The sequence below is a fragment of the Falco cherrug genome, chromosome 15 (genome assembly GCF_023634085.1).
Source record: "Falco cherrug isolate bFalChe1 chromosome 15, bFalChe1.pri, whole genome shotgun sequence".
Classification (NCBI taxonomy): Eukaryota; Metazoa; Chordata; class Aves; order Falconiformes; family Falconidae; genus Falco; species Falco cherrug.
This window is the reverse complement of record NC_073711.1, coordinates 9734877-9806758: the sequence shown is the minus strand read 5'-3', so window position 1 is coordinate 9806758 and position 71882 is coordinate 9734877. Positions and strand designations below refer to the sequence as shown.

The 71882-nt window shown below is 40.7% G+C and overlaps 3 protein-coding genes across 8 annotated transcripts in view; 1 reads left to right on the top strand and 2 right to left on the bottom strand.

Annotated features, from left to right (window-relative positions):
• Positions 1-21874, bottom strand: part of IDS (iduronate 2-sulfatase) — a 22116-nt gene extending 242 nt beyond the window's left edge. The window contains exons 1-10 of one of the 6 annotated variants that reach the window (XM_055727609.1): positions 14615-14767; positions 13978-14114; positions 12742-12919; positions 11734-11822; positions 10278-10478; positions 9494-9664; positions 8708-8834; positions 7026-7199; positions 5998-6328; positions 5253-5677 (exon numbers count right to left, since the gene is read on the bottom strand). In XM_055727609.1, the coding sequence (XP_055583584.1) occupies positions 5608-5677; positions 5998-6328; positions 7026-7199; positions 8708-8834; positions 9494-9664; positions 10278-10478; positions 11734-11822; positions 12742-12919; positions 13978-14114; positions 14615-14723 (1587 nt within the window). In that variant the 5' untranslated portion in view covers positions 14724-14767 and the 3' untranslated portion in view covers positions 5253-5607. Of the gene's footprint in view, positions 1-5252; positions 5678-5701; positions 6329-7025; positions 7200-8707; positions 8835-9493; positions 9665-10277; positions 10479-11733; positions 11823-12741; positions 12920-13801; positions 13854-13977; positions 14595-14614; positions 14769-21741 lie in introns of those variants that run through there. The other 5 variants (XM_055727610.1, XM_055727608.1, XM_055727607.1 and 2 more) reach the window with 5 other exon arrangements.
• Positions 21875-36393: 14519 nt separating this feature from the next.
• TMEM185A (transmembrane protein 185A) lies at positions 36394-48117 on the top strand. Its single transcript, XM_055727423.1, has 7 exons — positions 36394-36626; positions 39485-39661; positions 40530-40737; positions 43356-43439; positions 44076-44252; positions 44604-44727; positions 46381-48117. Exons 1-7 carry the CDS (start codon positions 36589-36591, stop codon positions 46623-46625), a joined length of 1053 nt encoding a protein of 350 aa, XP_055583398.1. The 5' UTR covers positions 36394-36588; the 3' UTR covers positions 46626-48117.
• A 2627-nt stretch (positions 48118-50744) lies between these two features.
• Positions 50745-53419, bottom strand: EOLA2 (endothelium and lymphocyte associated ASCH domain 2). Its single transcript, XM_055727424.1, has 3 exons — positions 53258-53419; positions 52613-52896; positions 50745-51209 (listed from the first exon to the last, which is right to left on the bottom strand). Exons 2-3 carry the CDS (start codon positions 52863-52865, stop codon positions 50992-50994), a joined length of 471 nt encoding a protein of 156 aa, XP_055583399.1. The 5' UTR covers positions 52866-52896; positions 53258-53419; the 3' UTR covers positions 50745-50991.
• Positions 53420-71882: the final 18463 nt, after the last annotated feature.

Here is a 71882-nt window from a genome sequence, read left to right as displayed (position 1 = left end):
AAAAAGCTGCTGTTCCATTTTTCAGAGAATTACTACAAGCCTTTTCCAGTTGCGCACTTGTCCTTTATGTTAGCGTCTCCTTGACTACTTTGTGTCATCTGTAGACCACATTGGGAAAACTTTGGAAAAGCCAAAACAGCTGTGGGTTAAAAGCACCAGGTAAGAAATCAATGTCATTTTAGATCCGTGTCTGCTCACAATTCTTGCCTGAAATTAAGTAAAAATTTCAGCTCACTAGACTGGAGTCCCCCTTACCTGTAAAAGGTAAATCTTAATCTTCCCCAGCTGCCCCCTCTCTCCTTTCGTCTTGAGCCCTGGGGCACCGACACCACTCTCTTCCCACAGCACTGCCAACAGAAACGACATAAACCCAACTCCAGCCTTCAGCGCTGTGCTAACATGAATAATTATTTGTGGAGCTAGATTAGAATTGTCATTTTTAATACCATGAAAAGATGCATGAATTAGGATTTTTTCCATCACTTTCTTTTGCCAATATTTTGAAGTTTTCTTGCAAGATAAAAATGACAAAAATATTCTGCTTTAAAAACTTGAATTAACACTTGTGAAATGAGCCATTTCCTTTTGACAAAGGTGAACACTTTCATTCTGAGGTCAAAATTTTTTGGTTTGACTTTATTATTTTCACAAAGTAATTGCATTCTCATTCATTATAATACCCTTTTATATTGTGTCAAAATTACACAATATAATAGAAATTGAAATAAAATTGAAGCAAAGGTCCCTGATCTTATCAAAGCAAAACTTTTCAATAAAACTGTCACCAAGGCAATATCTCAACATAAGACAGTTTGATTTAATCAAACAAACATTTTCCTGACAAAAAAATGACGGCAGTCAGATGATATTCAGCCAGCTCTTAAAACCTCCAGAAAAGATGCATAACCAAGACTTTGTTCATACCTCTTGCAGCCCAACACAGCCCTGAAGCATGACCACACTCTGCTGTCATTTGTATCTAACTTTACCAAGCAGCTTCAGAGGGCTGTCTGAGAGGAATCCAGTCCAGATATCTGCTAAACATTTAGTGCAGGCTGGCCACGGAGCACGTTCAAACAGTTCGGAATATGTAACCTACAGGTAACTGCTCTTCAGTTACACAGAAAGGCGTAAACTGGGAATTTTCAGCACAGGTGTATAACATCCTGGAAATTAAAGGCTTTGATTCTACTGTGGCATCGGGACCAAACAAAAAGAGCAAGGGTTTTGAATACATGGATAATGCCAAATTGAGTACACTCAGGACAAAAACCACAACACAGTTCAGAGGTAGATTTTCAAAAATGTTTCAGAGAGAAATTCAAAGAAATTTTGCAGTCAACCACAATGTGTACAAAGCTTACAGATTTTATACCTAAAACACAGAAATAAATTAGAGCAGAAACAGGAAGATGTGAGTACCCCTAGATGTCTGCAGTGCCTAAAACCAGATATAAAATATTTCCCTTTCCAGTCTTTCTCTCTAGATTTCTGTTCTTTATCTTCTTGCTGGATCCTAATCTTTCAGCTCATGACTTTATATCCGATTTCACTGTTCATTACATATTACTGTTCCTTTCCTCTCTGCTGCTTCAATCTATTATCCCAGCTCCACGTCCGAGTGCACCTACAGAAATATCACAAACTTTGCCATTTCCTCTTGCTTACTCAAAGCTCCATTATAGTTGGGCCCTTCACACACTGTGTGATAAAAATGTTGTTCTACTATTCAGCATTGAGCCAAGTGTTAAACAGAGGGCAATAGGCTCTTTCTGCTGCTTCATATGGTGGATCTTGACATTGGTAGGCTATCTTCTTTCATAAGCAGAACGCCCACAGACTTTAAAAGGTCTGTATGTGTAGGCAGAGTCGTCAAGATCCACCCGTGCAGATCTGAAGATAATTTTCATTAGCTAGGAAGTCAAATACAGAGGCATACAAAGTTTTGACACCGAGTCATCTTAACTTGGCTGGCAGTTTCTGATGCGAAGAGCAAGAAGGTCTACAGCCTACAAAATTGTAAAGTGCTGGAAAACCTAGTTACCAAGAGGGTAATTTAATTCTTTATGTAGCATTTCACATTTGAATGCTAAGTATCCACTGGGGGGGGGGGGGGGGGGGGGGGGGGAGGGGGGAAGGGAAAAAAAAAAACCAACCCAAAATCATTCCACCTTCAAAGAAGGGTCTCAGCTGCAACCACCACACACTTCCCAAATACAGTCAGTGATTCTCTCTATCCTAAAGGTCTGAAACATAAGCTGAGCACAGTGCCCTGCAAAACCTGCGTGTTGACCACGGCACTATGGCCATTTTGCCAATGGTGATATTGCTGCCTATCAGAGCAAGCACACACTAGCACAGGGAATCCCATCCTTCATGCTGTGGAACACTCGTTCCAGCAGGGGACTCCACTTGACCAATACAACACAGCAGCAAGTCACTAATACATAGTCAACATGCAGCAGTGATTAATTAGGTAACATCTGACCAACAGCCGGGACGCTCAGCTGCCTTTGCCTCTCACCACACAAAAACATTTGCAACTCACACAGCCAGCTATTAATTCAAAATGTACCCCATTTCCCCCAGCAAGCACAGAGCACAGGCCAAAGGGGGGATTCCAATCTGTTGCACAGCACAGTATGGAGCTACAGCATTTCCATATACTCCAGCATGCACAGCATGCCTGAAATTAGACCCAAATCTTTCCTTTGCAAACAGCATGCCGTAAACAGTCAAGTGCTACAAAGTACACCCAAATACACAGCAGTCTCAATTTTTTAAAAGATTCCCATTGTTTCTGCTTTGTACATAGCATATTTTTTACCTTGCTTTAAAAACTTTGATTTTGGGCTGTTGTACATCTACACACTAGAAACACTGTCATGAGTTATGATTGACTGATGTACAGCTGTTTAGGGACCAAAAATTTAATTCCATTGCTTAATCACTCCTGTACATTAGCTTATTAACAAAGGCCTGTTTATTGAGTCTGCTTTGTGCCAAGTGCTTACAACGGCTACTCTGGGGTCCCCAGTGTAACCTCTCCATACATGTACCACAGGTAACAATTCCTGCTGATGCAGCATCATGCTGTTCTTCCAGCTGTTCAGGTGCCATCCTGAGAAATAGGGTCAGCACTGGCATCTCATTTATTTCCTGATGCTTGGCTTGCATCCTCTTCCCTCTAGAGAGAGCGCTGTTCACAAGAGCACTTTACTTTTATTGCTCCTGTTAAGCTCTTTTGCTCTTCGGTGGAGTTTGCTCAGCCTAGCAAAGCCCACAGCTCAGGCTCTCCAGAAGCAGCAGCATTTTGGCTGGTTTGAAAAAAAATGGGCCTTCTCCCTTTGCCTCTGCTGGTTTTGCACTTTGCTCAGCCAATTCCCTAACAAAACTCACTCACATAGCACTTGCAAGAGCAAAGCTTTTTTTACTGCTATGACTCACTCGTCCTCAAAACCATTAAGCCTCAGCGCAGCAGTAGCAGAAGGAAACGGCTCAGTAAGTGGACAGCAGTCCTGCTCAGCGACTTGTGCAATTATTCAAGAATGTCCTTGCCTTGAGCACGTGGATACCAGTCTTGATTCACTAGTTGTCAGAGACAATTCTGTTTCATGTCTCCCCAAAAGATTACTGGATTTTGATTAAGAAAGGTCAAGGACAGCTTTTCTCTTCCAATATAAAGAGAATGACTTGAGAGAAAAAATACTCATCACCTAGCATGAGGACTTTTATCTCCACTTGAAAAATTAAATCGCCTGAAGTGATGGGAGGCTTAGGGCGGGCTATGTACAGGAATTTTTTCGTGCAAATAAATCCCTAAATAATTTACCTACGTGCCATAATTTTAAGTACCCCTGAAAAAAAGTCTGTTTTACAGTTGTTTTAGCAGAGGACAACACGCAAAGCTCAGGTAGCCAAGTCTAAGATAATAGCCATTTGCCTGATCAATTTTAGATGTACATTGTGTTACTGACCTAGCATACCAGAGATTTAGATTAATCCTTAACACTTGAATACATTCCCCAAAATAACTTTCCCCAATAGCTGATTTTCCTTTAAAGGAAAGCGTGTCAGAGATACAATTAGCTCCAGCTGCAGACTTCCAATCTCTGCCTGGCACCAGCCTCAATAAAACACACCTTCAACCAGTGTGAAATTGGTGTAGCTACGTTGAATCTGCTACATGCAACCGCAGTATTTCACACTAGCTGAAGATCTAAGTATACATGCCTAAGTGTGGTAAAAATATGTTTTCATCAGGAATAATAATGCTGCAGAACACACAGCATCTTGGGCTGACTAAAACAAATGACAAGTTCCTAAGAAATATATTCTTCTAATTGAGTTTAAGGCACTAAATAACCACTGTCTTCTAACAGAGACTCAGATTCATGGCGGGTATCTCTACATTAATTAGGAATAAGACTGTCACATGGATTTTAATGAAATAAAGTTATGTCTCTGGTTTCTCTAGGATATTAAAGTCAATTCATCCGAGGAAGACAAGTAACGGCTGGATTTTTCTTTTTGTAGGAACTGAAGCAGTTCATTGAGGAAGGTAGCAAGAGTTAGCACTGTCTGAGCAAGCTCTTAGAAGGTACAAATTCTGAGCGCCTCAATTACCAAGATGGAATTGCAGAAATCCAGAGGGGTAATAGAACACAAAAAAAAAAACAAAAAAAAAAAAAAACAACCCACAACCAAAACTACTGCCATCACACTAAAGTGTACCTCATGAGTGTGAGCTTAAGGTACAGATAGCACTTAAACAAAATACTCAGCAAAAACATTTCTCTCTGATCCAAGCTCCCCGACGTGTTTACTTTAATGTATTTGGCCACATGGGAACTACTTAGCAGCATAGCTTGGGATAACTAATGGTCCACACCCTGTGGTGCTAAACACCACACTAAAAACAAGATGGGAGGCTTTCAGCTATCCTAGTCCAAAACCATGACTGCCAAGCCCCACTTAGTGCATCTAAGTGCAAACATCCAAGTTTGCGTCTCTGGATGTGCACTGAGCAGTTCAGCAACTACAGCAACCAGCAAGCTACAACAGCTAAAGGTTTCCATCTCTTTTCACCTGTGTGGTCTCACTGGGCCAATCCTCATGAAAAACCACAGAAGAGCATACTGGTGTTACCTTAACCCTTCAGTCTTACTTAGTGTTTCAGTGATGAAAGCAGTTTTTTCATACACATTAATTAAAACTGCAGATCCCCTCCTGAATGGTAAGAAGCATGAATCTCCAAATCAAAGCTTTTTATTTAAAATAATTAAATTTTGAATGAAACACATGAAATTTCTCTCAGCTTTAGTTAGAGGTAAGGCTGATGACAGCAGACATCTCAGTCCTTCACCACTACCGACTGTCTCCTTGGCCACTCCAGCCCCAAGTCTCCCAGGTAAAGTGGACAGGACCCATTTACTGATGACAGACATTCTCTGTACAGCCTTTCAACACAGAGAAGTTTCTTTTTTTCCATCTTTTATACCACTAGTTTCAGCACAGATAATGAATTGTAATGATTTTTAATTCTTTAGCCACTACGGAAGACCAGAAATGTTTCACATATGGGCCTGCATACCCTGTGTGGCCTTTTCAGAAGCGTTGTGAGCTTGTGTTTGAAAATACAACTGCAGAAGTTCTGACTACTTCAGCGTAATAAGGCCTGTAACAAGACAAAGGCAATAGCTAGTGTTTTGATACAAACAGGATTTTAATTTGATCCAAGTGTCCTCTGTACAACAGAAAAGTTTTTTATAAAAAAGCAAGTGTTACTTCAGTTGCAAGAGCATGCACAAAGAGGTTTCTGAACCCTAGTGCTTCAGGAAGCCAAGAATTTTTTTGAGCAAACCACCATGTGAAGTATTGTTATAGATGTTATAGTCCTGGTTTGGATCAGTCTCCACCATGTACAACTCTCCTGCATGGATATCCTCAAAGTTAGCACTGAAGTTGTTAGGATAAAACTGAACCCATACAGTATACCTGTAGTCCACTGTACGCATGGAGTAGCCCATGATTCTGATGTCTTTCAGCTTTGGCTTGTCAGAGTTCCACTGAGGAGTGTCTGCAGGCCTGGGATACTGGCTGAAAGCAACAGGTTCTTCATTAACACACCTGTAAGCGTCATCATACCCATCCTTCTCTTCCTCCACATTCTGTTCAGAGGCATTAAAATACCGGACAATGCTTGCCCCCTCAGTGCACAGCGCAACATGAAATGAAGTCTCTGGGCACACAGGAGGAACCTGCAGGCCAGCAAGTTCAGCGAGCGTTGAAAACAGAGACACAAGCTCAACCACTTTTTTGCTTTGCCCTACAGGAAACATCAAAATACAAGTTACAGAACATGATGGTTTGACAGACACTGGCAGAACATTTTAGAAACTTTTTAGATAACTTTAGTTGGTGTTCTATTGAAAGTGCTTTGTACTAGATTTGTGAAAATCAAGACAATTAAGGTGTGGCAATTAGCTCTGAAGATGCTAGTCTATGCATTTATGATGTATTTTTAACAAGAAGATTTTTGCTACCATTTTCTTTTCTAAAATGTGCAGCCTTCAAGATGATAATGCTCATTACTTTGAAAAAATCTCTTCACAATGGCAAACTATTGACACTGGGATTTGCTTTAACACAAGAGTGCCTCCATCAAAACAGTTTCCAGCACCACCATTTTAAGTATAGATACTACACAGAGAACGTTTACTAATCACTGTTGGAAAGACAGCCTCCACGACTACAAAAGGTAGTATAAGTATCCTTTTAGACATCTACACCACACAAAAATAAATCACTGTGTTAACGCAGACATCTAGCTGTTTCCACTAAAGCAAACCTAAGCAAAGTGAAAGTTTGTGTCCAAGGATTCCCTTCACCATCTTTTCCCTCATCAGTACAAGAAGCACAGCCAATGACACTGACTCAAGCTGCCTGTAGGCAAAGAGTATTATTACATCACCTTTCCTTTACATATTGCCACTGCAAACAAAAAATAAATGCTGGAAATTTACCTTGAGGTACCAAGCCTAAAATATGGCTAAAAGGGTCAAGGTAGGGGAAGACCCTCTCTCCTCGACTAATAGAGGAAGTTGTCATTCCTGGTACGTAAAACATCAGCGGCACACGGGTGGCAACATCAAAATTGCTGTATTTTGCCCATTCACCATGTTCTCCCAAGGACCATCCTAGATGACAAAGAATACAATTCAGAGCAGATACTGGGTTAGTAGTAAATTTTTTTCACTGTAAATTGACTCTGGCTGTTAAGGCCACTGGTCTGTTATAAAGGTTATATTAAAAGGCAAATAACAATCTGTATTTAATTACAAAAAGATTTTTCTCTGATGGGACAGCTATTTCAACAACCACCTAAACCTTGCAACTTGATACTTTTATTAAGGAAATAATTACACCTTTCCTTATTTCCCCTACTCTAGATTAGAATTAGGAAATCGGCATTAAAGCAGTAGCAAAGAGGAACTGGGTTGTGTGTCAGTGCCTGCAAGTCTCCAGATCAATTCCAGAAAGCACTCATTTAAATTCTGGGCAGTTGCCAGCTCTCCATTACTCCTGTTAACACTGTAACTGAACATCCCTTGGAGCTAAGGCTGCTATCTATGCCAGATTGCCATATCAGGATGTTACCCCTGAGGAGGCAATAGAGATGAAAACTCTTTAGCTCTCCTCTTCCTCTTGGAAGAGATGCCAACATGACTTCCTTCCAGGCAGATTTATTGCCAACTTCACTTTGGGGGAAGACAAAGGAGCTCCATGACAGCTACGTTAACACATGGGGTTTTTGGATCACTTTGCTAGCCATGGTGCTGGAAACACCAACTGTTTACAGACAACCACACCAAGGAAAAGCGGATTTCAGTTTACAACAGAAAGTCCAAGTCAAAGTGGCAAGTCAGAAGGAACATCTAGAGTCACTTTATTACCAGAGTATTAATTCTATTGCTCTGCAACACATAAGGGCTTGTTTATACACACACACTCACAGAAGTCAACCCAAATTAACTCAAAATGTGACCTGAAATGTAGTTAAGCCATATCTTGGTTTAAGTCAGCTAATTCATCCCCCAATTAAAGGGACCGGGGGAGGGGGCAATATTTAATGAATATTAGAATATTGAAACAAATATTAAATGCTTGAGGTATTTGTCCCATGATTTAAACTCAGTTTTTTACCACTAGGATCCAGGCTGTGCAAGACCTCAATTATGAGCCATATTGCTGTTAGTTTAGATGCTCTGCAAGGAGCAATGACAAGTGCAAGAAAACACACTTCAGCAGTTAACGACAAAGCCTGTCACCCACTATACCAGATGGCTCTCCACAAATTGTAAAGGGGGAGGAGCAGTCGCTGTCCTCTCACAGCACTGCTCCCAGCAGCTGTCGCTCCTTGGGTAGGCAGTGGGAATACAGCAAACTCAGCCCAGTGTCCTGGCAGTCTCATCACTCACTAGCAAACCCTCAACCTAATTAAAGAGAGGTGCCTGCAGGGGGACAGAACCATACAGCCACAGAAGCCTCCGTCAGTCCTTTTAATTAGAGCAGCCAGACCAGCCGGATATACAAGGTACGGCAGCTCTCCTGTACATTATATAAACACACACTTGATCAAAATGCCAGCACCGAGTCGCACAATTAAGTTATTAGCAGAGAGCTGGAGAAAAATTTAAATGCTTACCATGATCAGCAGTGAAAACTACTATTGTGCTATTGGAGAGCCCTACATCATCCAAAGCATTCAAGAGCAGGCCAACTTGCATATCCAGGTAAGAAACTGCTGCATAATAGCTCTGACGAATCTGACGCTACAAGTTAAGAAAACAGGGGAGGGGAGAAAAGTTAGCTTTTCCCCAGACTCACACACAGGAGAACCAGTGAATGGCTGTGTAAGCAAATGAACTAAAGGACTTTACTTGTAAAACTTTATCTTTTTTAAGTGGCTGTAGCCTGATTAACATCCCAGAAAAGGTAAACAGGGAGGGGGAAGTTAGAAAATTCTATCTCCCAGAAGTTTTTTCAAGCAAGATGTTGTAAACCAATCAGCCCTGCTTCTCTCAGCATCCAGCCAGTGCACCTTATTTTGGCATAAGCACTGGAAAGTAAAAGTCTTGCAAAAGAAGATATACCAAGTGATGGCTTGAAGCAGATAAACAGATTCAGATAATGAAACAAACACAACATTGGTATCTGCTACAAACATTCCCTTGTATACAAACCAGGAGCACATACTACTATCACTAGCTGATGGCTGATCTCTTCCTCCCCACACAGGCTAGCCTGACTGCAGTTACAGCGAAGGTTTGCATACAAGGGTAGAGGAGACAGTGTGCAAGGCAGGGAATTCATAGTATTTGCAAACTGTCAGTTGCTGAGTACTGGGGAACATCTAAGAGCAGCTGACTGGTCCCTTGCATTTGAACAAGTTAAGGCAGTTTGACTTCAGTGCACTGTACTGGCAGCTTACCTGGAAGTCATCTGGAAGTGGTCCATAGGGGAAACTAACATTTAATGCTTGCACATCATCCCTCTGCCTGATATCCGTCCAGGGGTTGTACGCCACAGAAGGTAGTTTCTCAGGCACCCAGGGATCTGGGGCTAATGTGATATTTTCCAAGGGGTACAACTTGAGAAATTCCTTTACAATACAAACACACATAAAGACTGCCCTCAGCTCTAAGGTCTATTGCAAACTTACTGTTGTAAAGCAGCAACCATTTCCCCTTGCATGACCCTTTAATATTCTTACAGTTTGCAAGGTTTCACTCCCCTTCTCCCAGAGGGTAAAAGCAATGCTATGCTAGTCAGTCCCAAGCAATTCCTGAAAAATACTGAGTTAGTAAGTGCCTAAAAACAGCCTCCTGTATCTCAAAGCAACACAAAAATAGGAGGTTCAACATCACTTCCTCTGAAATAAGTAGGAGTTTTGCCACCAACTCAAATAGGGAATGGAGTACAAGATCTTGTAAGGCCTCATTATGTCATAGTCCATCAAGCTGAACACTATCTCCATACAACAGCAGTCACTCTTAAAGAGGTAGAAGCCTGGCTTTTGGCTGAGCAGTCACAACTCATCCTCATTAAGCATTCTAAAACGCACCATAGGTGACTGCTAAAGTTACACCAAATCAAGGCTGGTTTTCAGCTTGCTTTCCAGAAACAATAGCAATAATGCATTTGTGGGAACACCTTTGAAAAGCAAAAGTAACACTTGTCTAAGTTCCTTTCCTTGCAGGCTCCAGTTCCCTCACCTGAGGGTACCTCAGTGGGATATGTGGTTTGTGGTAACCGACAGCCAGGAAGAATTTTTGCTTGTTGGTTTTCATAACATTCAGTAAGCGTATGGCCTCTTCAGTGCTCTGAATATCAGGCAGAGTACCACTGGGCATTTCTGTCACATCTACTGGGCACACCAAGTTAGCATAAAGTTTTCCATCTTTTCCCCTACAAGTCTTAAAAAAAAAAAAAAAAAAAAAAAAAAAAGAGTTAATTATGGAAGTTGTAAAAACAAAGAAGAAATCCTCTGTTCCGTAACTTTCAAACTAATTTGTTTCTCAATCTTTCTACCGACAAAAGACTGCAGATTGGATATGAAAAGAAATTTCATAATTTATACAAACACTAGAGGTGCCAAGTACATTGATGAGTGAGCAGACAGCTTCAGAAGTTGAAGAATGCAACTTCCATGTCTATGGAAAAGCAGAATCATCTCTAAAGCTGGGCAGAAGATTAAATGTAGTCAAATGGGAAAACACACAGCTTCTATGATGAATAGTATGTCTGACCTACTGGCAAGAAGGCAGAATTTGGTTATGCTACACACATGCATTTTTACTCCTTTTGATCCCAAGAGCTCATAGAAAGCTGCCTGGAAGCTAATGACTTCATTTCTGAGCCAACGCCAGCGATGGCTGTTGTATAATCAGTGAAGAAAGATAAGTTAGACTAAACAGTTGCCAGGAAAAGGTGGCCTCAGCAGGGTATTAGGGAGAGTTGCTAAATGAACATAAAGAAAAGTATGTCATGGATACAAATACTGTCGCTGTTAAAACCAGCCTTTTTCAGCAGTAAATGCAAGAACAAGGCATCTCCAAGGCTGTCTGTAGCCTCATGGCTGGAGCTTCTAGCTTTGTAGCATATAGATACCAGCACATGATGCTATCGCAACATTGGCATAAACATAAAACACATTCTTTTGGGCCACGCTTAAGAGTAACAAACGTTCCAGAAAACTGAATCAGATAATATAGTAACAGATACTCCAGGATTCCTCCCCCTCCACCCCTTCAGCCCTGAGCTCTTTATTGAATTAAGTTCACCAAGCCTATTGACAATGTTTTGTCACTTACTAAGCAGAGCAAGATTAGCATGGAAGTTGACAACTGCACTTTTCAGATAAAGGAATTAACGATCTAGACACAAATTAAGATTACTCTTTCTTGCAAGCACTTTTATATCTCAGTAACTTAAGTTTCCAAATACTAATTTAGAAATACTGAACACATCAGCAGGATGGGCACATGGATTAGCATGACACACAACTGGAGACAGGCCTTCTGTTGAAAGACTAAAACAATATCAAAGCAGCTGCTTCCCTGCACAAGGTTGTAGTCTCACAAACCACAGAATATAGCCTGTGCTTGACACAGGGAACTTGATTACATCCTGACAATTCTGACCTGTTAAGGTCCCACAAATCACCCTTACCTTATCATTTTCATACTTTTCAGCTGAAGGATGAAAGGGTGGAATGGACCAACTGTATGGGTAGTCATCACTGTAATTGGATGAAATCCCTGAAAAGGGGAAATCATTAGAGATGCTCTAATAGTTCACTTAACCAGGAAGAGCTCAAACACAAGTTTATCTTGTTTCCAGTTGTTCGTCTGGTATGGGGGTTTGGCTTTTTTTTAGGGGGGGGTGGGGGGATGGGTTATTAAATATGCTAAATGAAGAAACATTTCAAATTATTTTTGACCATTAAGAAAAAGAAAATCAAGAAATCAAAGTCAAAAAGTTTCAGACAGACATTTTTTCCTGAAATACACTCCGGACAGGTAAGGGAGACTCAAGCCTCTTGAAGAGCCTAACTTCAGGGAATGACAACAAAAAAAACCCCACCAAAAAAGCATCATTAATCACAGTTTTCATGTACATCCTTAATTAGCTTTACTATCAACTGGAAGCCCATATATCCACACAAGTTTAGTTCTGGGATAAAGAACTACCAAAAAGAGGGTCAGTTTTGCATTATTGTTCAACTCGGTAGCGTCATTGCTTTTTAACTAGTGAACTAACTTCCTATTTATTTGGTAGTATTAGCCACACGTTCTATATCTCCTATCCAGACAGCCAGCCTATTACGAAACATGACACGTGTATATGCAGAGCTAAGACAATGAGCCTGTCCAGTAATTTCATCTTTGGTGGATACCTCACTTCCAGACATATTTTTAGAATGTTAAGACATTTGTTCCCACAATCCCTAGACAAGATGTGCAAATGTTCATTAGATAAGTCATCTAATATATTCATCTCTAATACCTTAAGATTTAAAACCAAGGCTTAAAGACAACCTACAATCTTTGTACAATCTGGCTTATTATTACGATTTCAGTTGTCAACATAGGAAAGAATCAGTTGATACTTATATGTTTGTGAGAACATACACATTAAGCACATGTTATGTTAAGGAGATGACAATTCAAACCATACCAGGATGAAAAACTTTCCCCACAGATAGGGTCACGTAGCCATTTTCCTTGAAATACTGGGGCATTGTGGAATAGTTTCCTGCGTGTACTCTCCAGTAGGAGTAGAAATCATACAGTCGGGTAGTATCAGGTCTGCGTCCAGTAAGAAACGACACTCTACTGGGAGCACACACGGCTTGCTGAGGAGAGAGCCAGACAAAAAGGCCATCAGTTCAGAACAAAAAACAAAACACATACAAACTGGCTTAGGTGTAGCTGGGCAAAACATCGGAAGGCTCAGGAACTGCAGTGAAAGTGTTTCATATCACTTCAAGCTAGAATGAACAGCATCCTCGTGAAGAATACCAATTCCCTATTGCAAACTTTTAGCAAGATATAAATTTACATCTCTATAATTCTTCTTCAAATAACCAATTCATAAGCACTAAAAGCTTTCCTTATGAAGGTAGTAGCACAAAAAGATAAAGGTCAGGTTGTGTTAAAGACAGTGCTTTTGAAATCTAGCAGCTCACACAGAATTAAGCAGAAGCAGCAGACGGATTGTGCTGACAAAAGCCCAAAATCTAGTTCATCTGGACTGCCTTAAGAGTAATGACAAGAATAAACATATAGAAGGTTCAGGTTATGGTGCAAAGGCCTCACCAAATCCATTTCAGATTGGCAAGGGCCAAGAGTTATTGCTTTAAATTCCTCATAACTGGCCAGAATTAGGCTCAAACTTCTAGTTTCTCAGCAGAGAGAAAGTTGGGAACATATGCATCCTATGCAAAGTATTCAAGTAAAGAACAATTAGTGAGATTTTGACTCCTGTATGTGATGCTTGCCACACAGTCTGTCCTTTCATAAAAGTCTATAGGATAGATTACCTCAAAAGAAAGAAAAAAAAAAAAGTAAAATATGATCTATTACAAACAGTAGAAAAAAAGAATTCTTATTTAGTAAAACAGCATTTTTAAGTATCTCTTCGCTGCTAACAGTGAAAATGCTTGAGTCACCTTACACTACTCCAAGGACTACACAAACACCATAATTCAAATGTTCCGTTTTCATAGTTTTCTCACCTTAGTGAAGAAGAAGGTCCATACAGCACAGCTCAGCCTGACCATTTACTTTCTATTGGAAATACTTATGGTTAATAAATACTTGCTTTTCCCAGCGGCCTGCCCAGCACCTCCGGTGACAAAACCAGCAACTACTTTGCATGGAGAAAACCTTCACATTAAGTGATTTACCTCACCTGTGCATACGCATTGCTGAACACAACGCTTTGAGAAGCGAGTTGATCGATGTTTGGAGATTTCACAAGCTTATCCCCGTAACAGCCCAACGCAGGGCGCAGATCATCCACGACTATCAACAGGACATTCAGGCCATCTGCAAAGAAACAGAATTAGGAACGTATTAACTGCAGCTCCAGTAAGCTGAGGCTACTTTGTGCAGATTTATCAGTTTCTAACCCTTAAGTATACTTAAAAATTCAAAAAATAAAAACAACAAACCAGCAAGAACATCTAACATCTGTGTAAGGGAACGTAAATAGTGGGATTAATTCCTTCACACATGGAGCCCGCGTTCGGCCCGGCCAGGCCCCGGTGCGTTTCCCGTCCCCGCAGCACACCCCGCCCCGGGACCCCGCTCAGGAGGGGGCCGGACACCGGGAGGCGCGTTACGGTCCCACCGGCTGCCGCAGCTTCGCGAGGGGCGTTAAGGCACAGGCATGCCTCCGGCGGCGTTTGATTAAACATTCATTAAACACGGATTTTTCTCGGAGGCGGCCGGCTGGGCTGCGGCCCGCAGAGGCACGGCCCGCCGCGGCCGCCCGGAGGCACGGCCCGAGCCCCGCCACAGGCGCCCCGCCCGCGGCCCCGCCGCACCTCCGGGCCCCGCCGCCGGCTGCGGGGCGAACGCCGGGGCGCGGCGGGGAAGCCCCAACAAGCAGAGACAGAGCCAAGCGGCCGCACGGCTGCGGGCAGCCGCCGCCATCTCCCGGAGGACCGGCGGGGGCGGGCGGGGCCGGCTTCAGGCTTCCCGGCCCCGCCCGCCGGTGCGGCCCCGCCGCCGGGCCCAACCCGCCCCCGTCCCAGCGGCTTCCAGGCCGCCGCCGGCAGGGCGCCGTTCCGCCGCGCGACCACACGGTGGCGCCGTGGCCCCGCGCACCAGCTCCGGCAGCGGCGGGGCGGGGCGCTCGGGCGGGCCGCGGGGGCGGACACGGGCAGAGCAGCCCGGCGGGCACCGGCAGAGCGGCACCGGAGGGCAGCCGCGGCGGATCAGAGCGCGGTGCTGAAGCCGCAGCCGTTGCAGGGGCAGCGCTGCCGGGGCGGGAGCTCGCTCCGGCCCTTCCCACGCTCGTTCCTTCCCGGAGCCCGCGGGCACCGGCCGCAGCAGCTCCCCGGGGAGGGGTGTACTCCGCGGCGTTCTGGCCGTTCTTCCTTCCTCATGCAAATGGCTGTGGGGAACGGGGAAACCGAGGTTCAGCATTCAAAGACGCCGTCTCGGAGCCGTGTGTTAATCCGGTTTGCTAACGCTCCACGGCCGGTCACTCGGGGCGGAGCAGCGCCCACGGCCCCGGGACGGGACACCCACCCCAGCCGCTGTCCCCTCCCCGTGGCGGCAAACGTGACAGCGGGAACTAGTTTTATCAAAAGCCCTGGGATTTTTCATGGTTTCCATCCACAACTGTGGAAGATTTATCGCCACTGTTTCTCTGAGGAACAAAGTCACTGTTTACTCTACAGATGCTTCCCACTCTGCAACTGGTGGGTTACCAGAGACCAACCAATAAAGCTGCTCACAAGAAGCTTATAAAAGGATGAAAAGTCCATAACTATGTAGCCTTAAACGTTTAACAAGCAGGGAAAGTGGCAAGAACCATGCCAGCATTGAAAATACACATACAGCTGCCTTCTCACTCACTCACATGTGAAAACCGCTGTGACAACAGCACCTATGTGGCATGTGGGTTTGTCTTTGCTAGCAAGTGTTAGGTGCTCCTCTGACTACAAATGGCACATCAACAGTGAAATGTACCGGCAAATATCAGTGTCTTTAGCATCAGACTATCAAAAAAAAAAAAAAAAACAAAACCACGAAACCCAACAACTAAAGGGAAAAGCCTCCATTTACAGAAAAAGCCATGCATCTCAAGTGGAATCTATAATTTTATTCTTTCTGTGCTACAGGACTGTGTTGGTTGCTCTTTCTTATCAAAATTAAAATGTTGGCAGCATGAGTTCTGAGACAGGAATGCCCTAATTGATCACTGTTTTTAAGCTGAAGACTATCATATGGAAAGAAAATCGATAGCCGAGTGTGGAAAGTTCAGATAGCGAAGCCTGCCTCGTCAGGGGCAGGCAGGCAGGTGGATTAGACCTTTTGTGCTGCTAGGATTGTGCAAACTGGTATTTCTGCAACTTTGAAGTTATCTGCACTAAGAGAAATTGCCATGAAAATAGTCTTATATCTGGACTTTCCTATATGCTCCTCCTTTTTTTTGTTGGTTTTCGTTTGGGTTTGGGGTTTTGGTTTCCCCACACACACACCTAGAAATGTTAATTCAAAGGGAAAATAAAGACTTTGAAGGCTTGTCTGGGATCTCCACATGCCGTATCACTTACATCCACTGCTCTGCTTCTGGGTATCAGATGCAATTAATCCACAGCATGTCCAATGCATAAATAGCACAAAGCCCACGCATGCTTTCTCAAGATGCTGGACATATTGCACACATGCACATCAAGAGGAGAACACGTCTGATAAGCCAAGCTCTTCTTGGGTGGGCTGGATCTCCTGCACATTTGCTGTGTTGGTGGCTCATACAGTACCCCCAATACATACAAGGCACAGCACATTTAGTGCAAGTTCTCTATACATGTAGATGATAGAACAGAGATAAGCCAACCATATATATTAAACTACATGTGCAATGGAGATTATGAAGCAGAAATACAGGAAACTGTGTCTGGAGAATCTGAAGCAGTAATATAGGAACTTCACCCTAACACCACCAAGAAATTCCTAAAAATATTCCCCAAGTTAATGGCTTTTTTCACTGGAGAGTGGGCGTCAAAGCTTAAAGCACCTCAGAAACAGACGCCACCTTTTACTCATTTCCGAGGAAGCTGACAGATCTATGAAACTGAATAAAATTAAATCTTTTTGTAATGCAAGGTAACCATTTTGTTAAAATACCTATAGGAATACTTCAGAAGAGAGCAGATTTATCAGAAAAACTATAAAAACCAGCAAGTGTAAGCTAATTAAGAATATACAATTCATCAGTTAAGCATCTTCAGGTGTTTGCAAACAGTACTGAATGCCTTAGTTGCCTATAACTGGTTTGCTTTGCTAACTTTTTAAGAGAATGGGATAGAAAATAGCCTGTTTCTCTGCTCTATAATGAAGCCTACCTGAGGCTTGAACTATGCTGTTTATGCACTCACACCATAAGCTTACCAGGAGCATCAGCTAAAACAGTCTGTCACAATCCTATTGTTCAGTGGGATGTGTGGTTTAGAAGTCCAACACATTATGTATTATACAGTGTGTGCATACACATCCAAGCACTTACACTTTCTTTAAACTATTACAGTGACGTTTATTTTTATGTGGATCTTACAGTTCCTTTCTTCACAGACTGGAAATGCTGGAATCAAACCAGGAACACTGTTACTACACATACAGTTACTACAGTGTACATGACATGCAACCAGCTCATGAATATTATTCAGTGTATTTGATGATTGCATATTTTGAAATTAATTTTGTGTATAAGCAGTGTATCTCACAGATATCAGCAGCTCTCCTAGCACAGATCAGTTGCTGGAAATATATGGAACACTGCATCCCCAAGTGACTCTTCATTTGGAGAATTTTTATGGAAAAAGCAAAGGAATTCTTTTGCTATTGCACATGCATTTAATTACCATAATGCCTGCCTCTCTCAAATGCATAATACATTAAGTGGTACTTGATATGGTGTCATGGTTTAACCCCAGCCAGCAACTAAGTGCCATACAGCTGCTTGCCCACCTCTCCCCACCCCCCTCAGTGGGATGGGGAGGAGAATCAGAGAGAAGGTAAAATCCATGGGCTGAAATAAGATGAGCTTAATAATCGAAATAAAATAGTATTGTAATAATAATGATAACAACAACATTAATAATTACATAATCGTGACAAAAAAGGAGACAACAAAAAGAGAAAACCAAAACCCAGTAAAAGCAAGTGATGCAAGTGAAGCCTGAAATCTTTTCACATATCCCACAGCGCACTCCGGGATAGGGATCACATACCTCTTGTTCTGCCTCTTCCTTCTGTTCTTGTGGTGACCCTGCTTCGTCCTCCTTCACTAAACAAGCTGCCTTTCCTGTCCATTTCTTCTTGTGTGTAGGGGCGACTGATCCTGGCCTGGGTGGTCCCCTGGCTCAGCCACAGTGCTTGTCACAGGGGTTGGAGTAGCCGCAGTGTCTGTCATTCTGTTCTAGATCCAAAGACCTTCTTTGCCCCTCCAGGGTGCTGAATGGTGCTGAACAGGGCTCGGTACACATGGGCCAAGCCCCGGCACATTGCAGTGATTTGTGTCTCTCTGGAATTGCCAGCATGACAGCATACTTTTCCCAAATATGTTACTAGGTTGTTTGGGTTCTGCACTTGTTCAGGGGTGAAGTTCCAAAACAGTGGAGGTACCCACTGTCCTAGGCACTGGCCCATACTATCCCACACACTCTGACACTTATAACTATCCACTCCTGGGACAGATCTCTGCATGGTATTCTTAAATAGTTACTTAATATTAAACAAGATCTGGAACACATTTAGCAACATGCTGGTTCCTAGCAATACGATCATGCTGGTTCCAACATCCCAAAGATACTCAAGATTTTCAAAATTCTCAAATGCTACTGTAATTAGCCTGGTGGGGAAGGAGATGTGAGAAGATGCCTCCTCTAAATGTTAGCTCTCCAAGGAGAAAAGGTTAAAGGTGTAATTGTTAATAATTTCTGATAGATGGCTCCCCAAGTACAGAGATGACAGCAATGTTGAGTACAAATATCTGATAAGTCTCATGACTAGGAAGTCTATAATATCATAAGCCAGTGTTACAAAGTACAACAACATGATAGCCTTAGCCCAGTTCACACAGGTGATAAACAGCACAACGGGGAGCATATACTGCAAGTGAAGTATTACATTATGCAACTTTAAGAAGCAGCATACCAATGCTGAGAGCAAATAAATCAACATCTTGACCAGCGACTATTAAACTAATATAATGAATGCTTATAACAAAGTTGTTCTAATGTGTTCTAGTCAGATCTGTTGTTATCTCAGCCCATGGTGCCCCACATTAGGCATCAAAAAGGACTGTCGTGGTTTAACCCCAGCTGACAACTAAGTACCATGCAGCCACTCACCCACATCCCCCTGCCCCACCCTGTGGGATGGGGAGGAGAATCAGAAAGAAGCTAAACTCCATGGGTTGAGATAAGAACAGCTTAATAATCAAAATAAAATACAATAATAATATAAGAATAAAAATTGTAATGAAAAAGAAAACAACAGAGAGAAAAACAAAACCCAAGGAAAACAAGTGATGCACAATACAGTTGCTCACCACTTGCTGACCCATGCCCAGCCAGTCCCCGAGAAGCACACAGTGGCTCCCAGCCAGCTCCCCCCAGTTTATATACCGAACATGACGTTTTATGGTATGGAATATCCCTTTGGCTAGTTGGGGTCAGCTGTCCTGGCTCTGCTCCCTCCCGGCTTCTTGTGCACCTCCTACCTGGCAGAGCCCGAGAGACTGAAGAGCCCTTGACTCAGGGCCAGCACTGCTTAGCATCAACTCAAACATCAGCGTGTTATCGGCATTGTTCTCATACTAAATCCAAAACACAGTTTATTTTCTTCCTAGTAGCTGGTGCAGTGCTATCTCAGCTGAAACAAGGACATATGATTTCCTTGTTTGCCTACCATGAGTATTGAGCAATCATCGTAAGTTCAGCCAACTAGAGAACAAATTTCACAAGGGTTGGGGGGGTGGGAATCTTTCTCAAACAGCACACAAGTTCTGATGCTAAAAAGCAAATGGGGGTGATGCCAGATGAATGACTGCAGAGACTAAAATCACAGCCCTAATAGTATGTCTTTGACAAACTGGTCTCACAGCTCAGATGTCCACTCCACCCAGGATGTACAGGCATTTGAGCTGCCTGTCTTTCAGCTTCTGAGCTAAACGATTGCTGTATTGCATATGATGAGTCAGGACTGTAATAGGAAAGGTTAAACCTAAACCTTGCCTGAACTGGAGACCGCTCGTACAACACTCATCAGCCATTTCGCGAGAAGTCCCAGAAGCCCTTCTGAATGTCAGCCTCTGCCACCTGCCACCACCACTGATCATCAGATCTGACAATCTGATAGTTTAGCAATATGCTGAAGCATATACTGAAGGTTTGGGTGTCTACAATAGTGCTTGCACAAGTGTTAGTAACGTAGATGAGGACACCAGCATAATAGCTGAATATCTTAAAATTGCCTATTTTCTATGACAGGCCCACATTAAGACATGGTAAAAATCCAGCACAGCAATATTTTTAGTGGGAAAAATCCTATTAATACAACTCTGTAAGAAATGGTTGTACTGTCAGACCCCTAGTATGAAGTAGCATTTTCATTCCTGAGGATGCTTTCCAAGAAAGTTTCCACATGTATACTTTCTGTTTAAGGGAGGATTTAAGCAGTTTCATTTGGAAACTGTACTCTTCAGTGTTGAAACTTGAGCCAAACCCCAAGAAACTAATAGGTAACAGTCTCTCAAGTCAGCATGTAAGAAATAGGTTATAAAGAAGTTAATGCAAGTATCAGAGAAATAGTTTTATTTTTCTTTACAAAGTATATGAACAACTTGGCTTTCTCTGCTGTTTCCCTATGCTGCAAAAGGGCTTTGATCCTCCTCTGCTGGATGGAGGACAACAACGTGCCAAGGAATAGCCTCCAAGATAGGAAACAAAACTAACACTAAGACTTGCTGGTGTTCTTTGTTTCCTCTGGCAAGCAGAATAAAGTGTCTTTTTAAGACTAAGTGAATACGGTCAGGCAATATAACATAACCCAAGTGCTGAGCTCCGCCTTGGAAGGATGTCTCAGCTCTTCACATATGCATCCTGTCCTTGCACATGTCCCCCAGTGATTTCACCAGAACTTAGCTCAAAACAGTAACTGCAAATACCACGGTAGATTCATGATTAAGTCTAAGGGATTTTTCTGCACCACTCAGTAATTCTAAGAAAGCAGGTTTTCACAAACAAATGGCTGGGCACTGTGATCTGTTCACTCAAACTGGCAGAGGTGCTGTTTTCAATGAATTAATATAACTGCACAAATATATTATTATTTATTTCTCATGCATTATAAAATGTATTTGACTAATCACTACAGGAAGCTTCTGATTAGGGATAAATAAGTTTGCCAGACTTTTTTTTTTTTTTAAAAAGCACTGTTTTCCTTTTTGATGAAAATTATTTCTGTACAGACTGCTATGACAAAAATGAGAGGCCTGTTAAACATATTAACACCTGCATTACTATCTGTAGCTTTCTCTGGCAGATATGGTGAGGGAGTGAAATAGCTATAGCAAACATGGAGCTGCCTGAGCCACTGAGACATAGCATTGATAAATTAATTTTTGAAAGATTCCATAGGTCTGCTTTCAGAAGCAAAGGAAACATACTTTTAAGTCATCTGTGAACATCAGCACTCAAGTGTAAGCTAAAAACATCTCATCAGAGGCACATGCATAGACTTTTTTTAACATTCCTATAATAAATAATAGGATAGCATTGTAGCCTATCCTTGCAGCCCGATCTGCAGAGCTATGCACTAGAAAACACATTGTAGGCCTTAGATAATACATTCCTAATCCAAAAATACTCATTATAAGCTTTCATTTCATATACAGTTACTTCTCCACAGCTGAAGTGTGTCATGCAGATCTGCTCACCTGCAGCACATTCTCTTGTCACAGCACTCTCCAAACTATCAAGCTGCAATAAGGTCTTTTATCACCACATACCAGCATACTCTTCATAGTCAGCCCCTCTGCTGCCTTCTCCCAGTCTCACCTCACCCAGGGCCCACTCGCTCTTCTTCCTCCTCTGCTCTCTCTTCACTGGCTCTCAACCACTTAACTTAACCAGCCGCAGCTGCACCTTATCTTCATCGGCCAACCGTCGCCCCTGAAGCCAGCCCACAGCTGTATATTATCAATGTTAATTAACCCAGCTTCATTCCTCTACCCTCCTTCTCTCCCAAGTCCTAGTTTAGCAATCTCACACGATGAGTTTTCCCAAGCAGTATCGGAATGTACGTATGTAAATGTATGTACATATGTAAAGTATGTAGTATCAGAGCTGTTTCTAAGATACCATTTAGATTGACTTCAGAGCACTGGGCAATAGGTAAGGCAGGTGCTGTTACCCCCCCCCACAAGCAGTGAATCAAAGGCACACCTCAGTCAGGGTTTCTCCCGTTACCTGTTTGGCCTGTAAATGTGGCAAATTAGATGCTACCAGCTCCGTCTCTGATGCGCTGGCCAGAGAAGAGATGGGTGGATTAAGGAACTGGAGTTCTTCCTGACCTCCCTGCCCCTGTTGCAGGAAATGTGCCTGCAGTTCAGGCAGCACTCAAAGCCCTCACGCTGTGCCCAGCTCAGCGAGGGCAGGCGAGCACGCTGCAGCATAGCCCCGAAGAAATAACTTTCACGCACATAAGCGTTGACATAGGCAATTTCTCAAGTTACATGGAGAGTACAATAAAAAGATAAAGCCTGCAAACAGGAAAGCCTGTGTAAACAAGATGTCATGTAATACCACTGAATTCTTTAATGTGGGTAGCTGGCAAGGACTGGTCTATTATTTAAACATCTACAAACGCTGTTTTATTTGCTATTCTGGATTAATAATTGCTGTGGATTTTAGCTAGTGTCCTGCTTTCACCAGGGATAGGGTTAATTTTCTTCTCACTAGCTGGCACAATGCTAAGTTTTGGGTTTATTATGAGAATAAGGTTGATAACAGACTCATGGTTTTAGTTGTTGCTAAGTAATGATTATGATGTGTCAAGGACTTTTCAGCTTCTCAGGCCCTGCCAGCGAGAGGGCTGGAGGGGCACAACAAATTGGGAGGGGACACAGCCAGGGCAGCTGTCCTGGACTAGCCAAAGGGATATTCCATACCATAGAGCATCATGCTGAGTATATAAACTGAGGGGAGGGTGTTGGCTGGGGCTGGCCAATTGCTGCTCAGGGGCTGCTGGGCATTGGTCAGCGGGTGATGAGCAACCGTATTGTGCATCACTTGTTTTCTTTTTTTTCCTCTTGGGTTTTATTCCTCTCTCCCTCTGTCTCCTTTTCATTACTATAGTAGTAATAGTAGTAGTAGTATATTTCATTTTATGTCAATTATTACATTTTTCTTACCTCAACCCATGAGTTTTATCTTTTTCCTGATTCTCCTCCCCGTGCCACTGAGGAGGGGAGAAGTGAGAGAGTGGCTGCATGGTACTTGGCTGCTGGCTGGGGTTAAAACACAACAGGCAGTATTTTGGATGGCATCCTCAGTGTAGTTACAAAATACAGTTGTTAAACCAGAAATAATCTGACCCCCGTTTACTGTTAATAGTGAAAACTAACCAATCCTCTATTCCCCTTGCTACAACTGTCTTACAGGGGAAGTGAATAAGCTCATCAGTATTCAGGTATAGCTAACAGGGAGATCACCTTCTGTTAAGCAACTCTCCATCTCAAACACTAAAACCTTGCAATTAGTAATTTGACAAGGACACCAAAGTACACAACCACGTTGCTCTGACTAAGGTGATGTTTTCTGTAGTGTCATTCTATCTACAAAGCACGAGAGGAGTGATTCCTGCAAAGGCACAGATCCTGACTCCCATATACATGCAAAGTGAGGGATGCAAAGCAAGAGCCATGAAGGTGGAAGCACAGTGAAGGATAAGCAGGGATCTGTAATTAGGCAAAGCAAGGCAGAATTAAAAATTGCTCAAGGTATGACAAAGTGACACTTTTTGTCATGCTTGACTAAGAACAGTAGTAAGACCAAGAGACGTAGAACTAGCAGTTGTAATAGTGAATAACAAGGACTTTTGACAAGATCAAATTCTTCCTTTCTCTGCTATCTCCTTTCTTCACTGTTCACCTTAGGGAACAGATCTGTGATTCAGAACTAAAAAAACCTTTTTCTCACAGCCACTGTAGATGTTTCTTGTACTGCTCCGAGTTTACCATGTACACAGTAGGAGGCTGGTTCCATTACTGTCCCAGTAGCATCCAAATTCTAATTTGCAACACCATAGAAGCTGATCTACAGCTACCCATGAGTGACACTGTTTCTTGTGCTGAAAATGGCCTATACCCCCGAAGCATCCCATCAAAGTGCCAGATATGACCCCAGTACAGAACAAGATCCGCAGCAGACTTTCTGGTCCACCAAATGAAAAACTCTTGAGAACCACATCTGCACAACAGTCACTTTCCCAATTCAATACAGAACAGTTTGAGATACAACGCATCAAGTATTCAGAAATCGGTACTATCCTTAGTATGACTGCAGGATGGAATAGCTTGTGTCTGGTTACTAAAATAATGATTCTACCTTTCATTCTTTTGTCAGTGTAAAAGAAAACAAAAGTCAAAGATTATTCCTGCCTTACCTGCACCCTCAACCTCCTGCCATAATAGCTGTTGGTGTACTGGATGCCAAAGGCCCTATGCTGAATTTACTCAGCGTTTTTAAGCATGACACTTCAACAAGGTAACTAGTCCTTTCTGAATGCCATCATTTTCCTTTGAGTCAATGAGACTCAAAGGTGTTTTGCAGAAGCTGTTTGATGAACAGCTCAAGCTAGTCTGCCCTTTCCAACACCTTTTTTCCCATAATTTGTCAATAGTATTCTATGATCCAAAAGGTTCAGGTGAAAACAACAAAGGGACAAATGTGTTGTAGCATGTATTTGTTTAAGTGAGATAATATCTCTGATCACTTTTTATGTAAGGGATTTCACATGTACCATTTTAAGTCATGAAACGAATCTCATGAGCCACCTTTGCTTTGAAATGGTCTAGCAGCAATAAGCTTTGCACAACAGATTTGCTGGGAAAAGGTAGCCATAGCGATAGTGGTGAGCAGCAAAATATGAAAACCCAAAATCCATCAGAAATGAGCTGGAAAACCAGGGGAGTAAAATAAAGACAAAGCCCCTGCAGGTCTTAAAAGGTGAAGCTGAACATAAATTGCAACTTTATAAGCATCAGCAACCAAAAATAAGTATTGATCTAGCTGTCAACTTTCATGAACATGATAATGTTATATGCCTTCTTTTAAAAATAAATAAATAGAAACCCCTTTACACATGTTCAGCAGAAACTCCAGCCTCAGCTGAGCAAAATTTTCTGTTGCTCTGGGCAATCACCAGGGAGGCACCCAACCAAGCTGCTAAGGAGGGGAACAGTTGTAACCTGGCTACCCCCTCTGCGGTGCTGCCTCATGGGCAATGCTCCCGTCTGCCTTTGGAAACCAGCAGGCCAGGGAGCGTGGAGGCAACTGGAGGCTAAGCGCTTATGCTATTTCAATACTTTGAGCACAGAAGTGTTTGTTTCTTCACTAAGAAGATTTCGTTCCCTTGATAAAAGGATTGAATTAAGAAACAGGGAGAAATGGGAGACAAATAGATTCTGGTCCAAATTGTGGTCACTTATTTTGTCCATCTAGAACCTGATTTTCCAAACTTTTCTTGTTAGATATCCCTATAGTACAGGTTTGAATGAGCATAGCTCCTCATCACTACTACGGCAGGTGTGAGTGGACTAGGATCTCACACACAGGTACCCAGTGGGTAAGGAATACAAAGTGGGGAAAGAGGTACAAGCCAGTCAAGCCTGGTTTGTATCCCACAGACACAGGGTAAGATTCAATTGCCTTAAAGAAGAACATTCTTTCTCTCCCTGAAATTCCTTGACTCCTTCACAAGACACCTTTCACCTTCAGCAACAAAAGTATACACAAAGTGATTCTTCACTAGACAACCCCAACTTACTGCAGGAATCCTGCAGGGAAAAACCAGCATCTGATCATGCCATTGAAGATTGCTTTGCAACAGCTTGGCTGTGTGAGAATACCAATGCTTTTTTTTTTCTTGTAAGATATACACATGTTCACTACCATCCCAGTTAAAAACCAAATGCCTGATAGACTTATGTAAAACTGAAAGCCCAGGGAAGATAAATTACCTCATGCTGTCCTCTTAGACATTCTTTGTGAGCTTGGACTTGATAATCCAACAGTCTTCTTTGGACTGTTGAGCTAGAGCTTTCTGATTTTAATGTAGTATTTAATTTGGACAGCTCCTAGATGGTTCTGAAATGTGCAGTGGGTTGACCCTGGCTGGATGCCAGGTGCCCACCAAAGCTGCTCTATCACTCCCCTCCTCAACCGGGCAGGGGAGAGAACATAACAAAAGGCTCATGGGTCAAGGTAAGGACCAGGAGATCAGTCACCAATTATCATCACAGGAAAACAGACTTGACTTGGGGAAATTAATTTATTACCATTCAAATCAGAGTAGGATAATGAGATCTAAAATAAAACTTAAAAGCACCATCCCCTCACCCCTCCCTTCTTCCCAGGCTTAACTTAATTCCCAATTTCTCTCTGTCCTCCCCCTGAGTGGCACAGGGGGATGGGGAACGGGGGTTGTGGTCAGTTCATCACACATCGTGTGCTGCTCCTTCCTCCTCACACTCTTCCCCTGCTCCAGCGTGGGGTCCCTCCCACGGGAGACAGCTCTCCACGAGCTTCTCCAACGTGGGTCCTGCCCATGGGCTGCAGTTCCTCATGCTCTGCCCTGGGCTGGGGCCTGCAGGGATGTTGTTCTCACACAGTCTCACTCTCTTCTGCTTGTGCAGATTTGTTTTTTCTTTTCCCTTCTCAATATATTATCCCAGAGGCGCTACCGCTGTCACTGATGGGTTTGGTGGTGGCCAGCGACAGGTCCCTCTGGCTGGCACTGGCTCTGTCCGACATGGGGGAAGCTTCTGGCACCTTCTCACAGAAGCTGCCCCTGTAGTCCCCTGCTACCAAAGCCTTGCCATGCAAACCAACTAAAAAATGTCATGTTGCTAGATCTCAGACCTGAAACCAAGGTAAAAAAATAAAAAGCTCATCTCATTGATCTTCTTCACTTTCATTCCCTGTCTCCCATCCAATTTTGTTAACAATTGGTTTCTTGCTTCAAGGCTGAAACATCATAGACTTAAGTGAGTTGTATGATTTTTAGATATCTTTGTGTGTCTTTTCAATTTGGCAAGATATTAGTAGGTCTTTGTCAAAGAATAAAATGCAGCAAGCAGCTGGTTGGTGTTTTATCTCTGCAAAAGCCATGTAAATTTGCCAGAATCACACTGACATTTAATCTGATCCTTTTCCTTGAATACAGTGCAGAAGGAGCGGTGTTATATCCAATTACTGATAAGATAAAGCCTGGTGTATCATTGTCCTGCATCACTGGCTAAAGTATATGTTGCACAGCGTTACAACATCAGAGTGCCAGTATTTTAACCCATATACTATACTGTTGCAAATAATTACATGGCTGCAAGGCATGTTGAACTGAACTCGCCTCTTGTACACAAAATCCACAAACTGTTCTTCGATTTGGTGGCATTTAAGCACTTATATTGTGCTATCTGGCTTGACTTCTGAAAGAAATCCCGAGGAGTCATGGACAGAAATCTTGTTTGAAGTCAGTGGTATCTCGACACACAGATCCTTGAGATTCTTGGAACACCTGACTTGTGTCAGCACTAATGTTCTTAATCTGAATAATGCTTTAGGTAAAGTTACTAGGTGTCTTTACTTAAAGAAGGAGGAACGTAAATAGTTGGAAGCTCCGTGTTGCATGCAGAGCTCCCATCAATTTCCCTAGGCATAATATGATAGGCACAATCAGTTCCTCTAACTCACAGACTCTGTCCTTCTTGGTGAAAAGTTCCATTCCCAGTGCAATTTCCTTAGTTAAAATACAAATGTTTAGTGAAGACAAGAGCTTCTAATTTTCATTAGAGTCCACAAGTCAGTCTCTTCACATGAATTATCAGGTCAAGATAAAGCTCAAATTGCTTTCCCTTCATAACATGCAGGACTGATCAAGTAGAGGTGGAGTGGAAGTTTACAAAAATCATAGCAAATTTAGAGAAAACACAAGCAGAATTGTACTACAATTTTTAAATTACTTAGAAACTTCATGTTAAACACCTCTATATTCTTCAATTATAAGAACAAAAATTATAGAATTAAATTACTTTGTGTTGGAGTAAGGTGATGGCATTAGTCAACCACATAATGAATTTTATAGCAAAACCACAGGAATTTTATATCAAATATTGTACCTGTACAACCAGTCTTAGTTTACTGTATTAAAATTAAATGCAACATTTAAAGGTAAACCAAAGACATGCTGCATTTCTATTTTATAAAATACTTATGCATTTTTCCCCCAACTGTAAACTTAAACATTATCTTATTAAAAAATACTTCAGATTAAATGTTATCTCTTCTATTAATATAAGGACATTTCTGCTGCAGATACATCTTTTGGTAATGATAAACATGAAAAAAATTTATAATAGCAAAGAAATGTGATGCTTTGCTGTTTAAAAAAACCCTATTTGGTAAATTCTAAAGCCAGAATAAACTACTGCAGGGCGAAAAATCTGCGTTTTGGTTAGGTGTGTTTAGAATTTGATGGATATTACTTTTGGCAATTAAACAAGAACAAAGTGTGAGCTGAAAGAAAATATGAAAATCAGCACTATGGTGACTTGAACAGACAAAGTTCAATAGCAATTAAAACCCCAAAACTCTCCAAGGGATGTGACAGGAATATCAATGAAGAAGTCACATAGTGACAGTATTTGAAAAAGCCATTAAAAGAAGCAAAAATCAAGTCTCAATAGTTCCTGGATCTGTTTACTTTTAATTAATGAAGAAAATGTTACCTGAAATACTTGATGAATACAGCACATTGGTCAAACGACAGAAATCTAAACCTGTGTCAGGTTGATGTGTGTCCTCCAGTTAATACATAAAGACCTTACTTTGACTTCATTTGAGTCAATAAGGATACCGCCACCACTGATTTTTGTAAAAGCCATATTGGGCTCCCAGTTCAATCACAACAAAGCCCAAAGCCACTGTGGAGCTGGTTTGTTGGTGACTATGTACTGAAATCTCCATTGATGTAGAGACCTGACAAATTTTTGGTGCAGGACTTATGCCAAAAGTCAGAAACACAAGAAAAGAAAACCATGCTGCTTCAATGACAATCAAGAAGTCGCTGAAATCATCCATAATTCTAAACACTCTTGACACTGGGAGATAGATCAGCTATGGCACCCACAGCACTGATCTGGTAGGAGAGGAAGGCCTAGGAGACTTGCAGGCTGTTCTTACCATTTTAAGGTTGATAGCATCTCTAACATCTCCCTGTGCATATGACAGCAAAAATAAAATTTACTCACTTTTCTCTTTGGTTGGAGTTCTCTTAAACAGCCTTTGTCTCTTGTAGCTCAGTATCCCTCAGCTGGTGTCTTCCTGAAGTGGTCACTTCCTTCTTTTCTCAGAATTATATCTCCACTGAGAAATTTATGGGACTTACTTAAATGGTTATGAGTTCAGCTGCTCCAAGTAGCCTAATAGCACAACAGACTTGCAAGTTAAACAACTGCAAATAAAAGTCATGTTTTGTGCTGGATATTATTCTTGGGTTTTAAGAATAGAACAGTATAATAATTTTGCCAGGACAACATGTGTGATCTGATCCACCATCAAGGCCTAACGAAATGAAGAAGGCCTTGAAGGAAAGCATCAACCCTGACAAATCACCTTTATTAGGAAATAGATGGGATTTATTTATATAGCAGTAGTCCAATGCCTTCTTTTCCAGCTTTATTTCAACAGGTCCTAAACACAGTGGAAGGGAAAGGAGTGGCAGAAAGCTCAGGCAATATATTATCATAAAAAATGGATAACTTTGAAGCTGTGGCGAGGCAGGGAAAATATTACATAAGAAAGGGGCATGGAACATGACATTTTTAAATAAGCTTCCGCTCAACAGGAAGACAAGTAATGAGTAAAACTAGCTGAACAGTTTAAGATGGAAAAGTAAAGCATACATAATTAAACCAGACACATCTTTTGCAGGTGATGTCAAAACATTGTGTTAAATCCTGCTCTGGTCAAACAGCCGCACAACAATGCATTTTCTAGCATCCCACTGGCAGGACAGCTTATGAAATTCATAGTATTTTAGTAGGATAATTTGTTTCACATTACAGTCCTAGCTGACATTAATATAAACAGCAACTTGCTGAACTCCTCCTCCTCCTCTACAAATGGTTTTCAGGCTGGAGAATACTAATTTAGGGGCACAACATCCAACAGGGAGATGCATATATAATGATTTAAAGCCTTTGTCCTTAAACTAACTTCCCAAAGAGGACACGATACAATATTCTTGCAGAAATTATTGAAATCTTGATTGAAACTGAAGATCCTAATTTCAAAACTAAGCATCTGTGTGTAATGCCAATGACAGTAACATCTGTGTAGATACTAGATCATTTCTGCTTTTGACTGTGCAAAATTACAGGCTGGTCTAAAGATTTTATATTTATTGGCCAATCTCTTCTTTGTGAATTACCGGTCAAACTTTGTTTATTCAGTGAATAAATGTTAAGGGTAAGGCCTACAGTAAAATCAACAGAAATTTACATGGGGATTTTCAAACCTGGAGATTTGTTTTTGTAAGCAATTTGATGTTTTGTCATAGACCATGAAAGATGATCTTAGAAACAGTTCATGGCTATGCTGTCAGACACACAAGTCAATTATCACCAAACTGCTGTCCTCCCTTTAAATGTTACCATTTTCCAGTCATCTAACAGCGACACTTTGAGAAGTCTGTAAAGCAAACAGGACATATGAATTATAAGGTATGTTAGGAGTCAAGGCTGACTGTCAACAGAAAAGCAAGCTTGACAAATTAGAAGGATGATTCAAGTTTTGTTTCCTTCACTTAACTCTGGCCAGTCAAGGACAGGGAACCTCCTGGTTTATGTTTTTCAAGCAGAATAAGAATACAAGTAGATGGTCTATGAAAGCAGTAATGGCAGTGACTATAAAATAGACACTCTATATGACTTTGAACTAATTTGAGGAACGAGATATATGGAATGAAAACGAAATGTCTGTTTGGCCTCCAACATAAACTATCTCAGGGGATTCAGTTCAGTCCCTAGTGTTCAAGCCTCAGCCAGCAGAAGACAGGAAGTCTTAACAGAAAGCAGATGACTTGTTCCTTCTTTCATCCCCTCCCCATATTCCTCCTCCCACTCTTAAATCACCATAAAATGTAAATGGAGAAATATTATAAATCTTTAAGTTCAGACAACACCTTGGTTTTTCTTTACTGCCCAGCTCTCCTCAACATCACCCTCACAAGTGTAGTATCTAGCCATAGCAATCAAGAAACCTGAGACCACCAAAAGGTCTAAGAAAGCTCCTAAATATCCCCATTGCCAGTTACTTGACTTCAAGCCAAAAATTTAGCCCTAGCTTTCCTGAGGTAACAGTACAAAAGTATGTCACCTGAGCTTAACCACAAATTTAATTGGAATTTAGTCATGGCTAATGACATAGTAACGGTTTCAGGTTACATGAAAGTCACAGCTTCAGCATCCAATTTAAGGGGTAAAAAATTAGGATATAACAATTACGACAAAAATCTCTCTCTTTTAATATCGTATCTCCTATGAGACAGAAAAAGGGCAAGCATATGATCCTAAATCTCAAAGGAATTGTTAGAATCAAAAGGCAGGTTGTTTAACTTATCTAGGGGTCAAAGGTGTTGCTGTTATTTTCTCATTACTGACTCTAATATAGAGCTTTTACTATAAAATATCAGCTCTTTTCTTGCAGCACTATAAACTTTTGGATCGCATTGTGAAGGAACATGTGGATTAACTGCTGAGATGAGGAAAATAAATAATTTTCATTTCTATGCTGTGAGATTTACCTGAAGGTGAACTGCTGGATGGAGGTGACATCAGAGCCTTCTGTCTGCATACCACATCATTTTGGTTTTCATTTAACGAGGCAGAACCAAAAAAAGCATGTATCCTGCACTAGCCACATCTCAAATTGCTTTGTACTGTCTCTCCTGGGTCTGAAATCCCACAGCAGTCCTGCAAACAAAAGTTAGCACACTGTATAAAACTTCCCAGATGCAAATAAAATGTCTTTAAAAAAAAAAACAACAAAAAAAAACCAAAACCAAAAATGACCATCTGAGCAAGCTAAAAGCCACTTAAAGAAACTCCCCAGTCAGGCAGAAGGAAACAAAACTCATTTGGCTCTGAGTAGAAACACCACTTACTACGGGTTACCAGCTGCAAATGCAGGCAGCGTGAGACAGCGATTTCCCTGGGGGTGTGCACACACCTGCACACAAACACACACACCCTGGCACCCAGTACCTGTCCGCTCTGGGCTGGGCACTGGCTCCAGCCTCCCAGCACCGCTCGGCTGCACCCACAGTTGTTGTTGTCTCTATCCCTACAAATGGAACAGAGGATCACATGAAGGATGAGCAGGATGGTGAAAAGGAGGAGTGCAAGGAAGACAGCCTTTGTCATCAGGGACACCACGGGCCGTACGTCCCTGGGTGAGGGTGGGAAGCTGGGACGCAGCAGGAGGCACTCCTGTACATGTGGATGTGTGCCACACACACGCATGGTCGCACCCCAGGGAGACCTCTGGGGCTCCTGTTCAATCCCAGCCCTGCCTGCCAAGTCCTTCCTTCCACCATCTTTCCTGCACCTGCTGCGTGCCCCCTGCACAGCTTTGTTGCTTGCAGAGAGAACAAGTTATTTTACAGGCAGAAAAATGTCACCCACTGTGTTTGTCAGATCTAACAGCAGCCAGGTCTTAACTTTTCCTCCAGAGAAGAGAAGGGGGAAAAGTCTACTATCTTTTAGGGGGCTAAATTTGCTATATGTTTCTTTAGGGGAAAAAGTAGATTAAATGAGTGGAAGTTTTCTCAGCTGTGGCACCTGCATGCTGGCTCCATCAGCAAAGAGCTGTTTACTTTCTGTCTAGTTACCTCCTTGGTTTTTTAGCTTCATCTCTATCATGTTTTCTGGAACTAGGGATTTCTTTCCTAGTTCTTTGTCCCTTGCAGAAACTATTTTGCTGCCTGGGCAGTCAGCCAAACATTGTAACTGCAGAAGAAATCTTTCTTGATTTACTCCTACAGACCTTCATGCATATTCTCAGAAATGGCATGCTGCTTTATTAGCCTTCTGAATTATTAATAGGTTTCAAGTTAAGATAATTCCTTTTTAGTATTATTATTTTTTTTTTTATGATTGCATCTGGCTGAGGATAATGCTTACAGGTACTGTCTTGTCTAGTAGCTTCTTTATGCATTGCAATAGATATATTTTATCTTGGATAGCTACATAGAATCATAGGATCATTGAGGTTGGAAAAAACTTTTAAGATCATTGATTCCAGCTGTTAACCTGGCACTGCCAAGTCTACCACTAAACCATGTCCCTAATTATGTGTTATCTACATGTCTTTCAAATACCTCCAGGGATGGTGACCCAACCCCCTGGGCAGCCTGTTCCAGTGCTTAACCACCCTTTCAGTGTAGCCATTTTTCCTAATACCCAATGTAAACCTCCCTTGGTGCAACTTGAGGCCATTTCCTCTTGTCCTATCGCTTGTTACCTGGGAGAAGAGACCACTATGCATAGTTGTTGTCTTTTCCAAACCATCAATGCTCAACTTTTGAAAAAGCAGAATGAAAAACAAGGTTCCAGTTTCCAATTTTTTAAGCCTGGTAAATCTTTCATTCCTTAGAAGCTTTGCCACAGGTCCTATCACATGAGCACTTTTCATCTAATCGGTCTCTGGAGGCTCCCTAGCCCTCATCCTTTCCTTTCCTTCTCTTTTCTTTCATTATGTTCTCATGCTTCTCTGTCATCCTGATTTCTTACCAATCTCCTCACACACCCTCCCCACTGCCATTACTCGTGCTGGCATGTCCGTTCATGTAGCCTTTGACATACCCTTGCCTGACCAGTTGAATATATTGGGCAGAAAGCTCCTGGCGTGGAAGTCTGTCAGCTGCTTGTGCTGTTGCCAACAGAGCTAAAATTGTATCTACTGTTTTCCAGTGAATATCTCCAAATGAATCATATCTTTGAGTAGCTATGCATTAGCAAATGAATACTCGTAAGGTCTACAAGTAGCTATGGCATTTAATAAATCACATTGGGTGTAATCCTAGATTCTTAGCTTGTGTAAATTACCAGTCCCATTAGCACTAGATGAAGACTTAGACCATTTGTCAGTCCTTTTTTCATCTTTCTGCAGAAGCTAGACCTTAAGATATGATTGATTTTCTTCTTTTATTAGCATTGCACTTGCAATGTAATCTTGATTAGTGAGGAGCTATGGGGATTTTCTGTTCAGAAAGAGTCATCAGATAATCTATCCTGATGTAGAGTCATCACATAATCTGCTATATAATTTCATAACCTTTGTTACAGTCAAGCTCATTGACTTGAGTTTGATTACAGAATCACAGATTGGTTAGGGTTGGAAGGAATCCCTGGAGATCATCTAGTCCAACCCCCTGCTCTACAGCAGGTTGCAGAGAGTCGTGTCCAGGTAGGTTTTAAATGTCTACAGAGATAGAGACTCCATAACCTCTCTGGGAAGCCTGTCCCAGGGCTCTGTCACCCTCCAAGTAAAGAAGTCCTTCCTCGTATCCAGATGGAACTTCTCTTGTTGCAGTTTGTGCCCACTGCCCCTTGTCCTGTTGCTTGGCACTACTGAAAACTGCCCGGCCTCATCCTCTCGACACTTGCCCTTAAGATATTTGTAGACATTGATGAGATCCTTGTTAAGAAAAAAAAGAAAAGAGTTCAGGGACAAGTTGGACTGTATGAAAATTTTATTTGTGAAAAAGTTGTGATAATTGTTAAATACATAAGGTATGAAATAAGAAGGAAAAGAAAAAAGAAAAAAGAAAAAAAGATGAATTAGAGGAATTGTAGAGCAACAAAGCTGGGTTAATTAACATTGATAATGTACAGCTGTGGGCTTGCTTCAGGGGCTGACGTGGATAAGGTGCAGCTGTGGCTGGTTTCTGCTAAGTAGTTAAATACCTCTAAGGGGTATGGAAGAGGAACACTGGAGGAAGAGAGACCTGGAAAAAGCAGAGGGAGGGGAGCAAACATCCTGGATGGGGCAAGAAATAGGGTGGATCTGGCCTGAAGAGGATGAAGAAACAGCAAGGGCAGTAGATGAACTTTTGAAACCTTGTGGGGGACTGGTGGCTGTGCTGGGGCAAAGGTGTGGGAATTACTCATTGAAGTTAACCTGGCATGGGGTGGTAAAAGCCTTGTTGCAGCCGGCTAGTTTTTATAGTGCTGTGACAGATCGCCTCTCGGCCTTCCCTTCTCCAGGGTACCCAGGCCCAGCTCCCTCAGCCTCCCCTCACAAGGAAGATGCTCCAGCCCCCTCATTGTCTTTGCAGCCCTCCACTGGACCCTCTCCAGCAGTTCCCTGGCCCTCTTGAACTGGGGAGCCCAGAACTGGACCCAGCACTCCGGATGTGGCCTCACCAGGGCAGAGCAGAGGGGCAGGACCACCTCCCTAGGCCTGCTGGCCATGCACCTCCCAATGTTCCACAGGGTCCCATGGGCCTTTGTGGCCACACAGGCACACTGCTGGCCCATGGGCAACTTGCGGACCACCAGGACTCCCAGGTCCCTCTCAGCAGAGCTGCCTCCCGGCAGGTCAACACCTGACCTTACTGGTGCATGGGGCTGTCCCTCCCCAGGTGCAGGACTTTACACTGGCCTTTGTGGAACTTCATGAGGTTCCTGTCCAGGCCTTGCTGAATGGCAGCGCAGCCTCTGGGGTATGAGCCGCTCCTCCCGGCTGTGTGCCATTGCCCACGGGCCTGTCCCCCCCCAGCCAGGCTCTGACAGCCGGAACACAAAGCAAGTCAACGCAAATTCAACTCCACTGAAGGAACTGGATGGAAACACCATTCTTCACCGTGCACTCTGACAAACTGTATGGGTTAAGTTTTTGGGGTTTTTTTGTTTGTTTTTGGTTTTTTTTCTCCAGTAACAGCTGTGGAATTGTGCTAGTCCATAAAAAAACTTTTTTAGGTGTAAGCTGAAACAGGCCATGCTGATTTCCCAAAATGAAGCCAACTTGCTTTTTATTTTTTAATATATACTTTAAAAGTTTCTTAGCGAGTGCTGGATTGTGACAACTTTCCGCAGAGCTGTTCCCTAAGCACCATACGCACACCGCGACATGCCCCCACGGCCACGGCGCCCCCGACCCCTCCCTTCTCCCGGTGGGGAACGGCCTGCCGGGCCCGGGCAGGGTCCCAAACAGGGGACGGGCGCCCCCCGCCTCCCCCCGGCCCGGCCCGGCCGCTGCCGGCGCTTCCGCCCTGCGACGCGCGCACGCGCGGCGTGTCAGCGCGCGCCCGTGGGCCCGGTGCGGCGGCCCGCTGCCCGGCGGGGGAACGGCGCCTCGCGGCCTGGCGGGCGGCGCGCATGCGCGGGGCTGCCCGGTTCCGGCGGGGGCGGAGCGGTGGCGAGGCCAGGCCCGGCTCCGGTGGCGGCGGCCGCGCTATGCGCGCCTGGTAGAGTGCGGCGGGGGCGGAGGGTCGCGCCGCGATGAACCTGCGCGGCCTGTTCCAAGATTTCAACCCCAGGTGAGGGCGCTGAACGGGCGGCCCCGGGCCGCGCCGCTTGCGCGGGGTCCGCTCGGTGGCCGTTGTTGGGCTGTGCGCGGTGGCGGAGCGGCACCTGGCCCGGCCGCGGCGGAGCGCTACGCTCGGCGGGCGGAGCGCGTCCGGAAGCGGCGGCGCGGAGCGGCCCGGGCTGAGGCCGGTGGGGAAGCAGCGCCAGGCCCGGCACAGCCGCTCGCTGCGGGGCCGCGGCGCGGTGGGTCGGCCGGGGCGGGGACCGGCCTCGGCAGCGCGGTCCCGGCGGAGGGCGCCGGTGCGTGTGGCCCGGAGCGGCGGGGCGGTCGGTCGGTCGGTCCCTGCTCCCTGCCGTGCCCGGGGCGGCTGCAAGCGCGGGCGGCCCTCACCGGGGCGGCAGGCCACGTCCCGCTCCTTTGCTCTTCCGTTTTACTATGTAACTTTCCTACGTTCCTCCAAAGTCTCCGTCAGATTTTTGAACGTTTCAACCGGATGAGCCGGGGTATGAAGCTTTCTGCTAGAAAGCTGAGCAACCTCGTGCTCTAGAACCGGCGTCTGACATACGGTAACGGCTCAGGTTTTGCAGGTGCGAAGGCACCCTGCTTAAAGATACTGATGGGCCGCCTTTGTTCAGAGCGAGCTCTGGGCTCTCCTAAAATGAACAAGGCAACAGTCACTCCAACGTGGGCTTCTGCCGTCTTGCCGAGCAAGTACGGATACTGGAGCTTTTAAGGAAGCTGAGCAAATGAGTTCGATTCCACCGGCTTTGCAGTTACCAGGCTTTTTAAGACCACCAAATAAAGGCCTGCAAGTAACTTGTGCGGGGTGACATGAAGTACTGAGAGTCCTGGAAAAGTCTTGCTCTTGAAAGAAGCCTTACATGACTGCAATTACAAAAAGCTGTGTTCAATCGGTTGTTTAGACAAACAGAAGGGCAAGCAGTGCTTCAGGAAATGCATTGTTGCAGAGAGGCTGAAATAAACAGTTTCCATGTGCGTGGTTGGAAGTCATGGAAAAGTAGCAACAGAAGTTCCAGAAGCTTATAAAGTTTTGTTATTGCTAAGCGATGCTTGCAGCTGATTTGGATGGTCTCTACGTGATGAATGAGCAAGCTGAATGCTGCACTTGTGCAGATAGCTTAATCTTGAATGTTTTGATGTTTACTGGAATGCTCAGGGAGCAGTGGTATTTTACTATGTGGCATTTTACCACTGTGTTTATGGAAGAGCCAGGGAAACTACAAATTAAACAAATATTGAATGTTGGCAAAAGTATGAATACCTTAGGAAGCTTAGGGATATCTGTTGCTACGAAGAGAGATTGTTTTGTATCATCCCATCCTGAGGTAGTTTCATCAAACATGCAAGGAGATGCTGACACAATAAACTGCACTTTCATTTTAAAGGAGCAGCTAGACACTTGTTCAGGATAGAGACAAAGCAGCTTGATATCTAAACAAGGCAGTGCTGATCCAATTAATGTTTTGCATTTGATGAGAGTGAAAGTGAGTAGTTTGTTGTGCTGTTGGAGAAAGGGTGTAGTATTCCTGACTATTGCTGCTTTACTCTGTTCCTTAGGTTATCAGTGTTTTAAAATACATGTAATTACTTCACTGAAGTGGTATTGAAGCCTAATTACGTGTTTTATAAAGCAGTCTGTGAGCCTCCAGTGAATGGGTGGGGGGCTTTTTCCATTCCTGTAATGTGGGGAGATGATAATAGAAATGTAAAATGGTTTGGGTTGGAAAGGATTTTAAAGACCATCTAGTTCCAGCCCCCTGCCATGGGCAGGGACCCCTCCCCCCAGCCCAGGTTGCTCCAAGCCCCATCCAGCCTGGCCTTGGACACTGCCAGGGATGGGGCACCCACAGCTGCTCTGGGCAACCCGTGCCAGTGTCTCACCACCCTGTCAGTGAAGAATTTCTTCCTAATAGCTCATCTAAATCTACCCTCTTTTAGTCTAAAACAATTACCCATTTCCTGTTGCTGCAGGCCCTTCTAAAATGTCTGTCCCCTTTCTTATAAGCCCTCTATAAGCATTGAGAAGCTTCTATAAGGTCTCCGCGGAGCCTTCTCTAGGTTGAACAACCCCAACTCTCTCAGCCTGTGTTCACAGGAGAGGAAATGAAGTACTATGTAATTATTGTGTCTGATTTGTGGTGGTACAGTTGCTGTGCCACTGCTCTCAAGTGTTGCAGATACATTTACTCATACTTAGGTTGACTAGATGATAAAATGTATCAACATAACTATATTAAACTTGTAAGCACCATCCTCCCTATTCCAGTTAAAAACTTCACTCCCTAATCAGTAACTTAAAAGTTTAACCTTTTTTTCCCATATAGTGTTGCTTTTTAAAATAGAATATAAAAATAATCTTAAAAAAAATCTCTGGAGTCTGCCTTATTACAGTATGCTATATTTTTTAATCTTTAGTTAAAATTAGTGTGGATAAAATTACATGAATTATGTAACTTAGGTTTTGACATTCAAAACTATCTCATTTGATTTGTATGAAAGAACACATCTAAAAACATGTACAACTGGTATATTTCTGAGCCTCTAATAATACAGCTCCTGACTGGATCCTTGTGGGAGGGAACTATTTATAGATGTCCATTCATTAAGTTTGTCATACAAGAATGCTTTTGAAGTGTTCCCTTGAAGCAATGGTTTTATAAGTGAAAGAGATGACTTATGCTATATTTATGATGAAATATTTGACTCTTCAGAACTGATTTGATTCTTTGCGAAGAAGTTTGACAGACGTTTTCTGATTAAATTTCAGCTATGACTGATTTTCTTGTTCTTTACAGAGTTTGTATTGCCTACTTCAATTTCTGACTTTTCTTTTGTTTTGTTTAATAGTAAATTCCTTATTTATGCCTGCCTGCTGCTTTTTTCTGTGTTGCTCTCTCTACGGCTGGATGACAAAATTCAATGGAGTTACTGGGCTGTATTTGCTCCAATATGGCTGTGGAAGTTAATGGTGATTATTGGTGCCTCGGTGGGAACAGGAGTGTGGGCCCGAAACCCACAGTATCGGTAAGTTGAGGTTAATTATTTTGCAAAACGGAGGGAACATAATATGTTTCCCATACTGTATCAAATTCATAAATATTTTTTTAACAACATAAGATAGAGTATCCAGAAGGTTTGTTTTCAGTGTATTTTAAATAATTACCATAACCTACGGTGTATGCAAACAGCTTTATTCAGCTAGGGAGGTCTTACTCCTAGTTTATCGCAAGCTTCAACACTGCTGTCTGTGGGAAGCTAAAACTTCCATGGAGTGACTTTTCCCACTTTTCTGTTAGAATGCTAGGAATTCTTTGCTTCAGTATAAGCCATAGAGAAATATGTATCTTCATATGCACTAAGAATCTACTGTATATAACTAGATTATTTTCTAAGTCGGTTTCCTGAAATGTATAGATCAGCCTGAAGAATATTGATTTTATTTTATTTTTTCTCCTTGGTGCGCCTATAACCTTAGTGAACATACGTATGAATATTCATCGATTCTTGAACATGCTGTCAGCACTGAGAACTTTGTCAGGCTTTAGTTTCAGTTTTATAAGAAAAATTCAAGTAGTATAATACACTAATATAGGTAAATGTGTAACATTTGCAAAGTAAGATGTTTGTGGGAATAAATTCTGTAAATTCCTTTTTATTTTTTTCGAAGTTGGGTAAAATACTTTAAATGTGCAGCTTTATGGGCATGAAATCCTGTTACGTCATCAAGAGTGTAGTTCAATAGTGGCTATTTGGGCATAATGTGTATATTTATTAAAAACAAGTGTTAATACCTGAAACATAATGATTTTTAACAAAGTGTCTTGGGACGTTTGCAGGATAGTGTGCTCTTTTATTGACACGTAAACTGAATGCTTCCTTATCCTCTCATTAGAGCAGAAGGAGAAACCTGTGTGGAGTTCAAAGCTATGTTAATTGCAGTAGGCATCCACCTGCTACTGCTGATGTTTGAAGTTCTGGTGTGTGACAGGATTGAAAGAGGAACCCATTTCTGGCTTCTGGTCTTCATGCCATTATTCTTTGTATCTCCAGTGTCAGTTGCAGCTTGTGTGTGGGGATTCCGACATGACAGGTCCCTGGAGGTAACGCTTTGTTATGTGTAAAACTTGTGGAAATGTGAAACTCTATCAGTTCCGTTACAGTTAATCTCTCCGTAAAGCATGATATGGATGACTGCATCAATTGAATTAATTGTTTGCACTGACCTGCAAATGTGCATGAAAAATCAGGATCGGGAAGAACATAATTTTTCTAGTTTTTTCAACTACCAAATTGCAGCATGTTTTAAACCTGCCTTTTTTTCTTATTGTGTGTTAAAAGAACTCACCACAAACTCTGCGATATGGACTAATACTAGACACTAAAATGGAGGGTTCTTAAGAAAATTCTACTGATAGTAAGAACTGTTCCTAGGAGAACTGAACTTCCAGAGCCCTAGATAATTAGAGTTGAAAACTTCTTACTATCTCAGTCTGTGTGCTTAAACTTTAATTTGGGAATGCAGATGGTAGACATAAACAGGTAGGATTTTATTTTCTTCCTCTGTCTTCTTGCCGAACTCACTCCTTTTGATTTGGGAAGAACTTCACAAGGATTCTCAAGATCTTCCCACAGTTGTGGCATTTTGCAGTAACTTTAGAGTTCTTATTGAATTGTTCTTTTTAAGGATTTTTTTATATGACCTCAAACTACTCCATGACAATTAAAAATCAGATTTTTTAGATGAGGTTCAGCTTTTTCAGTTGTTTTAATTTCAAGGGAATATTTTTCTAATGTTATCATATGCTGAATTTATCTCTAGAGAGAAACATTTTTGGCAGGTGATCGTTAGGATGGCTGGTAAACTGATACTTTAAATTGTTGATTTAAAAATGTTGCCAATAGCCTTTCATTTTGCAGAGTTCTAGTCATGTTTAACCATTCCTAAAAGTCAAATTTGTGTGGAAGTACTTGCCTTCTACTGGATGATGCTTGATTACCCATTGATTTGCAGTTGACTGCACAGCTGCTAAGTACCAGCAGAAAAAAAATATGAAACCCCCTCACCCCTAAAAGGCAACAGCTGTCTCAAAGAAAATAACTTAATGCAGTTAACTGTCAACTCTTATTTTCACTATTTTGTCATCTTCATTTAATGCTGTTCTATTTACTGTTCTTTTTAGTCTGGGAAGATTTCATTATTTGTTTCATTTGCTAGAAACATAAGAGGGGCCAGTCTTTAATCCAGGATATTAATTTTTGGCATAAGTAATCAAAGTAGTTGTTAATCTATTATTTTCATAATTATTTAATCTGAATTATATTGTCTGCTTCTTCCTATTCTGAAACTGATTAGGTGATAAGTATGTACATACTGGTGTTTTGTCTGTGTATCATGGGGGCTCAGAAAAAGCTTTCTTTTGTGTGTTGTGCTATATTTATAGTCAACAAAGCACCATTTATTTAAGTCATATTTAATTCATTAAATTGTGAGACCAGCCACTCCTAATGTACATGCACTTGCCATATATAGCTCAAATGTTAACTTGGTTCTAAAAATTATTTATAGTAATAGATCCTCCAATTTTTTTATTTTTTTTCTCTTTATGTACTCCTGCAGTTTTCAGGTTGCTTGGTCTTATGCTTGAGTGTGGGGTTTGCTGGCCTATTCTTTTGAGAAAGCCAGTGGTACAAAATTATTTTAAGTGTAATTTTCCAGTGTTATTAAAGCTACCTGTACTTCAACAGTGAAGATTTCAGTGCAGTCTCTGAAGTAGGCAGTACCTGCTGCCTGTTGGATTTTTGACTCAACTCATTATACTGTGAGTTTCAAAGGCATTTTTCAAACAGATCACAGTACACACTAACAATCATATGCTAGTGAAAAGTAGCACATACTGTCTGTCTTCTGAGAAATATTACATTTCAAAGATGCCTTACATAACTATATGGGTTTTTTTTAAAACGGAAGATGTTTCTAACTTACATTCAAGCTTCACTTAGCCTTTCAGATAATAATTCTCTGATCTTTGAAATTTCTACCCATGTAGGGTTGCCCATAAACTTTAGAAACAGATTCTTGCTGGGTCTGCTGGTGTTACATTGTTTTACTTCGTTCAAGTAGACACAAACTTGATTTTTTTTTCCCCAGTATAATTTTGGGTTAGTTCTCATAGTGGCAAGAAGGACATGCATAAGTCTTCCATTAACATTTTTAATGGGAAGTATTGCTTTATTGTATTGCCTCAAAACCCAAGTGTCTTTAGTGTAATTTAAAAGATCTCTGAATTATACAGTAAATGATTGAATCTGGTGTCATCTTCCACTATTCTATGTATTTTTCCTTCCCTCCAGGTTGAGCTGGGACTTTAAATCTTTTTTTTTTTTTTCCAGTCTGTTCAGTTAGGCTTTTCTTATTCCTGTAATCATGCTAATAAGTGTTGCAGATAGTGATTCTATTTTATGTTTTGTTGGTTTTTGGTTGTTTTTTTTTTAATATCAGGAAAGCCTTTCTTCAAGAGGCAGCTGCCTCTACATTTACCCTATTGGGATCACAGCCTTCAAATTTAGGGATGCTTAGTGATAACTAATTTAAATGCAGATGATGTTCCATATTGCAGTGATAAGCATGGAGTCAGAAAAGTCCTTTGACAGATTCTTTGCTTATGTTGGAAACAGCTTTATCATGCTAAGAGTTAACTAATGTATTTTCTTTTTCTAGCTCGAAATCTTGTGTTCAGTCAATATTCTACAGTTCATATTTATTGCACTCAGACTAGATGAGATCATCAGATGGCCGTGGCTTGTATGTAACAAGTGTTTTCTTCTTACCCTTGTTTAAATGCTGAATTTCCTAAAGATATTTACTATAGTGAACAGTCAATGTATGACTGGAGTCCATCCTTTTTACAAGGGACTTTTTATAAGGGCATGCAGTGATAGGACAAGGGGCAATGGCTTTAAACTGAAAGAGGGGAGATTTGGATTAGGTATTGGGAAGAAATTCTTTACTGCGAGGGTGGTGAGGCACTGGCACAGGTTGCCCAGAGCAGCTGTGGGTGCCCCATCCCTGGCAGTGTCCAAGGCCAGGCTGGATGGGGCTTGGAGCAACCTGGGCTGGTGGCCCATGGCAGGGGAGCTGGAACTAGGTGACCTTTAAGGTCCCTTCCAACCCAAGTCGTTCTATGATAATTTTAAATTGTTTCAGCTTGATGGCATTTACAAAGCTGAGGAACCCCAGTGAGCTGATACGGGTCATAGCAGTGCACACTGGTTTTCTGGTAGAGATTGTATTAAAGAGCATTGCACTTAAAATCCTTCTTCTTGTTTAGATTTAATATGTGAACTTTTTTTCTTTAAAAATCCCACACCTGAAACAAATGTTACTGATAAAAATGTATTGCTGTCAGGGGGAAAAGCAGTTCATTTCTTCTTCTTTCAGGTTGTTTGTGTTCCACTGTGGATCTTGATGTCCTTTCTGTGTCTAGTAGTGCTCTATTACATTGTATGGTCTGTTCTGTTCTTGCGCTCTATGGATGTGATTGCTGAGCAAAGGAGGACACACATAACGATGGCTGTCAGCTGGATGACAATTGTAGTTCCACTGCTCACATTTGAGGTAGGAAAAAGCATCATGAGTTTTATGTATCTTGTTCTTTTTTCAGTGAGTAATGAATGCTGCTCTGTCTGTCTTTGAACTTAAAAAAATAAGAATACTACTTTTTGTTTTGGAATAAAATATTAACAACAAATATGAAAGAAAACCAAGAATTCTCTGTTTCTTTAAAGTGGTTTGTTGTTTTGGGGTTTTTTTTGAGCAAAATATACATCTCATTGGAACTAACTACATGTTTCTGTGGAGGCTGTTTTCACAGATGTGTGAACTTAAAGATCTGAGATAAGCATATGTTTTAAGAAGCATGAAAGTGGTGTTGCAATTAAACTGACACTAATTTTTTTTACAATTTAGATCTTACTAGTGCACAGACTGGATGGGCATAATTCTTTTTCTTTTATACCCATATTTGTTCCTCTCTGGCTTTCACTCATAACTTTAATGGCAACAACATTTGGACAAAAAGGAGGAAATCACTGTAAGTATTTTAAAATTGTAGAAACAGACTGAAACTCAAATCTTACTAAAATACATTTAAGCCTTGTATTTTCAAAAAGGGATTTTTTTGTAAATTCTTTCATGAAAACATTCAGATGTCTTACTGTTGTTTTCAGGTGATTTTACTAAGTTTTCAGTGTTTATAGTGTGTCTTGCTTTCTTTTACTTATAAAAGCATAACTTTTGCTTGAACTCAACTCGAAATCTCAATGGGATTTAGTTGTAACTTTAGCCTTTTATCCTTCCTTATTTCCATGGGTTTCATTCTTGCGGGACGTGACTGGATCTTTCTACTCTGGGTTCTGGAAATAGTGTAGCACGTATTATTTTTAATTAGCATTTGTCCTAGTAGCCTGAACTAGTATTCTCTTTTCTTTTTGGCCAAATAGTGCTCTGTTACTCTGTGCTTACTTGCACCTTCAGTTGCCTGAGTGGCCAGTGTAGATTTACTAGGCTTTATCTGCACCACAGCTAGTACTGCTGACAGCAGTGTTCGTACTTTCAGCCATCTAACATTACTGAATCAGTGCAGATGAGTAGCTTTTGCCATCCACGTTGCAGTTATGTTCCTTGTTGACAAGACAATAAAATGTGTTAGGATTTTTCACACTTGAAAGGAAACAACTGTGATGTTTGTTATATAAACTCACTTCAGTTTTGGTGTGATTGTGAAGTATATTGAGAGTTTCTTTCTTTGGTCATGACTGAGCTTATCTCCATACATTTTATATTGTTACTGTATGGAAAATTGTTACTGGTTGGTTTTTTTAATTTCATGCCTTTGAAAATGTATGGCCAAATGAGTCTTTTGGAAAGCCACGTGTCATTTTATCTTCTGTAGGGTTAATAAATATTTATGTAATTTTTTTAAAAAGACTCTTCCCCTAAAGTGAGCCTCAGAACGCTTGTGTGAAAATCCACCTTTACAAAGTGCTAAGCAAAATACACCAGTTGGCCATGAAGTGTAATCTCTGCAAAAAGATGGGATTGTATGGGATATTTCCTGGCAAATGCTTAATAATTTGCTTTTGTTCAGTGTGAAAGAATTGACTTGGGCAGGCTGTTCCTTTTAACACTGACCTTTGGTATTGGCTAATCTGTGCCATCTCTGAATTATGAGTGTCACTTACTTAAATGTTCTCTTTCAAGTCTTTGCATATAGCAAAGTATATGACAAACACAGAATGTGTATTGTTTCCTAATCTAGCGCAGGTAATACCAACATGTGGTTGGTAATTCCCATGTGGCACTGATTGCTTTGAATTGACGTGCAGAGTCTTTTGTTTTCTTCCTCTGTGTACTGATGTGAACTGACACTTCTTAACATGTGAAATGAAATGTATTCTTGCTGTGGTAGTATAGCTGGTAACTTCTACGTACGGATATACACACATGTGCAGACATGTGCAGAGGCATACAAATGCATGTATATGTTCTCTGTACATCTGTATGTAAACTGAACTATGATATTATGATAGGTGTTAAGTAATGCACTGAAAAGCAGCACTAACAAGTTTTATATTCATATGCAAACAATCAAGAGAACTTAAACAAGATTATGTAGGCAGACTACAGAAATTTTCATTCTGTTCTGCAGTAATGTGAAATTAGTATTTTATCATTTTTTTTCTAGGGTGGTTTGGAATTCGCAAAGACTTTTGCCAGTTCCTGCTTGAAATTTTCCCATTCTTACGAGAGTATGGAAATATTTCTTATGATCTTCATCATGAGGATAATGAGGATACAGAAGAAACACCACTGCCTGAACCACCAAAAATTGCACCAATGTTTCGAAAAAAGACTGGAGTGGTCATTACACAGAGTCCTGGAAAATATGTGATTCCACCTCCCAAGTTAAACATTGATATGCCAGATTAAGATGACAGTAGCGTATTAAACTTGAACTGGGAATCAGCAGACAAATATATTTCATCTCATGCCTTGTCCCAATTACTTTAAAATAGGTATTGCTGAATCAGTGGCTTGGATTATACAAATCAGAGATCTTGAAGATAATCTGAGAGCTTTTCCAGAGATACATAGTGGTCTAATATGTGAACCTTCCTAATGGGTTGGTTGCATGCTTGCCTGTATAGTATTTATATGAACATTTTAGCAGTGTAATATATTGTCCAAAAGTCTTGTTGTGTACAGTGTAAGTATTATCTAAAAGTATTTTTTTAAAAACCCTGTATGAAATGCCTATGCTATTCCAGGTGTCTTTTAGATCCTAAATATATGTTTGATTTCCATGTCTGTTTTAAATGCTTTGGGGGGGATGCCTTAGCATAGTACCCGTTCTTTTTCTGTTCAGCCACAATCATTGGCTTAACCACAGAGGCACAGGTGTGTTGCACTTCTCGGGAAAAACTGGAAAGCTTTTTGAGGGGGAAAGTAGAATGTATAGCAACTTACATGATGTTTTTGAGTTAGCTATGTAAATTTTCATGTAAGTATTTCAATTTTTGCACTGGCTTGGGAGTTAAATGTTGCTTTTGTTGCTTTTCCAGTCTCATGTTTTAATGCTTCTTGAGCAGCATGTACACTGTTCTCCCATTAGACTGGCTGTTTAATAAGCTGTTCCTTCTTGCATTGTGCATGCAGTCTATGCCAGAAACATTAGTTGTAGGTTTTACAGCTGTCAAGTTAGCTGGTATAAATATCATACTTGGTCTTCATTACCAACTTTGTGTTGGTGTAAATGATTAAACTTTTCAAGGTAGGAACTTACTGGTATAGCATTTTCTTGTTTGAAGAATGACTTCCATGTGCTTTTGAGACATTTAGTCTTTAAAACTTATATTCCAGCAGCCTATAAAAACAGATCGTAGAATGGTTTGGGTTGGAAGGGACCTTAAAGACCAACTAGTTCTACTCCCCTGCCATGGGCAGGGACCCCTCCCACAAGCCCAGGTTGCTCCAAGCCCCATCCAGCCTGGCCTTGAACACTGCCAGGGATGGGGCATCCACAGCTGCTCTGGGCAACCTGTGCCAGTCACTCACCGCCCCCACAGTGAAGAATTTCTTCCTCATAGCTCATCTAAATCTACCCCCTTTCAGTTTAAAGCCATTGCCCCTTGTGCTATCACTGCAGGCCCTTGTAAACAGCCCCTCCCCAGCTCTCTCATCGCCCCCTTTATGTACTGGCAGGCTGCTCTAAGGTCTCCCTGGAGCCTTCTCTTCTCCAGGCTGAACCACCCCAGCTCTCCCAGCCTGTCTTCACAGCAGAGGTGCTCCAGTGTCTGATATTCCCACATCCTTGCAGCTGCACAGTTTAGGCAGCTTAAATACCATGGGTTGTGTTTCTTTAGTGTTAGCATGGCAATGAGAGCAAAGAATATATGGATATTTCTGCATGTGTGAAGGGCAAGTGCCCGAAAAACTCCAGACAGGTGGCACTTTCATTCCTAATGCTGCAGAACTTCCTCTTTCTCCCTGTGGACCAGCTACGAGCTGAAGCCACAGCCCTGTCCTGTCCTACACTTAGAATTTTGTTGCAGTTTTATTTTTTGGCTTTTGAGTCAAAAAAACCCAAAAACAAACCTGTAAATGAAAACCAGTAAGTGCTATTTAATTTTGCTAGGAAATGGACACTGCTCTGTGATGTCGTGGCAGCGCAGCATGGGTGTCGCAGTGATTTTTGAGAATTCTCCCTTGGGTTTTTCAGTTAGCCACTTCCTTTCAGCTGGCTGTCTGGCAGGACATTCTAGCTGCTAGGGTTCAGCTGAAAAACTTGAAAAAGTTTAAAAAAAATAACTTCAACACAGCTTTCCTTATTGGAGACTTCATGAGATTCTGTTCTGGCCAAGGGAGTTGATTTGTCAGGCTTGATGACTTCTCTTTGTCTAGCATGTGACAAAGGAGCAGCTAGTGGTGCTGCCTTTGGACCTCTGGTAGAAGAAAGCTCTTTACAAACTTTGACTAAGCAACCCTGGTCAGGAGTGTGTCTGAATTCATCTGAGAGGTGTAGCAAAAGCAATGCCTCTACGTGCCTCAGCTTTCCAAAGAACCACTGGGATGTTGTTGAAAGCAGTCAGTTTGAGTCCATTTGGTGAGTGACAACGGAAAGTGTGTAGTGATTCACGAAGAATTGTTCAGAGGAAGTACTAGCAAGGAGAGGATGCCTGAGCATTTTTGAAAGTGAGAGCATGAAAAGCTTCACTCATCGTGTCCCTCTGCATGGATTCACCAGAAAGCTGTGGCATTTTCTAAAATGGCTCACACAATGACTTGCTAGCAGAAGAAACAGCTAGGGAGGTATGTTGGATCCTCTGCGTGCAAACTCTCAGAATATTCTAGTGGGATGGATTTCTGTTCCAGTGAAATAAGCCTTTACTGCATATGAAATGAGGATGGTACCAAATGTTCTGATTGTCATTTGTTTCTGAGGAACAGTAGTGCTGATAAAGTATGTTAGTTATTTCAAATTACTTTGAACACATAAAATGAAAAGATGGTCTCGTTGTATTGGGATTTTTCCCCCTGTATTTGCTATGTGTGGTGTTGTACCAGATGTACACTTTCTTGTGGCATTTACTGAAGGCTGAGTAGGTACGTGTCAGCATCATATAGTTACCTATATGTTCATTCCATGCTAAAGTGGCTGAAAAGTAATGGGTTTTGGGTTTCTGAAATAGTTTGTATGCTTTTGAAAATCCTGTGCTTCTCTGCTATCAAGTGGCAAAACCACTGGTTACTACTTATCACACCATTTTATTCAGCCTGAATATCAGGTTTAGAATGCCCCGATAGTCCTTTTTAATAGCCACATTTCTCTCTTGCAATTAAGATTCTCAGTTCTTGTATCTTTGTAGTTTCTGGTCTCAAGACGGTGGCAACTCTTTTCCTTTGCATTTTTTAGTTTTGCTTCTACTACAACCCACATTTTAGAAGACATTTTCTACACCTGCTAAAAAAGTGTAAGTGAAGCTTTGGTCCAGAAAAATCAAACACCAGCAGAATTTTCACCAGACACAGAGTTGCATGCATGCTGCCAGAAAAGAAAACCAGGCGTTGAGCTTGCATGGGAAACCACTTCTGAGGAGGAGAGCAGTGCATTCACAGCAGGTCCAGAGGAGAACATGCACAGCTCTGCACCCAGGACCACACCTCCCACCTCTCCAGCTGTGCTGGTAGAAGCTGCTGCTCTGTCTGGGCCACCTGCGGGCCAAACTCTACCATACTGCCACTGCCTGGCATGCACCTGTGGTCCAAATGGCAGACCTGCAGGCAATGCTCTTGGACCCCCTACCCGGGGCATGCTAGGTGTACCTTCCACAGCTTTCTTTAGGAGACTGTTCCCTTGGACTATGCACATTCAAAGTCCTCCAATAAACTACCTGAATACAAAGCCTCTGCCAGTTGTTCCACCCTGGGTTTATATGGCCATGCCTATGCCTGTAGGCTGTGAATTCTGAAAACTCTAGAAGCGCCATAGTTAGTGACTTCTATTTGTTACTCTTCATACTTGTCTGTAATTCAATATTAGATTTTTCAAACCTTACTGATGTTTTTCATTTTAAATGAGAAGTATTATAATACTTCCTTTGATTTTGTACAAGGACCTTTCTAACAAAGGCCTTTGTAGTAAGGCATGTCACGTCATAGAGCTATATACTGCAGACTGCTCCCCCCATCATACGCACAGCTAATGTATTTATCTGTGACTGAGGAAAATCTGGTCCTTTCTGGAAGTTTTACATTTACAGCACATAATGTGCACCATGCACAGAAACCTTGTACAGCAAATCTTCGCCACTGAGCTGCCCCTAGAACTGGCCTGATCTTGGCTGACTTCTTTCTCGGTGGTCCCACAAATGTACAGGTAGGAGGGGGTTGAGAGACATGTCATAGTGATGATGGCAGCATGGTTGGTTTTTTTTTCTCTGGAGGTTCCTACAAACTCTTTCTTCCTCATGTAATCAGAGATGCATGCATCATATAATATGGTTGTATTTGCTCACATTTTAAATCAGCATGTAATACATCAACCATTTATTTAAAAAAATGGCATTTACTTTGAGTTAATTTATACAGGAAAAATCTGTTAAACCAATAATTTCCAGTAATGGTCATAAAAATTACATCTTATTCTGCCTCAAAAGAGCAGTTCTTCAAATGTATTTGTTATTTCAAACAATTAGTTTTGGAAGGGAATCCTAAACAACTCACTGGGTTTCAAGATGCTGACTTCTGAATGACAAGTTTGCATTTACGCAGGAAAAATAATAGTGAGGGGTAACACCTAGGCTTCTGAAGGGATCAGTTCTTCAGGGATGTCCACCTGCCACACACCTTTTCCCCCTCTGGCAGGAATCGGTTCCAGGAGCCATCTTGGATTTGAAACAACAGTCAAGTATTTCTGTTCTAGGTTACTGAGGACAGCTTTGTTTTCCAGCTCCAGAATCTTTTCAGGAGGTAAGTTTTCCGGATATAGTGATGTCTCTCCAATGTCAATTAATCCTGTATTATAAAATTAAAATTAGTTGGCTGTTTGATCTCTTACAGAGAAGCTTTTCAAAAGTAATTTTTGCAGAGGACATACAGAAAAGGCTGATTTGTTGCCAGAATAACACAGTATGAAGCATGCACACCTCAGATCAGTGTCATTCACTGCAGAGTATGGCCTATGTGGCTGAACTTAGGTTGGTGAAGAACAGGTGAAGCACGCACGCAGTTAATAGTAATCACAACTCAATGATACAGAGTGCTGTTAAAAGAAGCCTGCACCTAAGAAGATGGGAGTTTTGGTAGCAGCTGAGTTATATTTGGCCTTGAAACAGTTTCATGAAAAAAAACTCTCTCTGCTCTTATCAGGACACTATTCTAACATTTTGAGAACATTAAACTATCTGGGAATTCCTGCTCTCTGGAACCGTTTTATTGTCACAAAATGGAAATTCTATATTGCTTAATAATTAAAAACATTAAAGATCAAAGAAGCTTTGATACCTACTTCACTACTTGGCATACAATTTATGTCAAGGTTACAATCTGCATGTTACCTAGTACCTCACAATGTTCAGCACTGTAGAACCAGAATAATTTTCCAGTATATTTGATAGAAGAAACTTGTTGCACAGGAATAGCTAAAAATATTCCAATGAGAAAGCAAGACAGATGGTGTAACAAAAGACATGTACAAGGAAAGAGCACAAAGTAAGTGCTGGATAAAAACTTTGTAAGTATACAGTACAGCAATATACATTGTATTTCAGTACAAGATAAGCAAAGGAACACCATACTAACTTTGTCTTACAGAAACAGATTTCTTCATTGCTCAAGTAACAAGAGCAATGGAGCATTTGCTAAACCAAAATAGGATTTATTTAATAGTCAAACATACAAAACACTGCAATGCCATGACTTCACTTGACTGAGTACTGTAAAAACAGTTTCAGCAAGGGTTCCTAAGCTCAAAATGCAAGAAATTTGGCACTGACAGTTATTATCATGAAACAAAATAATATGCAGTTATTATTTTATCTTATATAGTTATACTATCTTACTGCATGATGAGTTAGCTCAAATTTTATTTCTTGTACAGACTTTAGAGTTGGACTAAACATTTTAGTAGAGTGAGTTTATTTTAAAAACTGAGGCCTGACTAAAATTATTTATTCTAAAGGTCAAAAATACTTCACATTTCCAACACAATGAATAAAAACAAATTGTATTTACAAGTTCCCTCACTGACCTCAGCTTACAGTGAGAATCGAAATAGCCCTCCAGTCACCACTTGGGCACCATTCCTTCAGAGTAAGTGTTAAAGCAATGTTATGATAAGCGTAACTGTAACGCAGGTGCATATTTAACTGTTAGCCGATTGAAAGCCTGCTTCGAAACTACAATCCAAGGTTGCTTACCTGCAATAACTCCTCTGCCAAATCTTTCCCCTTTATCCAGCAAATCTTGCACTTGTTGTGGTGTCATTCCAAATCTATTCAATAGAATTGCTCTCCACGTTTCATCCTCCCAGTCCTTAACAGCGATATGAATGGCAATGGTGCAGTTCTTGTAGCCTGCTAGCAAAGGACGCCAGCGAGTCTCTACTGTTTTGACTTTGTTTAGGACTAATCCTGCATAGGGCTGTCGGAAGGAAAGGCAACCAAATCGCATCGTTCTCCTGGCATCGGAACCCCTTTATTTCCTGCAAACAAACAGAAACCTGACATGAGTCTTCACAAACGCGTCTGTGACCACGGCAAACCCACCGACCTGCCCGAGCAGCCGCCCTGGCGACGAGCCCGCTGCGCTGCCGCCCGGCCGGGGCCCAGGCCGCCCGCACAGCCGCGGCCGCCCGGAGGCGGGATGGCGCCCCGTCACCGCCGCCTGCCCTCACCGCGGCACCGCGCTCGGGAGCCGGGGGATTAAAAGCTGGCGGCTCCGCGAGTAGCCCGGGGCCGGCCCCCCCAGGGACGCGATCCTCCACGGCCACCGTCGCCTCCACGGCGAGCGCTAGGCCGCCCCGCACGCCCGGAGGCCCCGCAGGGCCCGCGGCCGCCCCTTACCTGGCGCTGCCAACTCCGCACACGTTCCTCCGCTGGCGCGGCGCGCTGCCGTCCCCCCTCCGGTGCCGCGGGGGGAAGGTGGGTGACGGGGACCGCCGGGGCGGGGCGACGGGACGGGCGGCCCCGCTGCCGCTGCTGCTGCCGCTGCTTGTGGGCGGCGCGCGGCGGGGGGCCGGATTCCCGCGCTGCGCCCCCCCGCGCGCGGCGCCGTGAGGGGAGCGTCGGCCGCGTTGCGCGCCCGGCTGCGCGGCTGAGGGAGCGAGGCCGGCGCCCGGCCATGCGTGTTTTCCCCGTGTGCCCGCTGGTTATCCCGCGGAAAGGGCGGCTACCTCACGCTCAGCCCACCGCGGCGGAGCGGGGATGGCCGTTACGGCCTGGCGAAGGCCTCCCGGAGGAGCGCGGGGCCGCGGGTGTGTTGTGGGGGCTGCTGAGGGGAGAAGGGAGCTGGGGGTCCCCCAGCCGCGGCTGCTCGTGGGCCTTAGCGCTGGCGGTGGCCTGGCCGCCGGGGCCCACCGTGAGGGGCCTGGGAGCGCGATGGCAGCAGCAGGTGTCCAGCATGTCCTGCCCCGCTGCAGCATGGCGCTTGTGCCCGCAGTTGGAGGGGTGTCCGGAGGACCTCACGCCTCTGCAAGTAACCAAAAGCCTTTTGGCACACAAAAACTCGGTGGTTTTTTTACCTCCCTGCTTGCTTTGGCCAATAGCTCCTCTGAGAGTTTCCTGAGGCTTTTCATTCAACCCCACTAATTGAGGAGAATCTCATGTATATACTGTTGCCATTTGAAATGTCAATTTCATGTCAGTTTCTCGACTTTGTAGTACAAATATTTTGAACAGCTCAGCGATTGTTTGACAACAGAGGTTTCATCTGTGCTAGTCTCCTTGTGATCCCTGGTAGGCCACCCCTGGCAGCAGGGAGCAATATGTGAAGGCTTAGTGAACACAATAAAAATCAGAGATATGGAAAAGGATGATTTGGTAAAGGGGGGTAAAATAGATGTATGGTCTAACTATATTTATTCAGTTTTAATGAGATAACCGATACATATTTTTACATTGGTGAAGACATGTTTTAACAGAGTTCATTTCCAACACAGACAAATAAAGTGACCTTTTTAAGGCAGACCCTGGTGCTAAATAGCAAAGAGGCAGTGAAGAAGGCTATTGATGCAGCAAGTGGAACAGTTGCAATCCTGCCTCCATTTCTGCAAGTTAAACAGTTGGTCTTGCTTGAATATCAGCGAATATAGAAGATTAAAAATGCGGATGCATCTGTATCCAAATAGAAATCAGAGGAGAGTTATCTTTCCTGTAAAGCTGTATCTATCTGTTGAGGGTTACAAATATGAGAAGTATTTGAGGAGCTTTTCCATGCATGCAGCATCTTAGAGAAAGCAAGCAGGGAGGAGAGAACATTCATAAAAGGGAATGAGTTTGCAGTACAAGTAAGGAGAGACAGGCAAGAGAACAAAGGAGGAAAATGGGAAAGATGGAAAAGAAATATTAGTAATATTTACAAACAGGAAAGAGAGCAATCACCAACGTCAAGTCCTGATATTGAATACTAGTTTCGGTGACTTAGAACTTCTTCTATGCTCTATTGAACCATATTTTTCAACCATGAGATATTTCAAAATTACTTTAACAATTGCAGGAACTCAAGGGTGGAAAGAGAAATGTGATCTGCCAGAACTCCACTGAAAGAGAGATGGGCTGTTCTTTTTACTTGAGAAAGGCAGAGGAACTTCATACAGCAAAAGGTAAGATTAAAGAGGTTTGTGTTTGTTTGTTTGTTTTTGTCCAGGTCTGTGACTTTGTGAATAACAGGTGTTTATTGGTAAAACTTTGCATGTAATGTTAATATTCTGTAACTGCACCGGGCAGCACAGATGATTCTTTTCTGATAATATGCACTTCAGCTTTTATGAAAGCCATTTTTTGTGTACACTTGACATACATCTTCCGTGAATGTTGTGTATTGGAAAGTATTTTATGGCTGGTAGGCTTTAACTGTTGAGACCTGTTTTTTCTTATTACCATTTTCTGAAATTCCTACTGTTCTCATTATCCTTTTTTTCCCCTGGATATTTCCAATATCTTGTTCAAAATGTTCCAGATGGAGTCATTCCAGTCCTTTATACAACACCATAATGACAAGAGAAATTAATAGATGACGTGAATTTAAACTCATTGTAGTTTTTACAGGGTTATTTTTTAAAATGTTCTTTGGCTTTAAGCTATTTCCATCTTCCTAGATGTGCATGGTTAGTTGAAGAACCTGTTGAATCTGTTTAGAGTTGCAAGTATGTTATGAGCTTTCATGCTTTTTTTGGTATTGGCTTTTGGTATTTTTCCACTGCATAATTACAGTTTATGTGAGGGTTAGTTTTTTTGGGGAAAATACAGGCAAAATTTTTTTGTGTTGTCTTAGCTTTTTTTTTTACGCTGTATAATTTATAGCAGGTTTTGTATCATGTGTCTCATCACATAAATAAATGGATTTTTTGCTTTTCTTGATGTAAGCAAAAATCTCCAAGGTAAAATCTCAAGTCTAAAAGTTCTAATTGAAATGTAAATAGCACAAGAGTCATGTGCTACTACCAAAGGTGAATAAATATGTTGAAAATCTGTCAGAAAACTAGTTTACTTGGTTTGTAAAAACTTTGTCCCATATATTGTAACATTCACTGGAAGACTTCAAAACAGTTTATAGAAACCTAAATAAGGCCCTGAAATTCTCAATTTTTGTGTATGTGTTCAGCCTTTTGTGTGATGAGTGGTAAAGTGAATTTAGTAGATTTCCTTAAGATATAAGATAACGATTTGAGGTGTACAGCAGTGAATATTAAAAAGAAAATTCATTCTGCTCTTAGCAGATGATCAGTTTATGCTTGAAATACTAGATGCATGTAACTGTTCCTTTGTCACTGTGATTTACACTAATCCCAAATTATCTATCTTGGCACATTTACTCACATGAGGATAATCTCAACAACAGGAAATTCTACAAGTTTGGTCTATACTTCTGTAAAGTATACTTCATTTCAGTGTCTCTAAACTAGCTTTCCTCAGGGTGTCCCTAATTTTGGTTTTGATAGAATAAAGACTGCATAATTTCAATTATAGAATGCGTTACTGCTTTCTGTAGAGTTAAAACAATGCCTCATCATTTATAAGGACTCAGGCCTGATCTCACCTAGATAGGCAAGCATTTGCTGTGTTTCTTGTCAAATTCACTTAGCAGCTGATTTTACATGATTCAGTACACAGCAATAGGTGCTGGTATATCTTAGGTCAAAATCAGGTCAAGGTACTTGATCAGATACAGTTCATTTCAGAAGTGAGTAAAGATACAGTGCCGTATGTTCCAAGATATTGGAGGTCAAAACTGAAATTTCAGCTGTTAATAGCCCGTGAAATACAATACAATACAATACAGTTATTTGTATTGTGGTCACTATTTAATAGTCGACATTCACAAGAAGCTGTGATCTCTTGGCATGTGAACACCCACAGCATTTTCCTGCATTTTCAAACATCAAAGAGTGTGAAGTGTGATGCTGCAACTCTGTATTCTTTTGGCAGCAATTCCATCTTAAGGATTTCTACCAACCTTCTACATTTTCCCTCCTTTCCCTTAATTTTACTTTGTGTCTCATTCTAATATTGTAGTTTTTCAAAACCTCAGTACATGCTGGAAAACCAGCTTCATGTTATTCTTATACTCAGATAAAGAACTTAATATTTTTGGATGAACTAAAGTACTTCCATTTTACCATGCTGTTCTATATTTCTTTGTATATATTATGAGTAATGATGATGGTCTTAAGTGTTTTAGTAAACATATCTGGAGTTTCTTTAGATGATTCTCTTACTACAGGCTTTGTTACAGCACTGTATTTTATGAACAATTATCTGAAAATGCAAATCGGCGGTTGCCTCTTCTTTTTTTACACACAGCCTCCACAGCATATACCTCTCATGAGTAGAGTACGTTTCTGGTTTTTAACATATCATCAATATTACTATCCTTGTCAAAAGTTTTGGCACTATAAATAATCAGTAGCCATAGTTTGTTGGTTACTTATAGCAAAATTTTCCTGTGTCTGAGAAATATTTTTATGAGGTTTCTCAGTGTGGATAGCTTGGTGGTAAAAATGCAGTTATATTTCAGAGTGCTATTCAGGAATAAAATGCATACATACTAAATTTTCTCTTATGCAGGTTTCAGTATGCTTTCATAGCAGATTGTGTGTGTATGACAAATCTTATATAAGAACATATACACTGTTCATTTATTTTTTTTAAATACCCAACATGAAAGCATAAGGTGCAAGCCTCTGGCATTTGTTTGCAGTCAAATGCACTGCCTTTCATAATGCTATGTTGTAGTAACTGTATAGTGGTATGTAGTAGCTAATATAATGTAAGTTTTTTTTCTAGTTTAATGAATGTGACTTCTTGTCCATATTACAGTTTCTCTACAGAAAAACAAATCACTGCAGAACTTCGTCCTTTGTTTATCAATATTAATGGAGGTAGTGTCGTTTGAAAATGAAGTGTATTGTTGTGATGTAAGAAAGCCTTGCTTTCTTGATTCAGAACTAACTCCATAAATCAAATTTAAAAGCATTATTTTTTTGTACAGAAGAAATATACTTAATGGACAAAGAGTGCAAGGAAACTTTCTGGCACACTGCCAGAAACTAAAAATGAATCTAATGTGCTTTGACTGTACTAGGTGTTCTTTTCTGTTTGCTTTCTTCTGTTCAAGCAGCTGAGTTCAAGTCTTCTAACTTCAAACACTTGAATTAATGGCTTAAGAAAATATCTGCACGCACACCTTTGTAGAAAGTGCTTTGAGTGATACGGAAACATGTAAGCTGGACAAAGATGAATTGTGACAGAGGTTTAAGAAGGATTCATGTTCTGGGGTCAGACAAATTAGCATTGAGAACAGCCTGTAGTCACATAGTTGCAGCTGAGATGGAAACTTCAAAACTTTTCAGATCTTCCTTTTGCTATGGAAGACATTAACTTTTTTGGAGTATATACACATACATTTTTGGCAAAGGGGCATATGTTTAGTTGTGTTCCTATTGCGGATGCACCTGAAGCTGCGCACATTGCTTGTATAACTTTGCAGGGTATGCAGTGGAAGAAAGACCCAGCAGTTCACATGTACTGACACAGACCAGATGTGATGCAAAGTAGCAACAGGGTTCTTAGTAGCATGCGAATTGACCTCCTATGCTTCTGTCATAGATGAGTTTTTCAGCCATTTCTTTGCAAATTACTGGGCTTTTTGACTGAATTATATTTATGGCATAAAAAATAGGACATGCATAATACCTAGGTGAGTCTGTATGTAGTTGGAACATTATTTCACTGATATTCATGTTGCATTCCAGTGCCTGACTTTATAGCACCCTTTGCCCTCAAAAATTGCCACAAGTGTCTGATTTTCTCATTTGTCTGGGACTGGGAGGAAAACATTGTTATTTCTCTCCAGAATATTTATGCTCCGATTGAAAAGTTTTCCAAACACTGATGTTATGATTTGGAGCTGTTATGTAAGTGGAGTCCAAAGATTTCTGATAGGCAGATGTCTTGTCTTCCTGCAGCTGTGCTTATTCTTCTGTGTTATTTAAAGCAGCTAAATATGTATATAAAGTACCACTCTATGCCTCCTTTTCTTTTTTTTTTTTTTTTTTTTTAGTGTTTCAGTACTGAACAATTTGCTAGACACCCCTAAACCCCCTGCTCCCCCCCAACATATGCAATGTCCTGCTTTGTCCCTTTTAAACATCCTCTCTTGTTGCTGACTTTTCCATGTATTTGAACTGGGTGTCAGTTGGGTGGACATGAGACAGGCCAGGTCTGCTGGTGAGTTTTATCTGTTTAGTGATTTATTTCTAAACTTGAAGGTTGCTAATATTCAGAGACCATCCTGGTCCTCCTGCTTTTCTGAAGGTTAAAAGAAGGTTGTAACTGTAGGCTGAACACCAGGCTAGCTGATTTAGAAACATCTTGTGTAGTTCTCCGTAGCAATCTTTTTTTGATTGAGATACGTGGCTTCATGCTGAGGTAATCTGCAGGGGAAGGAGAGCTTGTAGTAATGAGCTCTCCTTCCCCTGCTGATTATTATGTCCAATCCACAGGTGACTATGAATGCCGTACGTGGCTGCATAAAACATTTTTAAGGATAAGACCGATCAACACCTTTGTATGGCCGTGGGTCTACAACCAAGGCTCATGACCTCTAAAATGCCGAATTTTTTTTAAAATGAATCTGCACTCCTGCTATCAAGGGGGTAGGTATCCTTACTTCATCTGATTGATGCTGTTCATCCATCTTTATAATTATTTCAGTTTTTAACCTATTTTCAGTTGCAAGGTGTTACTGGAAGTTTTGAAAGATCATTTAGAACCATTTCTAATAAATGAAAAGTTTACACTACCTGTGGCAGCTAAAATATGAATTACTTCCTTTGTTTCCTTAGTAACATCTACCTCACATGACACTTCCAATGCTTAGGAATTCTTGAACAATTTCTGCTATGTTTGGCTAAGTACCTTTTGATTCTGCCTCATCAGGAGACACTTGAAGAAGGAGGAGAAATGAATTGTCTCACCATTTTGAATTAATCACAAACAATATTCCTGGCAAGACCTACAAGAAAAAGAAATCATGTGCAGAAGCAAATGCATTTTCAAACTGGCCCTGTATGTTATTTTGTAACTGAAACATTTTTTAGCTATTGATAAAACACTAATATAATGGAACATGCATTTTTCCTCTCTGAATCCAAACTAGCAGACTAACTAACTAGCAAACACTATCTTCACTGAGAGAAGTGCCTCTGCACCAGGGGTCAATCCAGTTTGTTTTCTTCTTGTCTTTTTTGGTTGGTTTTTTTGGTAGGAGTTCTTTTTGTTTGTTTGGCTGGGGTTTGTTTGTTTGATTTTGTTTTGTTTGGCAATATTGATGTCAATATAGGCTGTGTTAGAGAAGGCATCAATAAATCGGTGGTTATATTACTGGGAAGGATGTTATTAAAGAATTTAGGAAGGATGTTGCTTCTAGCTGCTACAGGTTGTTTTTCTATTCTTACTGTCTAAAAAGATAAAATGGAAACTTATAAAACAGATGTGTATATAGATGCCTATATAGACTTGATGTGCATGTTTATGATCAAGACGATTAGAAAAATGCGTGAAAGCCAAATCTAGAAATGGTTAGTTTGCTGGGAGATGGTTAAAACTGTTTTTAGCATTCTACATAAGATCTAAAAACAGATAGTTAACTTCTGACTTTCTCTTTCTAGTATGCACATGTGTGTATATTACTTCAGTGAGTCTTACGGGTTTCACTGCAGTAATAACCATTTTATCTATTTGTCATTGATTTTTACACATATTTTGTCTTGTATGTATGTATTGAAATTTTAGGTCATATTTTAAAGTAGACCTCATATTTTCTCTGCATTTTCTTTTGTTTTCAGGATTTTTTCATATATATTGGACTTAAATGCTCTCTTAATTGTTGGCTATCTTGTCTTCCACTTTCCTGTTGTCCCCGTTAGTAAATACAGTGTATTTTTATCATGCATGTCTAATTAGACAAAGTGTTACCTTTTCTTAGGCATGCTTTCAAAGATAAAGCAATATACTATCAGTTATTTGTATAGTGTTAATTTAAATGTATGCTGGAGTACTTCATATTTTGTTTTAATCATGAATCGAGATGTCAGATGAACCTCATTTCTAATAGATCAGCTAGCAGAAATTAGAATAAAATATAGGCTAATTTTGTCCAAAATCTGAATGTATCTTAATTATGAAGGTAGATTTGAACTGAAGTCTTACATCCCCTTCATTGTAAGCTCTATAAAATAACCTGTATCCTATCAAAAACAGAGCTCAACATAGAGCAGAGCCCTTAAATAAGAGATTATTTTTTTTCTCTTCAAAGTTTAATATGCCTTCTTCATCTCTTATGGTTAGGTGAGCTGGACCAGATTTTCAGAGTTTTGTTCATTTCACGTTGCCATCTTCCCAACCTATGTTTCTTAGTGTCTCCCGGCTTTCCCCTAGGTGGCACCGTGACCCACAAAACAGCTCCCGTAGACTTCAAGTAACAGAACTACAGATGGGGTTGCTGAGTGATGCAAACACGTTTTCAAACACTGCTTGGTCGTCGTTTAACCACTTGTACTGTTTCTTGGAGACAACATCGTTTCCATACTACGTCAGAAATAGTAATGATTAGAACACAGACATCAAATTATTTTAGTAGTATGAACTATTATTTGAAAAATCAACATGGAACTATCTCATGTAGATAATTCCTTTGCATTAAAGGGAGGGAGGACACTGACACTTTGTGAAATGCAATAGACTGTGGTACACTTCTGCTTATTTGGGTAACAAAGAGCTACTGTTGCTTGTACAGAGGTTCATTTAAATCTAACTCTGTTTCCTACTTCCAGCTTCAGTCCCAGTCCTGCTTTGCTGCCAGTATCACCAGTTCTTCTGCACCTCATGCATTGTTTCTTTAGCTCCTAAGTACAAATACCTTTGGGGTAAATGAAAGTCCTGCTTCTCAAGCATGCTGCAATTAAGCAAAAAGAATTTAATCTGGTGGTCTGAAAACCCCCATAATTAACTTTTATGGGAGGACTACACTGTATGATCAATAGATGCCTGTTTAGTCTTCATACTCAAAGTCAAGAAAGCATACCAGTCCTTCTGTGGAACAGAGGGCAATAGAGGCTTAATGATGAGGAAAAAAGTGAAAAGCTATTCTTAGTCCCATAGTCTTCTTACACATGGAAGAAGCCTTATGTCTTCTGCAATATCTGACAGCAAAATAGGAGCAGATGCTTTAGATAAAAAGGAGTGGTGAATCTTTTGCAGTTAGTGTTTTATTGACAGTAGAGCTTAAGTTGAAAGGCAACATGCTATCTGCTGCCCAATCGTACAGGTTATTTGAGAATTTTCACATAATAAAAAGGGTGATGGGATTATTAGTATCTCTGTATGTGATGGTGTCTAATAATAAGCTAATATTATGACTAGGTTTTGCAGTCTTCTGTTTGGAGCATGATTCTGGTTTTGTACTGATTTTCAGAGTAAATAAAACCTATTTTTGTTGGAGTAAATGTGATTATCATAGTGAGATCAGTACTATATCCTAGAACACTTGTATTGGAGACTTATCACAGCCTAACTGAACATAAAAGAAGGTTCCCCATGCAGGCAGATTATTTTTGCCATATAAAAATAAGTTAGAAATTACAGTAAGCATCAAATAATGAAATAATTATGAATCGTACTACTCCTAAGTCTGTCATTGTTGGTGAAAAGTTAGTTCTTAATTTTCATGTCTGCGCAGTTGTAGCTGTCATCTGATTACTATCAGTTGCAGATTTGAAGTGCTATTAACAAAAGTCTAGAACACTATTTTCCCACATATTTTCTTCCTGGTTTTCTTAAATTGTTAGACTGATTCTTTGTGGTTTTGTCCACGTTAGAATTTGCCAGGGTGCAGAGTTTGTGCCAAGGACCTGGCATTCCCAGGATTTATATTTCAGGGGATCAGACTAGCTCTGATTGGATCCCTTGGGTCTGTTTCACATCCTACAGTAATTTGCTTCAGAGGTTCCTGATCTGAACTAAAACATCAATAGAAATGCAACCTGTATCTACTATATCTGAGTACTAAACTGATGATGATGTCCCATAAGCAATGTGTAAATTTAAGTTTAATTCACATACATGCGTGCACACATAGCATTTTTAATAGGTCTCATTGTCTAGTTACACTTTCAAAAAAGTAACAGTCCAACTTCACAGCAGTGAAATAGTTGGATCTTTGTTGTACCTAGGCTCTCTTTGGCACAGGAGGAGAGAGAATGCTTGTTTAGTAGAAAATTCTAGTTCCTTTTCTAAGAACATATTGCTTTACTGCTCATCTAAGAGGCGTTCTCAAACAGATGACTTACATGATTGCTTAACAAAGCAAAGTCTTACTAAGTTACTTTCTTCCATTTTAATGCAGCGTTGACCTTGTGAGTTGAAATTCATGTCTGGAAAGACAGGATTCTTCTGTGATTCACTTGATGCTGTGGTGCTATGGATCAGTAGTCTCTTGATCAGAACTGCTTTACTACGAGGCATCATTTCTTTCCAAATATTTATTGTGGTTCCAGTTCATGGATTTGGAGAAAGTCCTAAAAGCAGAGGATAGTCTTTTAGATTGACCAGTCTGGTACAAATGTTCTATGTTTAATATATGCTTGTATAGTGTCATTCCAAAGGACTGTCAACTTTTTTATCTAATTGCTGGTCAGATATTAATGACAGAAGTAACGGTACACAAGATTAGGAATACCTTTTTTGTAAAGAAAGAGGAAGTTGGGGCTGTGTGGCAGAAATGATACATCGGGAATGGGCTGAACAAGGGGTTCTTTTCTAACAGAGAATTCAAGTTTTGGTACTACCTTGAAGGTGTCCAGAACCCTAGTGCCTGTATTGCCCTGTGATGTCAGTTCATAGGGTGTCTATTAAAAGTATACTCAAGTGCTACAGTAGTAGTAAGTTCAGTATCTCTGCTTCCATTATTTAATTCCTTATTTTTCATTTTGTTACATTATCCTGTTATTTCTTAAATTCATGTTTCTTTTGAGTGTTAGATGTTTGGTCTTGTTCAACCAAAGTTTATTAAGTTTGATATTTTATAGGAATAATTTCATGTTTATACTCTAAATTTAAACTTTATGATTAATCTGTGCATGTTCCCTTTTCAGTGCTGTATGAATAGTATTTTTTTTGCTATCTCTTTTGTTTTATCACCATGTTTGGGGGGGTTGCTAATAGTTCTGTATTTTTACTTTTTTATGTAACCAACATTTTACAGTATAGTTCCCTTAAATATTTTTATTCCTTTTGCAAACATTAGTTAGAAGGAAGGCCAACATTTAGAACATGATTACATGAGTTTAGCCTGTGAAGATCTGAACACTTTTAATTTATATGTTTACTGCTGAGAATGCAGACAGAAGTTTGTGAAATGGGTCAGTCAGTCTAGAACTGGGAATCAGCAAGTCTGTCACTACAACCCTCAGCAGAAGGAGGTGTTACCACCTCTGGAAGGTGTCTTTTCTTTACTTTCTTGTTAGGCATCTGCATACATGAGGAATGGAACTATATAACTAAATAAGTAATAGTAATCCTTTGTGGTACTTAAACATCTGGCATACTTGAGTTTAAAGTGTGCACAGAAATTACCAGAGTTAAAATTAAATGTAGTTAAATCTGTACAGAGCCTGAAAACAGCAGTTCTAGATATAAATATTTAAACCTACTTGAAGTCTGATATATCAATTTTGTCAGCACTGAAGACAGTAGAGCCTCCAGTGTTGTTAGTGCCTGTGAAAATGAAATACAGCAAATGCAATGTAACAAAGTTGTGCAACTTAAGATTCCCACATGTAAATTGTTTCCATGTTCAGTACTTAAAATCTAAAGCCACAATGTTTTTTTGACCTCAGGAGCTATGGAATCATGTTGGTGGTAAAGAGCAGGACTGTGAAGCCCCTATAGTATTTACTTGTATATCATCTATTACATATTCTATTGCTGTTTAAAATAGTTGTATCATACATCACAAACTATGAGAAACTGTCACCTATACTGTATGTTCTACTTAAACTGAACATCCTTACTAACCTGCATGCTGTAGTCGTGTTCTGTTTGTTTTGTTAAATGCCTACTTCCATTTTAGTAAGGTAACATTTACTTTAGTTAATTTTTTTTCTCCTTGTAATTGCCAATTACCACAGACAGGTAGTAATTTCCTATGCAGCTTCAGGAACAGTAGAATAAACAAATAGCTGCTAAGTACCGGTGTGTTTTCACACAGTGGATGCTTCCCCACTCCAAACTGTAATTCTGCAACACCACAATTTTTAGGCAATCTGTAAGAATAACAGTTTGATTCATTAATATACTTCTAAATTGTACTATGTGTGATTGAAACTATATGTTTTAAGACATTGTTCTTTGCAAGGAAAACTATTAATAAGTAATTTTCAGCTTGTTAATAGTGAGCTCTTACTTTTACATTTTTTTTTCCCCTCAAAATCACTGGGAAAATTTTTTTACTTCACTGTTGTAGGGTCATATATGTTCCTTTTCCTTTAGGCTAGGGTTCTTCATCTGAGTAAGCCTTAACATCTTTATTAAAATATATCTTGCTTTCTAGCAGTTTTTCAACCTATACCATTGTTTGTCTGAAAATGATACTTAGAGTTAGAAGTGCTAACACCTCAATCCTATGTAGTGTATTCACATAAATAAGTGGTTCCACTTATTTCTGCTGGTGCATCAAGTCAAAAGAACCTGAAGCTCAAGATGAAAAGATGATCTTCCTCGTAATTATGTAGCCTATAGAGAGCTAGCCTTACAAAACGATTTTATGTATTAGCATTTTCAAAATTATCTACATAGAGGAATCACTGAAATATAGCTTTATTTTCACTAGGACCACACTTTATATGTCTAGACTTAATTATGCAAAGTGTTGTTCAGTGGTATATTACTTATAAACAGATTGATCCATAATGACATATTTATTTGGCATGCAGAGAGCCTAGTTCTTATGAATTTTGATCTAATGGGTACTGTTTGGCTCTTCTGTGTCACAGTAAATGAGGTACTATTAGCTGGTATTAGAGCCAACCAGGGGAGATACCCTGCTGGACCTGCTGTTTACAAACAGGGAAGGACTGGAGGGTGATGTGGTGGTCAGAGGACGTCTTGGGCATAGTGGTCATGAAATGACAGTTTCGATTCTTGGAGAAGTAAGAAGGGGGCTCAGCAGAACCACTGCCTTGAACTTCTAGAGGGCAGACTTTAGCCTGTTTAGGAGCTTGGTCAATAGAGTCCCTTGGGAGATAGTTCTGAAGGGCCAAGGGGTCCAGGAAAGTTGACATTCCTGCAGAAGGTAGTCTTAAAGGCACAGGGGCAGGACATTCCCATGTGCTGAAAGATGATCCAGCAGGAAGAAGACCGGCCTGGCTAAGCAGAGAGCTTTGGCTGGAACTCAGGGAAAAAAGGAGAGGTTATCACCTTTGGAAGAAGGGACAGGCAACTTGGGAGGACTATAAGGATGTTGCAAGGCTATGCAAGGCAAAGACTAGAGAGGCAAAAGGCCAGCTGCAACTCAAGCTGGCCACTGCCTTAAAAGATAACAAAAAATGTTTTTACAAATACATTAGAAACAAAAGGAGGACCAAGGATAATCTTCATCTTTTATTGGATGTGGCAGGGAACATTGCCGCAAAGGCTGAGGAAAAGGCTGAGGCACTTAATGCTTTCTTTGCCTCAGTCTTTAATAGCAAGACCAGCTTCCCTCTGGGTACTCTGCCCCCTGAGCTGGAAGAGAGGAACTAGAAGCAGGATGAAGTCCCCACAGTCCAGGAGGAAACAGTTAGTGATCTATTGTTCCACTCAGAAGTTCACAAGTCTATGGGGCTGGATGAGATCCACCTGAGGGTACTGAGGGAGCTGGCGGAAGTATTTAAAAAACATGTAGACGTGGTGCTTAGGGACATGGTTTACTGGTGGCATTTGGAAGTCCTGGGTTAACAGTTGGACTTAATGATCTCCAAGATCTTTTCCAATGTAAATGATTATATGATTCTTTAAAATGAGGTACTATGTTTGTCACATTCACAAGCTGTGCAGACTTGATGAATTTGGTTATGCTTTAGAATGCTTAGGTAGCACTCTTTTCTGCAGTATCTAAAGTGTCTCTACTCAAGTTCTCATAGACTTCTGAAAGTATAACCTGTGTATAATGAAATGTCCTGGAGAAACATAGGAAACAATTGATCCTCAGGCAGGGAGACACTAACTTCCATGTGATACCCTGCTGTACTTGGCAGTTTGTGCTATTACATGGAATGAGTCTGATTTCAGTCAGCAGAACTAAACATTCAGGGTTGTACTTTAGCACAGTATGTATAGCGTATGACCAGTTGCCTTTAACATATATATGCATAAAAACAATTGTAATGTGGAAAGGTATCTTGCATTACAAAAAAAAAAAAAAAAAGTGTCTGCACATATGAAAGGTAGTGATTTGTATAATCCACAAACTTTATAATTAAAAAATTGGTTTCCAGATATGTCATGGGACTGTCTCCCTAAAGCGTTCTCTCTTTTAGTTACCAAGTTCAGCTAAGTGGTCCATAAAGAGTAAAACTAAAATAGCTTGAGTTTATCAACTAAATAAGCCTGGAACAAAAAGAACTATTAGTTTCTTTCCCTCCCTTCTATTTCTTTTGCATTTTATCTTCTTGCCTTGCATCTTCCATCCTTGTTGGATGATGTGACAATGAATTCTCATGAAATGTTAAAAAATGTTAAACTAAATTATTAATAATTGAAGCATCATTACAGTCCCCTTTATAGCCTGTGACCTGTCCTGCTTCTTATTGGCTTTCCTGCTCTGATTATCCATTTTTGAGGAATAGGTATTACTAACTTCCAGAGCAGGCTCAGGAGAGACAGTTGCTCATATAGAAAGAGAGGTAATGATACATTTTAAGCACATATGATTATTAAGAAATATTTCTTCTACTTTCCGTTTTCCGTTACCCTCCAGCTATACCAATATGCAGTATTTGTTTCCCATTTCAACTGATAGCAGCTACTTTATATAATTTTCTTTGTTTCATCATTTTAATTTACTTTTTTAAAACATATTTTGCCATTACTCCTACATTTTAAGTTTTGTCCACAACCTTTCCTAACCACAAGAACTCTGAGAAGCTGTTATTTGTTTGCTTTAAGACTACTAATCCTGTCCAAAGGAGGATTTGGGGAGCAACTCATAGTTTCTCTCCATCTCATCTTTCAATGATTCTGTATGCCTTCCTCATGAATAGCAAGTCATAAATATTTGGACTTTGAGTGTGTTTAAGTATGGGGATTTAAGTAGCCATTTCAGTTGTGATACTCTACTGGGAAGAGATTTGCCTGGAAGTCTATTTGAAAATAATGCTGGCATGCTAATTCTCCTTTGAAACAGACATGCACACACCCACCATGCCACACACATGCTTTCTCACACACTATATCGCCAAGTGACGAAGAAAGCTAGTGATAAGCGTTAAGGATGAAATGACTGCAAGATCAAATCATTGCATAAGTCTCGGGTCATTACATACGTCTTAAATTCCTTGCAGGTTTCAGAAACTTCCAAGTGTCAGTGATGGTAGCTCTCAGAAAGGATCATCCACACTTTCTAAAAAAATTCCAAGTAATTCTGTCATTCCTGTGCGATATTCCAAAAGCTGGCATTTGACAAGTAAACTTATAGAAAAAAGAGGAAAAAAGAACAAGTTTGCTTATCCAATAAATAACTTTTTTTTTATTGCACCTGTTCAACCTTATTGTCATCTTCCTAGAGTTCCTGTGTAACTTCTGTTTATGCACTTAAGGTTCAGATGATCCATGTCACATGATCCATCAAGATGACTTGATCTTCTATTGATTCATTACAGTGCATAGATGCTGGTTTTAATGAGAAAGAATTTAATAATTATAAACCCCATAACTTTGGAAAATATTTACAAAACTGCGATGTAGCTGAGAGAGCAAAGGATATCTATTTATATATGTGCGGGTAATTTTTGTTAGAGGTGCTTAGAAATCCAAAATTACAGCAGAGCCCCTTTGTAATAGCAGTGCATATGGGGATTTTCAGAACTATGTGGGTGGCTAGAAATACATCTAGGCTCCTTGGTCTGCTCTGAATTGGTTGGATGCAAGCCAGGTAGTCACACTAGATTGCACGTCATGCTGTGCTAATGCATTTATCCAGTTGTCTGAAATGCAGAAAACCTCACACTTGTGTACTCTTGTGTTTGTAAGCATATGCCAAGCTGGGTTTTTTTCCTCAGAAAACTCCTATTAATTTTAATTGGATGTGTGACTTAGAGTTTCTAATCAGTTGTTAACATTTCAGACACACACTAAGAAGAGAGTTTCTGACCAAAATTGGCATGGCTAGATGATTTTATCTCTTGCTCTTTCATTTCTCTAAGGTCACACAGGAAATCTGTTCAAAAGTATTAAATAGGTCTAGAGATACTGAGTTCTGGTTCAGTTTTTTAACCTTACACTCATTTTTTTTGGGTGCAGATGTTCATTTTTCCTAGCTGTCTTCTTGACATTGTTGAAATGCAATTTTTAGAACTGTTTAATCTGATCTCTATTTTCCATTGCGAGATAGTTATTAGCACCCTATAAAGCATTGTCTTTGCCTCTGACTTGCTCTAAGAATGTTAGTTTGTTTTAAGAGTTTCTCTCCATTAATCCTAGCCAAAAAGTGTAATAGCTTTTCAGAACATCTAGAATAGGAACCAAGACTTATGTAGATTTCTTTGTATAGTTATAAATTCAGGGGGAAAAAAAAAAAGTAGGATTACAGAGCTTGATTAGGTGAGCAAAGTGGGCTCTGAAGCATCCTGTTCCAACAATGTTTACACTACATCTAACAATTACCTACTGCTTCATTGAAAATGTTGATGTTTATATTGTTTTAATGTGGGAATCATGATGTCTTTTGCCTTTTTTTCCCCAAAAAATACTACGCTAAGGCTAGACTGCTACAGTTAAGATGTATTATAAAGATAAGAATTCTGTTCTTTTTAGACTATCTTCTTCGATAGTATATTTAGAAATTGAGTCAGTACAATGAATTATATTGACAAATTCAGACTTGCTATACATTTTCTAAACATATCTTAGAAGACTTCAACAAAGGTTTATTGTGGTTCTTTACAGAAAGATGTTAGTAAAAATTATGGATGGCCTTCCAAGCACCATCTAACTTTACCATGAGATCTGGTACTTCTTAAAAGGAAACTTTAAAAAACTTGATTAAAAAAAAATCATTTCTTTTCTGTTTTAAGGTCCCAATATGACACTTCTAAACACAATTTCTTTCTAACTTTATTTTGCTCTTTGCCTTTTGATGTGCACCATTTCTTCACCTCTTTAATGCCATCAGTGTCTATGGCTTTATGTTGTACATATTCTGCACAGCACTAGGAGTCAGTGATGTCAATATGACTTCAGAATAAGATTTGTTCTTCAGCTTGGTGTTCCCACAGAAACCTTGTTGAAGTGACCTTTTAAAATTTTTGTCACAGACGTTAATCTTGATAAATATCTATGCTGTTCTAGGAAATCCCAACTATTTCATTCCTATCACAGCTCTTTACCTCACCTTTTTTATGTATTATTCATCAACATGAAATAAAGCAAACATGAAAAATATCATGTATGTAAAAGTAAGGGGGGTTTTAAATACATTTTGCAAATTTTAATTGAGTCAAGCATGTGATTTGAGCAACCTGAACTGAAATTGTTCTGTAAGCTGGAGGTGGAAGGCTATCCAGGATCAGTCTATGCACTGTTTTCTGCCTATGACAGCTCTGAAGAAATCTTGAAATAATTTGACCAATTTCTAAATAAATTAAAAAAAAATACTAAGAAATCTTAAGATTGCCTATGTATTTTGTGAATATCTGTTTTAACAAAGTTAAACTAGAAGTGATAATTTTGAGCAATTTAAATACTCCTTAATTCCTTGTGATTGCAACTTCTGTGTTAGATCCTCTGTGCAAAGTTGTCATTTTGCTTTCATGCTTTTCTGGGTAACTATTTGGTGCAACATAGCTGGCCTTGGGTAGTTAAAGGGTTGTTAATGAAAATGGAAAGAACAAGAAACGTGGTAGCCATGCTGCCAACAGAAGGTTTTTAAGCACATCTCATGTATATCTACATGTGTTTGTATCGCAGTCTGTAAAACTTTTTGTAAAATACTGTGCTCAGTACCTCTAAGCCATCTAAGTCAATTTTAGTGTGAACTGTTTAGTTGCATTTCACATCACGAATCCACTAAACTGTATAACAATGATGGATGCTGTTTTTAAACATCCTGATATACTATGCTTTCTCTGAAAGTAAGTGCAAATTAACGCCAAAAAAAAAAAAAAAAGACTGAGCCCTTTTCAAATATTTTTGTCCCACTCAATCATCAGTCTCAAGTCTTATTTGTTATATGTGTATATATGAAGGAATTAGAAATACCCCAATTTGATATATTAAGCTAAACAACTTATGGACCAGCTACTGCGTTGAGATACTCCTTATGTAATTGAAGTCAAATAAAGTACAAAATAATAATTTAAAAAAGGTATGTACGGGTTTCAACTGGAAAAAATACTGCAATTCCAGGGACTCCCTGTTTCTGGATTAGGAACATCACTTTGGTCAGTGTAGAACTCAATGTATGGGTAGTTTGTTTAATGGCAAATGGTCTGTTACTGCTAAAAGTGATGATCAAATAAAGAAAAGTGGCTTACCTGTTGGCAACTTGTACTTTATCCATGACCAATTAGTTGAAAATTCTTGGTTGTCAGAGTTCCAGAAATCACTTGTGTAATGTCTATGGAGCTGTAAGTACCTCAATAAAAACCAAACAAACAAAAGCATTGTTGTTACTGGGACAGATTAGGAATAGGAAGAGAATGAAGTGTGTTCTTCT

Bases quoted from the DNA above. Each gene is read 5' to 3' on its own strand.
- TMEM185A (XM_055727423.1), top strand. From the start codon at position 36,589: ATGAACCTGCGCGGCCTGTTCCAAGATTTCAACCCCAG. The intron at 43,440-44,075 runs GTATGTAACAAG...TTCTTCTTTCAG, and splicing joins TCATCAGATGGCCGTGGCTT to GTTGTTTGTGTTCCACTGTG. The intron at 44,728-46,380 runs GTAAGTATTTTA...TTTTTTTTCTAG, and splicing joins ACAAAAAGGAGGAAATCACT to GGTGGTTTGGAATTCGCAAA.
- EOLA2 (XM_055727424.1), bottom strand. From the start codon at position 52,865: ATGCGATTTGGTTGCCTTTCCTTCCGACAGCCCTATGCAGGATTAGTC. The intron at 51,210-52,612 runs GTAAGCAACCTT...TTTATAATACAG, and splicing joins TGGCAGAGGAGTTATTGCAG to GATTAATTGACATTGGAGAG.